This window comes from Thamnophis elegans, chromosome 10, assembly GCF_009769535.1.
Source record: "Thamnophis elegans isolate rThaEle1 chromosome 10, rThaEle1.pri, whole genome shotgun sequence".
NCBI classification, from domain to species: Eukaryota; Metazoa; Chordata; class Lepidosauria; order Squamata; family Colubridae; genus Thamnophis; species Thamnophis elegans.
In genome coordinates, this window is record NC_045550.1 from 2,564,234 (window position 1) to 2,636,322 (window position 72,089).

Sequence of the window (72,089 nt, forward strand, 5' to 3'; positions counted from 1 at the left end):
GCTCAAAATACAAAACAGTCATTTCCCTCAAGTTTAGGAACACGTTTGGCATAATCCCCACAGCACCAAGCTTACTTCCTTATGAGAACAAAGACTGGGATTGATGCCAGCAATTTCCAGGTCGGCATTTAATAGAAATTCTTCACAAAGAGATGGATATTAAAGATAGCTGATTTTAGATCTTTAAAAAAAAAAATCTTGCAGAAGTTAATTCCAATTCAATTCTCTATTTCCTGTTCCTGAAAGCATCATCTCTGTGACAGATTTAAATCCAAGCAACTCCCACCCACACCAACCCAACGATAGCCTGTCAAAATAGGAAACAAAGAAAACAAGGTCTTTTGTCGGTTTTTTAAAAAAATATATTTTAAAATTAATTTTTTCTCTTATTTTTAAATGAACATTTGATATTGATACCACAAAAGTAGTGGTGTTGTCCTACTCAGCAACATGCTCAGATTGAAATGAAAGTGCACAGAGTAAGGATCAAATGTTTTGATGAGCAAAAAATTACCATGTTTATCTCAGTGTAAAATCTCCTACAGAGGTCAATTAAGGTCTTATGTTTTGTCCTAGTTTTTCATAAATAATAATATTAATTATAAATATTTAATCATATTAGCATGTATGCATATAGTTGCTGAAACACGTAAAGTAGATGTATAAGGCTTCACATGTTTGCTTTTCAGTCACGTTTTTATAGCTGTTCATTTCACATAGTGATTCACGTGTTGGCCAAATAAGATTCCCAGCCCCATGCACACATAACAACTGAAAAATAAGATATATTGAATTCAATAGCACTGATCTAAGCTCAAGTATACATTTGCAGCCTAATATCTAATGCCACATTTACATTATGAATAAACAATAGCAAGAAGAAGTTATTCATTTAAACTATTTTGATAACATGGGATCATAATATGGACAAAATAATTTAACAGTGTGATGTAGGAGTACCACAGAAGATACAAATGCTGCATAGTAGCATGCACTTATCATAGAATTAAGTAGTGAGAATGTATCATTTCAGCAATCAAGTCCAATATTTAGCTTAGAGAGGAAAAACCCAAATTAAAGCATTCCAAACAAATTACTATTTATGCCTCACTTGAAATATTCAAAGGATAAATAGAAATAAAGTTCTTAGGCTTTTGGGTTTGAGGGAGAAGTGTCAAGGAAATGTTGTTAATTAAACTGGTTACTGCATCAAAAGGGTCTTTTTCCTACCTGATGATAAATGATTATCACAGGAGAACTTCCAGGTCCTCTTCACCTCAGCTTTTCAAGTTTCAATTTTGAAGATCCCTCCTTTCTATTTATTCGTACCATTTACACCTTAAGAGGCCCAGATAATGATTAATTATTGAATATATTGTTAGTAAAATTCATCTCAGTTTCTAACTTATACCCTACAGAATTTTACATGACTGTTGTGTTGATGACTGTTAAAGTCCAGTAGTAGTTTCTTTATATGTTGCTTTACTCATATATTTTTTAACATCTAATCTATTCACACCTCTTACCTTTAGGCAAAGTACAAGGTTATTCTTTTAGCAAGGTTATTGTTATTAAAGTAATATTAAAGTAATATTTACACTTATATGAATATTGTAAAATTAGAATAAAGGCAAAGCATGTGTATCCTCTGTTACAGAATGAAATAAGTAACTTTCTTATTGCTACTTTTCTAGAGTAAGAGAAAGTTAGCAAATCAGACATTTATGAGCGGATCTGAAGAGATTAATTGAGTTGAGTTTGAGAGGCTGGTAAGCAAAACCACTAATGTGCATAAGGATCAGAGGCAGGATAACACATAGATAATTTAAATTAATCTCAAAAAGCTAAATAGAGTTAGGTCTGGTTGATTTTTAAATGAATGAGCACCCAAACATAACTTTAAAAAGAAAAATTGGGGGGGGGGGGAGGCAACAACAACCTTATTTGTTATTTGGCTGTCTTCATGTAACAGCCAGGTATTAAGTTTAATTTAAATAAGATTTATTGTTACCTTTGAATGATAAGCTATTCCCTCAGAATGCTTAACCTATATATTAGTAGATAAATGCCACATAGAGGTCACTAAAAATTTCCACCCAAAGTAAAATAGCACTTAGAAGAACCAAAAGCTTTTAAAATAATAGATGGGAAAGGCTTCTTATTGTCTTACAGTGATACATGGCTGGCACAGTGGTATTGATCTGATGTTTCCACCTATCGCTAGTCACATATGACCCAGTAACAAGAAGCAGAGGCACTGAAATTCTTGCTTATAAAGAAATCCTGCAGTTTTTGGAACTGACTAAAATGCATTAAGTGACTGTCAATTCCATTAGAATGTCTACAGTTTGGACTGCTAAAATAAACCATCTCAGGATTAAATTAAATTGTCTACAAACTTTAGTCTACAAACTGACTAAAGGACAGCAGCTACGTATCTTTAAAAAAATCATATAACTTTTATGTTAATATCCTTTTTTTAATAGTATTTTTCCAATTCTGTAATACATAAAGAGGTTTTCCAAAATGCTTCAGGCTGTAGGCATGGCTATTACTCTTAATTGTTCCATTACACCATGAATCCATAGAGAAAAATAATATAACATGAACGGATGGCAATTTAAATAATCCAGATTTTTTTAAAAAAAGATTTTAAAAATATAATAAAAACTATATATTTATATTTTATATATTGAAAATACAGCTTTATGACTGAAAAAGAATTAGACTCATAGCTAGTTAATGAGAAATAAAATGAATATGTTGAGACAAGCAGAATGAAATTTATTCAAGACTTTGATGAAGTCTTGAAAAAGACTGAAAATTGTTGAAAACCTCATTAGTTATAAAAAAAAGTTAGAACTGCAATTTTAGCACAGTACATTTTAGGATGATATTTCCAGGTATGAGATAAATCCATACAATATTTCCCCAACAGAATTGTATCTGATTTCCTATAAAGTAAGTCCCAATCTGCAAGCTTCAGTAGTTTACATTCACAAAAAATAAAATTAAGAAATTGAGACTTTTTTAAGCCTCAGTGGTAGAGTTTTGCACCCATACTAAACAGCTTAATATTTCTTGATCAGTAGAAATCTAAATCTTCGACCTGAGGTCCGATGATGTAATAAAAAAACAGAGAAGGTCTTTAGCTCCACAACATGCAGTAAAACAAATCTATTCATAAAAGTCAGCTATATTTTCTGAACAAGTTTACTTCATCCTATTCTCCATAGAAGACTCGGAGGTTGTGCAGCTGCTGTACGCTGTGTGCGCATGCGCAATTGGCCTTGTTGCCTTAAAAACAGGTAAGGAACGTGGATGGGGGTGGGTGGCCCAAATGAGCCACCGGTACGGTGGCCACGCCTCCTGATTACTACCAGTACAGCCGTACTGGGCCATACCAGCTGGAACCCACCACTGGTTTATACTTTATATTAAAAGCTATAGTGTGGTTTGTTTATTTTAACTTAGTGTTATATATGAATGTAACTTTTCTGAATCCATAAAGCCACAACAGAATTTGCAAAGGAACAGTAAACCAAACTGTATTTTTCAATTTGCAACTCAAACAATATTCATTGGATGTCTGTCTGCCTGTCTGTCTGTCTCTTATAATCTTCAAGGAAAAGGTCTGTTTTTCTTATCTTTAAGAAATTCAATATTCTTTTAATTTTAGGAATTTTCTTCTGCTCTTATTCATTGTCTTTTCTCTAAGCATCAAGAGCCAAAATACAATATTCAGTGTCTGCAGAAAAGCCAAGAAATTAAGATATATACACAATCATTTCCTATTAAAAAAATCTAGGTGGCCTCAGGTATATTCCTGACTTCATAGAACAATATATGCACTCTTCCTAGCCAGCCAGTCAGCTAGCAAAGCCTTTTATCTCCATCCATCTAAAAACTGGTCTTAATATAAAAACAGCTCAACCATGGAAATAATATGAATGCTGTTACTGCAATTTAGAAATTGCTATTTTGATTTAGCATTGCGTGTAAATTTGGCCACATATTGTGTTCAACAAACCATGTTTGGAATAAACTATAATTTAGCATGAGGTGTAAAACTAGTCATAGCATTCGTATCTTTTTCATGTCTTAGATGAGTATACAAGACACAGGAAAGATATTCTGAGTACGCCAATATCATTTGTAGGTACTTTCTCAATCTCTTTTTTATTGGCATAACAATCTGTACGGTAGGATAGAAAAATTGATTTTAACAACTAGAACTTACATTAAACAATAATAACAACAATAACATATTTTTATACATTTCTACTACTAATTTTTCCTTTCCATCAAATTTTAGGAGAGCTTCTAGTACAATCTGAATTTGGTAAGAGCTAATCTCTTATTCCATTGAAATAAGATGTTGTATTTTACAGTTCTAGTATCTGATGAGGCAGACTTTCCTCTGTCTTCTTTTTCTGGCTTTTAACCATCTTAACAGTTTAACAGTTATTAACATTTCCTTGAAACTCGAAGGCTTATAGTAATGTTGTAAAACTGAGAAAATATAAGAAATTTATTTTGTCAATGACTGTTGAGTAAATGAGATTAAACTAGTAAAACACCAGATTTATATAAAGTAAGTGCCACCTTGAGTTGTACATGAGAAAGAAGGTGGGATAAGAGTCTAAAAAAATTAAAATGTCTTTTTCCACTTTAAGAATACAGTGTTTTCCTTACACATGATTGCCTGCCATATTTTTAAGCATAAAATAGTTTCTCTCACATTTTTTTTGTTTGATGTTATGTTTTTAAAGGAATATCCTGTCACTGTGGAAACACAACTGCTTTATGTTGCCACTAAATTGCTTTGATCTCTAGATTAGAACTGATGAGCTGTAGCTTCCTTATGGCTAAAGGTTGCCAAAAATTACTAATGTGTGTTTCTTTTGAGTTTATCAGAACTCTAAAAGGAAGATTAATGATACAATTTAGGCACAGTTTTACCAGTTTTCTTACTGTTATCAGTTTTCAAATATTAATGTTTTTATTTGAAGCATGAAGTAAGGCAAAGGAAGCATATATTAATGGAATGTAAAATAAATTATTTTACAATCCATTTAGTCCTTATATGATCAATATTTTGAATTTTATAGTTTCTCATTAATAGGCCATTGTTCATTTCTTCCTTTCTAATACATAATGTTGCAATAGTGATACTTATAAACATGTAAACTTCCAAGAAACAAAATTGTAACAATATTTTCAAATTCATTTTAATAATTAAATGAATTAAAATTATTCAAGACCTAGGAATTGGAAAGGCTTTATGGACAAATGTAGAAATGAGAGAAAATCCCAGGAAAAATTGCTAATGTATTTATTACATTTATATCCTGCTTTTTTTTTTTTTTTGAGAAAGAGATAGGGTTCTGGGTAGTTTACACGGGGTTTCCTCTAATTTTATTTCCAGAATATAAATCTATCTCTGTGAAATTTAAGTAAGAGAGAGAGAAACTGGCCAAAAGCCACTCCATAAGTCTCACTTGAGTTTCCCTGTATCAAATTCAACACATCAACCATTATGCTAAACTGCATCAAAACCAATACTGCTTAGAAAGGCTTCCTTTACTTTAAATGGTCAAAATGCTATTTACTTTTTGGAATTTTTGCAATTTTGCTAGTAGAGTAGCTTCATGTATACATCAAATGGTGGACTTTGAAGAACCAGGATAGAAAAAAATATTGACACCTTTGAACATCAGTGCTGGAGAAGACTCCTGAGAATATCAAGGACAGCCAAGAAAACAAACAAATGGATCATTGAACAAATCAATCCAGAGTTCTCACTCAAAGCACTAGGACCAGGCTCAAATAATCATATATTGGACATTTTATGCAAAGACCTAAATCTCCTGAGATGTCAATATTGCTACAAAAGGAGATAGGAAACAGAAGTGTAATATCAGTCCAGGCCCAAACAAAAATGTTAATAAATGAGGTAATATGTTGCTGAAATCTCTAAAAAAAATTAACCTGTTCCCTTCAAAGATATCTGAGCTACTCTTTTTAAGATTAATTGCTATTACAATTCACTGATGTATTTCCAGGAATAAGAAGTATATAATATGTTTCTAAAGGGCAAATCTTGAATTACTTTTCTAGGATTGACTACCGTAGCATAAATAGAGTTGTAATCAAAATAAGACCTTCAACATTTTATGGCCTTACTATATAATAATATATGTTAGCTCATGGAAATATTAAAAAAAAAGAAGTATCTTTTAGCAAGAATCTGTGAGATCCATCAGATAGTGAATGCATTGTGCCAAAAGATTAACCTTTTCAAACATGTTTTACTATGTTACACTAATTAAACCCTTTGTTCTTATGGGAATAAGGTGTCATTCTGTAATTCTAATTGTTCTTTAGAGCATATCATTGTCTTTTTTTTCCCTTTTTGGTTATCATTCTTTCGCAGCTTAACGTTTGGAGCACAGGGGATTTTCCTGGTAGTAGTGGTCCAACAGCTACAGCAAAGGAAGAGCTGCTAAGAGAAGAAGGAGCTCCAAGCAGGCCCCGCTCATTGATTTCCTGGATGACCTTGCGCGAGCTTCTTCACCTCCTCATGCCTCAGGCAGTTCAGCTGGAAAATTGGGTAAAGAGCAGGGACTACTGGAAAAAAAAAATCTTGAGTTTGAAACTGAAATTTCCCCGTTAAGTGCCCCCCCTCCTCCTCCCACAAAGTGACTGCAGTCATTTTACACAGAGGTAATTGCTAGTGAATTGTACACCAATCATTTTCTTCAGCTTCATGGCACAAGGAGTGACATTCCATGACATGTTAAGGACTGGGGCAGTCCTGTGCATTCTTTGTGATAATTGCCTTTCTCTCGGCTGAAGTTTTAGATTCAGTTACCACGTAGCACGTATGTTAATGGGGTTGGTTTTGCTTTTCCATATGCCAATCGGAAAAAGAGATTTTAATATGAATAAGAGTAGCAATGGTTCTTCTCTTAACGGCTGGCAAACTGAATTAGGACTATGTTCCCATAACACGCTCCATGTCAGAGATTCACTTAGTCCCTATGAGTCTAGTATTACACCTTATCAAGACATAAATTCCTTTAAACTATATTTTAGATGTAAGTGTTCTTCTAAGGCATTTTTGGAATACAGTTCTTCAGTTTTGGTTACTTTCCTCCCATTGCAACATCCCACTGTATGATGGTGGCAAAACTCAGAAATCACTGAGAATACACCAAAACCTTGAAGTGACCAATTGTTGTTTTGCATAGGCTGGTGTAAGGGACTTTTGAGGTTATGACATTCACACAGATTGTCATCTTGTTAAGCTTTACCTTACGCAACAGGGATAGAGAAAGTGACTCTTGAGGTCTCGGGTAGTTGGGTGCAGAATATGAATTCCTAAATTAGCTAGTTTCCTCTCATGATGAATGCTGCTTCGCACGTGAAAAGTAGATATTGTCATATAATTATTTATTTTAATTTAAGTGATCATTGTTCTTTTGGAGCATCTATTGTTTTCCTATCTATTCATCAGCAATAACCTGATGTTTTTCAATGGATTCTGTCCCTGTTCCAAAATAACGTTGAAAAAACAAAACAAAACTAATAATGATGTAAACCAAAGTCATCTTATAGCCTTTGGATAATCAGTCAACAATTTATATTTTGTATAAATTGAAAACACTGCATGTTTTAAGTGGCCTCTCACTGGATTCTCACAAAAGCTCCATCCTCTTTCTAATTTAGTAGTATTTGTATTGGGCAAAAGCCAGGAGCTCCTGCTTATGTCAATGCATTTATATTACTGAAGGCCTGCAGATCTGACCCATTCGAACTTTGTTGGAAAATGCATGTTTCCTCTTCCTTTGAAATATTTCAGATCCATCTACAATTTGTTTTCTCATCTCTTCCTTCCCATATTTGGAGCAGGAATCACATTTCCAGAAGACCAGCTATTTTTTTAAAATCCGCCTATTCAATTACTTTCCCCCCCAAATTCTTCAGCTAGAGAGAAAGGTTTTTAAACTGCTTCCCCTTAAATCACATTCCTTTCTTAAATGGGCTTTATAGAAGTTACAGGAATAAGTGGCAAAAAAACAATCAAACATATTCAATGAATATTTTCTTGAGGGGACAGATGTTAATTAAGGTAATGATTTCAAAATGATTGTGCTTTTAAAACAAACTTTTCTGAACTGATGTCTACTGTATATAGCAAGAGTGTCAAACTTGATTTCATTGAGGGCCGCATCAGTATTGTGTTGGACCTTGGGGGGCTGGTGTGGGCGTGGCTGGTATGGGCATGGCCTGCTTGAAGTCACTTGTGTCAGGGGCGCCTGTGGTGGCTTGAGTGCTCTGCCAGTGAAAATGGCGTCCTGCTTTTGGCTTCCTGCAACCCTCTGCCAGCGAAAACAGAACTTGGGTGCCTATTTTCACTGGCAGAGCACTTGTGCCGCCACAGGCACCCCCGACACAAGTGACGTCGAGCTGGCCATATCCACCCTGGCCATGCCTACCCCATCCCCCTGAGATCAATTGCAACCTTATTGCGGCTCTCCCGAGGTCTGTTTTTGCTGGCAGAGGGTTGCAGAAGGCTGTCACAGCACAAAACGGAGTTCAGGAGGCCATTTTCACTAGCAAAGAGATACCTGTGGGAAGATCTAAGCACCTCGGGAGCCAGATCTGGCCCCCACGTCTTGTGTTTGATACACTTGGCTTACAGACTACAACCAACATGGAAAATGGAAAATAGTAGGTTGATAAAACATGAGTAAAAGGTCACCACAATCAGGGTTGTGTTCCTGCCAGTTCTAACCTCTTCTATAGAAGAGGTTCCACAAATCTACAGTGCCATTTAGAACCGGATCCAGCTCCCTTCCCCCGTCTGTCTGCACATCATCAAGATGAAGAGCAAGAGGAGGAATTCTGGGAGTTGAAGTCCAAAAGTCTTAAAGCTGTCAACTTTGAACACCCCTGGAGTTTTTTCCTAATGGGTTAGGGATGCAAGGGTCTTGCAACTTGACAGCTTTAAGACTTGCATGCTTCAAATGCCAGAGTTTCTGAGCCAACATTTTGGTTGCTAAGCAAGAGCGTTGTTAAGTGAGTTTCACCACATTTTACAAGTTGGCCACGCCCACCTGGTCACACGGTTGGCAAGCTACTCCCACCCAGTCACATGGCCAGCGTGCCACTCGCACAAAGCAGGCCACACCTACAGAAGAGGTTCTAAAAATTTTTGAAACCCACCACTGACCACAATGCTTACAAAAATAATATCATGTAAATGTTTCATCTACAATAGCATGTTTGTTGGGAAGGATGGTATTGGTGTTGATTAGAATTAATAGGTTTATTTTTGTGCTGCTACCTCTTGTAAGAGAACAACCTTTTCTTCCTGGAACTCCTAAAATCTTAGAACCACCATTCAGTATCTGTTTCTACAAAGTATGGAAAAATGCCCAAGCTTAAAAGCATTTTCTAAATGTATCCATAGCACATTCAGTAATAAATAAAAAGCAGCTTCTTCTGCTAATGGCTTATGAAATGAATTAGCATATTTGCCCTCACACATTTTATTGTAAATAAGTAATGTATTATTTTTATTGCAATCCTCAACTTTTCCAGTGCTACAAATGTTTAAATTTTCTTTTTCCATACTGTTCTTGCATATTCCTCATTTGTCACTTTTCCACCAGAAGACATTTTGAATTGGCCCCTAATCACTTGAAACCACAATCCTAGACAACGTAAACCCAAGCAAGAAAAATATGAAACAATTAAGTAATTAAGTTATTTATTGCTGCCAATTCAAGATTGCTTTGTGGAGCTGGAGAAGCCCTACTGGCAGGACAGACTTCCTGAACAAAATGGGAGTCATAACGCAATCTTGGTCTACTGATACGGAGAGCGAGCTCAGACTTTGCTTCTTTAGAACTGATAAGATTCCCTTTCATCTTTTTTTTTTATTACCCAAATGGAAAATGTATCTCACACACAGCTTATTGTTAGTAAGCGATTCTGCACATTTTCAGAAGACACTTTTAGTGATGTATACATTTGGCAGCTTAACTCATTAAGAGCTATGAGATTTTAGCATGCCTGCTGTGGGAGACAGGGTCCCTCTGTGCATTAACAATTATATCTCCTTTTTAGAATTTAGAATTTAGAAATCAAAAGTTATTGCATCCAATCAGCTGTACCGCACTAAAAGAGATATAGCTCAAAAGATTATAACTGTATTCTAAAAAAGTGAAGAGGCCCTGAAACCAGCCTTCATCCCCAATATAGTTTGGTAGTAGTAGTCTGCCTATGCCATCTTCTAGAATTCTTTCCTACCCAACCAAACAGCTCTGGAGCTCACAGACAATTCTTCCATCAACCACTACCGTAACCTGGGATAACTCTATTTAACTTTTAAGATCAATCATGCTTGGCTATCTTAGGAGTAATAGAATGACCATCATGGAAAGCTGTAGAAGGAAAGGGTATCCTTAGCTAAGAAACTTCTTTTCTAGCCTCTGCTGAAGAGTTGAGAAAAAGAACATAGCATTGCTACTTATTGTTTACCATTTGGTTGTCTCTTCTCATCCAGTTAACATTTCTTTTAAATCAGATGTGGGTATAAGATTAATCTAAACTGTAGTTAGAATCTCTCTTGATTCCACTCATGTTCTTTCATGTTTCTACTCAGATAATAAACAAGAAGACTAACTTGATTTAAACATTCTTTCCCCAATACTATGGTCACACTGGTCTAAATGAAAGTTTGTTGTTAAGTACAAAGTCATGTCCGACCTATCGCGACCCCATGGACAACATTCCTCCAGGCCTTCCTGTCCTTTACCATCCTCTGGAGTCCATTTAAGCTCACGCCTACTGCTTTGGTGGCTCCATCCAGCCACCTCATTCTCTGTCGTCCCTTTCTTCTTTTGCCCTCAATCGTTCCTAGCATGGGACTCTCCTCCAGTGAGTCCTTCCTTCTCATTAGGTGGCCAAAGTATTTGCGTTTCATCTTCAGGATCTGGCCTTCTAAAGAGCAGTCAGGGTTGATCTCCTCTAGGACTGACCAGTTGGATGGCCTTGCAGTCCAAGGGACTCGCAGGAGTCTTCTCCAGCACCATAGTTCAAAGGCCTCAATTCTTTGGCGCTCAGCCTTTCTTATGGTCCAACTTTCACAGCCATACATTACAACTGGGAAAACCATATGAAGACCAAAATGAAAGTTACTCTGGACATAGTCTTCTTCTCCACATGTTGTCATTTTCTTTCAGGTTTGGAAAAAACAAGAACATAGTAACATTTCCCAGATATCCCAACGTCTTTCCTTCAGCTCTATTAATACTGAATTGGTCCTATAATTTATGAAAGGATCAAATTCCAGAAAATTTTCCTTCCATAAAATCTCTAAAAGTAGCTTGATTTGACATGATCTGATATCTCTATTGAAAAAGATTAATATGAGTTTTGTTCTTTCTTTCTTTTTTCTTTTTTCATTTTCTAAAACCACAGTGATAAAGAGGCATTGCCGTGTTTCCCTGAAAATAAGTCAGGGTCTCATTTTCTTTTGTCCCCCAAAATAAACGCTTGGCCTTATTTTTGGGGAGGACTTATTATTTTTGATGTGCAAGAGCCTCCTTACACTCGGCCCACGGCCCGCAAATCAACTGTTCCAGAGAGGGCCAGAAATTCTGTTTCTGTTTAGAAGAGCCGAGCTGGTGCAGTGGTTAGGGTGCAGTACTGCAGGCCACTTCAGCTGACTGTTATCTGCAGTTCGGCGGTTCAAATCTCACCGGCTCAAGGTTGACTCAGCCTTCCATCCTTCCGAGGTGGGTGAAATGAGGACCCGGACTGTGGGGGCGATATGCTGACTCTGTAAACTGCTTAGAGAGGGATGAAAGCCCTATGAAGCAGTATATAAGTCTAACTGCTATTCTGTTTGTGGCACACTTTTGCCAGACCTACTTTGCAGCCGCCACTAAGAGAAGGGGTATGATAGCTAGGATTTGTAGGAACGGTCTCTGTGAGGCAGTTCCACATGGATGGCAGGTGCATGTGGGGCACATGGGGCATATTTGCCCCCCTTCCTCCAGAAAATGGCAGGGACCTGCTGCGCATGTATTTAAATATTTTAGGGAAGGGCTTATTTTGGGGGGGAAGGTCTATTTTAGTGCATGCGCTCAAAAGCCCAATTGGGCTTATTATCCAGGGAGGGCTTATTTGGGGGGGAAACAGGCTATAAATGTAATAAAGCCCATGGTAGGTCTTCTTCAAGGTACTTTTTTTTTTAAAAAAAAGAACACTTTGAAAAGGATTATCGTGTAAAAAAAAAAAGGCCAGGGGGAAGTAGAAATATAATTGACCTAATTTTGTAGAGATAATAAAAGTGAAGCCTGACCTAATCATACTTAGCTTCTTGTTTCATCCCAATCCAACAGTTCTTTCTAGTCTGTTTGTAAAATACTCCTTTCCACCTGCTGGGATATTCTGCTATATATGTTAATAGCAGTGAGAATTGCCATAAAGGCAGTCCTGGTAGGTGTTCAATTAGGCTAAAAATCAGTGAGGTTTTAGTGCTTTGTTGCTCTTTTCAACATGTGGATGGCTTTTTGTTTCCTCAAAAATATAGTGGTGTCTTCATCACAGCAAATGTGTTCCTTTTAAATATGAAACAAAGAAGTACCAGAGCAAATTGAAAAGATGTAGATGTAACTACAAAAGAGAACATCTTAAAGAGTTCATTCTTTTCCCTATGTGCATTTGTAATTCCTGCTCAGTTTCAATGATCTTAGAATGTGTTTAGAATAAAATGAAAATAAATGTTCTTATTAGTTATTTTTTTCCCTTCCCAATGCAAAGTTCTTCAAATACCGTTTCACAATCGCACATTATTAATCTGTTTGAAAACAATGTATTAATATCGCAGCCAATAGAATTGATTTTCACTGTTAGTTTTACTTATTGCCGTTCACTACTCACTGACTTAAATCCATTTGATCTTTATATTTCTCTTGTCAAGCAACTGGAAAAATAGTAATAAATAAATGAATGAAGCCCTGCATCATTTGTAAGCATTTTTCCACTATTTATTTTTAATTTTCAGTAACATTATTGCAAATAAAATAACATAAGCTGATCATCGCTATAATTAAAATTCTATTTAAAGTGATCTGAAGATCATGTAAAATCTGTTGCTATGGAAGCTGATAAAAAATGGCATGATAAGGGGAAAAAAAAGTATCTGTAAAGTTACATTATATTTGCCTTTTCCCACTGGAAAGGCCCTTAAATAAAGTCACTTTTTTATCTTTGCTTTCTGAATAAATATAAAACTGGATTTTTAGTTCAAAATCCCGATTTCAAGGTTATTGATGCCAGACTAAATTAATACAGTCTGTGCAATAGCATACAAAATCCTTGCAAAGCCAAGGATACTCCTGTATTTTGAATGCTTGACATTTGTTTTTCATCATGAACTTAAAGGTCACCAGCTACAGATGAATCAGGATACCTGCCTCAGTTTGCATTTACATGCATTTTATTTTATCCCCATGTGCATTTTTTAATCAAATCCATCACTCAGATAAAACTGTATCCTTTTATTATTTAGACTGGATAAACTAGAAGAGTTGTCAACTGAAGGACTTTAAGAAAAAAAAAAAGAAGAGTTATTTTGATTCCCAGCCCAAGTGTCAGAAACAATATTCAGTTTACTTTGGACTATTTCTTTTGTAGTGATCACTTCAGTTAAAGAGATCTGTCCACTAGCAGTCAGCTTTGCCTGGTGAATATCCATGTGATACAGTGCTGGGTTTCAAAAATTGCTGGAACCTACTCTGTGGGCGTGGCCTCCTTTGTGGGAGTGGCTTGCCACCCATGTGACTGGATGGGAGTGGCTTGCTGTCCACGTGACCGGATGGGAGTGGCTTGCCGCCCATGTGACCGGATATGAAATTATGAATTAGTACTTAGGTCGGTCCAAGAAGCTCTTCAGAAGTTAGTGGTTAGAAGCAATCGTAAAGCAAGATATGGAATTAAAACCAGAAATATTTTGTTGGCTATTTGAAAGGGAGTATAATATATATTTAATTTTACACATGTTAGCAGCTGCTGGAATTGTGTTTACACAACAGTGGAAAAACATAGATATGTAAATGAATAAATATTACAATGTGCAGGAATAAATAAACTGACAATTAAAATCAAGAAGGCTTTGAATACTTTTTCACGTGGGATTGGTTTTAGCAATTGCCAACTAACGGAAACAGAAATTAGAAATCCAAAAGTATGAAAGAAAACACCAATTATGTAAGGAAAGGTCCCTAAAATGTATAAGGAAATATTACTAGATCATTATGAATGCGTAGATAACTGTGGGACATTACACACCCACCAGTGGTGGGTTTCAAAATCTTTTGGAACATTTTTTATAGTTGTGGCCTGCTTTCCGGGTGAACCCTCTTCTAACCGGTTCGGTAGATTTGACGAAGCGGTTCCACCGAATAGGTGCAAACTGGTAGGAACCCACCTCTGATGTGATAGGAATATGAGTCTAAGTCACAACTGATATCATTGTAAGGAATTATAACACAAATATACATCACTATTTACAGTCACAGTATTCTTTACTCTCAAATGATTGGATGCTGTGAACAATCAGTAGAAACCATAAATCAGAAGCATAGCCTTTGCTTGGAATTCCAGTGCTGAGTTTCTAGACAAACAATTCATTAACACACAAACCCAAGTCATAAAGTTTTTTCAGATTGAAATGGAGTTAAATATTATATAACACAGAAGATTGTGCGGCCTTTTTTTTTGCATGTAATAGGGTTCTCCCTGACCTAATTTCAACTAGGTATGTGTGCCATTGTATAGTTTATTTGCTTTTTTAAACAACTAAATAACATTTTTTTAAAAAAAAAAGTTGTGGAGCTGATAAAACATGATGCCTTCATTTTCCTTGATTTTGTAGTGAGGGAAAAGGGTACCATGAATAATTCAAAAATAATGCTGAGACTGTTAAGATTTAGAACTGGAGAGGTCACTGCAGTTGGGAGAACGAGCTGGGAGACTATTACTATTCCACGATCTTTGAATCTCAAGGTGACATCATTATTATTTCTCTATACCATAATGTGGAGCTGCAACCAACTTATTGCAGTGTTTCTCTCTTAGGGTAAAAAGATCAATTACATACAGACCTCAAAATGTGAACTATAAGCATGGCATCCAATAAAACTCATTAACAGTCACCACAATTTTAGCTGTTACGCTTCCAGGTCAAGCTGTTTTAAAAGTGATAGCTGACATTGAAAGGTTGAATGGAGACCACTTTTTATAGTTAAAGTTTGTTTTCAAGTCAAAAACACTTTCATTAATATTTAATTTCTTATTTTTAATTATGTAGGTGCAAACTTTCCATTGGCAGAGACTTAGAACTTAGAACCTGAAGTATACGTTGTTTTTAACAGTATCTTGTTTCATATATAACTCACAGCACAATCCTATGCAGGTATAGTCCTCAGGTTACGACTTCAACTGAGCCCAAAATTTCTATTGCTAAGCAAGACAATTGTGAAGTGACTTTTGGCCCCATTTTATGACCTTTCTTTTCACAGTTGTTAAGTGAATCACTGCAGCTGTTAAGTTTGTAACACGGATATTAAGTGAATCTGGCTTCCCCATTGACTTTGTTTGTCAGACGGTCGCAAAATGTGATTATATGACTCTGGGACATTAACCATCATAAATATGGGTCAGTTCAAGCTTCTAGGGCAGTGTTTCTCAACCTTGGCAACTTGAAGATGTCTGGACTTCAACTCCCAGAATTCCCCAGCCAGCGAACGCTGGCTGGGGAATTCTGGGAGTTGAGGTCCAGACATCTTCAAGTTGCCAAGGTTGAGAAACACTGTTCTAGGGCATACAGGGAAATTATAATTATCTCTTTCTCCTTCTCCTTCTCTTCTCTTTTTCCCCCTTTCCCTAACCTTCACCCTTTCTCCTTCTCCTTGGATCTGTTCCATAAATTGTAGGACTTAATTAGATTCTACCCTGTATAATTAAAACATATCACCCAAGAAACATTTTTCTTGTTTCAGCATTGGCACCCTGTATATCTGAGGTTTTCTTTACCTAAATGTATGCACAGATGCACGCCGACATAAGAGCAATCTCCTCACAGTTTAGTCCAATCACATTAAGATAGTGAATATACACAAGCTCACTTAATTGGTATCCAGCTCTCTGGGATGGAATCTTTTCAGTAAGAAAAGAGTGAAATTTGTAGTTGGTTTCATTATTCATTGCACTATCCAAATAAAAGAATGATAAATTATGTTTTTCAAAGAGTTTAAAATGTATACTTTCCAGAAAATGTCATATGGAAGATTGATATTATACCATATGTCTGATTGCCATTTTATAGTATTTTATCTGCATACACGTTTTGATAATGTAGGCGAAAATACTGTATGTAACTCATATAACAGTCAACTGCCAAGGAGGAGGAGGAACTGGAAGAAGGGAATGAGACCAAAACTTGTGGCTTTTCTTGCAAACAAGTGGGGGGGATAGTTTTAGTTTCCCTTCCAGTTATACATAAATGATAATGAACTGTCATTTTTATTGTTGTTTGTACTGTTATTCTGAATGGAAATATTCTTTGTTTTTCTTCAAGCTTATATCTGTTTGTCCATCAGTTTGACCAATTCATCCATTCAATTTTCATGAATAATTTTATGATCCTGTGGAATTAAGGATGTGAAATAATGTGACGGGTAATCTATTTCATCCCACCTGGAAAGTCAAATAATAAAAATAAATAATTTTTGGTCATATCTTAATTTATTTCACAGTAAAATATTGTACTCAGTAGCTCTGAAAATGAAGCCAAAAAAGTTCTTGAGAAATCATATATTTGTTCTGTAAGACCTCTCTACCTCAGTAACATCATAAAAATATGTCCTACACTTGTAAATACTTTGTAAATAGGACTTAGTGGTTTCACTGATTGATCAAATTTTTCTTACATTAAATAGCACATTATCTTGTTTTGTGCTGATAGGGCAGTTTATGTCATTTTATCTTTATAGGCAGTCTTGGGAAGTTTTTAAGCACCAATTATGATTTCTTTTATGGGCTCATGAATTCAGGAAAATCTGTCATCTCCTGTGCTCCCATATGTGCCTAATTCTTGCCCTTGGTTCAAAGTCTTTTACTTCCTTGGCCCCCAAATAACCTCTTAACTACTTATGGGATTTGTATGCTGGTATTCAAACAATTGTCTTTCAGAGATGCTGCAGAGGTGCTTATAAAGACTCAACAAAGAGAAACCAACATTATCATGGACTGGAGTATCTCCAAAACTTATGGGGAGGAAGAGGCAGAGACGTCCTCGTAAACACAAGAAGTTATAAAAGAAGAAAACTGGTGAATTGGTTTCATGAATTACTCTTAATTATTAATTGTTTTTAACTGGTGAGATAAAAAAATGATAAAATACATTTGTGATTATACAATATTGAAAGCCCATTTATCCATAAATAAAGATAACCCTAAAAAAGCTTCCACGGATTAAATGAAATTTCTCCCATAAAAGTGTTCTACACATAAATGGAACTGCAAACGAAAGTGACATGCAAGTTATTGTGTGATATTGCTAATGTACTTCACAACATCATACTTCAAATATATTTCTAAAATACACAATTAAGAAGAGAATTAGCCTGAAAAGTTCCTAAGGAAGATCATAAACAATGATTAGAGAAAGGCATCATTTCTCTCTCACTGTAAAATCAATAAAGCAATAAAAATAATTATTTCAGTTCAGTTTATTGTTATTGCTGCAGACCTAACAAAAAAGATACAAAGATTTTATGTGGAGAACTGAAGAGAAAATACTTGAAAGTGACCCTGTGTTTCACAAAGTTTGTCTGATAAGCTTGCCTTTTTAGTGAAACTAATGTAGGTATACATGACCAATAACTGGACATTTTGGAATTTGCAATCCCAATATACCATAAGAGTTCTGAGTTGATGGAGACAGACATGTCTCATAAATTACAATTATAATATGTAATTAAAACTATAAAACTACCAATGGGACTTTGCTCAATAAAGAACAATAAAGAATAGGTGAGGAACCAAAATACCTTAGGAGAAGGTAATTTATAAAATACTTAACCATTCAAATAGCTGGTGTACATAAATCATCTTACATTTCAAGAACCTGTTACTCTGAATTACAAAGAAAATTGCCTAAGACTGGGTCCTCTCCTGATTCTGAAGTACTCGTGTTTCCCCGAAAATAAGACCAGGTCTTCTATTAATTTTTGCTACAAAAGATGCATTAGGGCTTATTTTAAGGTGATATATGTAAATCAGGGGTGAAATTCAGCAGGTTCTGACAGGTTCTGGAGAACTGGTTGCGGAAATTTTGTGTAGTTCGGAGAACTGGCAAATACCACCTCTCGCTGGCCCCAGAGTGGGGTGCGAATGGGGATTTTGCAATACCTGTCCCCCAGGAGTGGGAAGGGAATGGGGATTTTGTAGTATCCTTCCTCTGCCACACCCACCAAGCCACGCCCACAGAACTGGTAGTAAAAATTTATGAATTTCACCACGGCTGTAAATGTGTCCATTTGGTGGATGATCTTAACTGACGCTTATATTACAAGCATCCTGGAAAATCATGCTAGGGTTTATTTTCGGGAAAATATGGTACTGCAAACACATATGCCTGCTTTATAAGAAACATCCTATTTCTTTTCACCAGGAAAGCAAATCCACTCTGAGCTAAAATACTGAATTCCTATGTCAGGGCAAAAGACAACTGCTATGCTACACATTTGTGAATATTACAACGCAGATTTTCCCCCTTGCCACTTTGCTAATAAATCCCTTGGATGGAATTGTTACATAATAATTTGATATTTTGTGGAATGTTCACTCACCACCCCAAGATAGCTTTCTTCGTTCATTCTTTTAAATTTACTCTTTGAATCCTTGCATGGTAGAAATTGCATTAAAGTAAAGGTAAGGATTCCCCTCGCACATATGTGCTAGTCGTTCCTGCCTCTAGGGGGCAGTGTTTAAAGCCGAAGAGCCAGTGCTGTCCGAAGACATCTCCGTGGTCATGTGGCCGGCATGACTAAACGCTGAAGGTGCACAGAATGCTGTTACCTTCCCAACAAAGGTTGTTCCTATTTTTCTACTTGCATTTTTACATGCTTTCGAACTGCTGGGACAAGTAACAGGAGCTCACTCCATTACACGGCGCTAGGAATTCGAACCGCCGAACTGCCAACCTTTCTGATCGACACGTTCAGCATCTTAGCCACTGAGCCACCGCATCCCTAGAAATTGCATTACTGTAAGGGGACAAAAGAGCCACTTTGCATTGTAAGGAAGAGTAACATGCTAAACTCACATCAATTCTGCCTTACCTATACTTGATTCCTTCATCCGTAGCATTGTGAAACTGGTGGAGAAACCTGCAAAAGAAGGAACGTTTTGAAGATCAAGTATCTTAATTCATTCTATTACTGGTTTTACTCAATGTGTTTGGAACACAGCCTAGATTGGAGCCACACAATATCACCTGAACAGTTAACGACATTATGGGATAGTAGTCTCTTATTTGCCTTAAATTCCATCAACCATACCACTGGGTATTCTTAAGGTTCGAGAAAAGAAAATGATTAATTCAATGTTCAGGTGCAGGACAGGGTCAGGAATGGAACATTACTCGATTATTGTGAGTACTTGATGATGAATTTGTGGTTCGAAGCATTTTATGATGCATTCTCTCTTTTGTTATCAGGGGAAGTATGATGGTGTGACATGCAAGTGATCACAGTGTTTGGGAGCAACGTTCTGCGATGGGCTTTTCATAAAAATTAGCTGACAATGCCATGAGAATACAAGTAAATTTATAGCTTTCATACTGGTCTACCATTCCCACAGCAATTTCCAATCACTTGGGCTTTTTATTAAGTTTATTGTTCTTTTATTGTTCAGCAGAGTGTAAGCAGCAGTGAGATTACAAATAAATGTAAGTTTCACTGGGTAGGAAGCCAGGCTGGTAAAACTAGGTGAAAGAAAGCACAAATTAATTTGAATCATTTGTGATATCAACCCAGCATTGCTTGTCAAATGCATCTATACTGTCTTATAGAAGCTGAAACTGTCAAACTGCTCGTGTTCGTGTCAAAAGAGTGAAAACTCTGAAAACAAAGCGTTATTTGTACTTAAAAAAAAAAAAAAGGATTGGCAGAGAGCTTTTGACTTCCTTTCAGAGATCTGTCATTTATGTTTCCCCAGACCACTTCTAAAATTCGTCATTCTGGTCTCTCGTATCAGCATTTGCCTTGCTTGCAGCATACGAGATACGGGGCCTTGAACTTTCTCTGTGTAGTATCATTCTAATAATACCCCCAGTTTAAGACATTCGCCATGCATTTCCCTCCACTTATTTTCTCCTTGAAGAATGAATGCTTTATCATTTCAGTTAATTTCCCGACCAAGAGAGCAGAAAATCAGTCTCATCGTTCTTAATGACAGTTTTCTAAGGAGAGAGAAAGGGAGGGAAGGAGGGAGGGAGGAAAGGAAGGAAGGAAAGAAAGAAAGAAAGATAGATCAATGATTGGAAAACATAATACCAATATATGTCCTTTCTAACTGCATTACTGTATCTACTAAAAAAAAGGATTTTGTTTGTCTGGACAAACAGACGATAGCTGGTATCTACCAGCAAATCGATATGCTACATGGTTTGTGCTATTACTTAAGTTATATATAAAATGATTTCTGCTAGATGGCTCCCTGATGGCCCTGCAGTCTTCCCAGTACCACAAACAGCTTTTCATCCCCTCCTGTAACTCCCTCCTGACCGCTAGCACCAACTGCTTTCTTTGCTCCTTACAGATTTGCTGAAAGCTTTTCCCCAAATGATAACCTCAGACTGCCAAGCCTAATGGTGACAGAAAGAAGTTGGGACGCAGACAATTTAGGAACCAAAGATTTCTAACAGCTTTCAATATGAAATATGGCTGCGAAACTGATGGGCTCCCCTTCCCCCCCACCCTTTGCAGTCTTGACACTGAGGATCATTTGAGCACAGAGGTTTTCAACAACTCAGATCAGTGGGTGAAGAAGGGGTGGGTGGGTTATAAATCAGAGACTTTGCTCCCAGCCCATGGAGGAAGTAGGAAGAGTTTCACAAGTCTTCTTCTTCTTTCGATGACACCCCCACAATGCATTAAAAACTCCTTTTACAACTCATTGCCATGCAAAAACGGGACCATGAAATCAGCTGCTTTCTTGCAATGACAGCTAACTAAACCAACAAGCAAACTCAAAACACTGACGGTATTTCTCATTCAATATTGCTGAGACAGTCCAAAAGTTTTGATGTTTTGTTTTTCCTGATTTCTATTTTTTTTTCGTTTCATGCACTTTATTTATTTGCATTCCACTTTCTTTCCTTTGCGCTCAGACCTTAAATTTTTTTAAAAAAAAAAACATTCTAATTTTAACAATTATTTAATATCCTGCTTTTTCCCATGCCCCCCTTTTTAAAAAAAAAACCTGGCTGTATTTATTATATTATCTTGCAATCGGTTTGATATTTTGCTCTGCAATTTTCAAATTAGCTGAATTGGGATTAAGTGTAAGTGATTAAGTGTAAGGTGGCGCAGTGGTTAGGGTGCAGTACTGCAGGCCACTTCAGCTGACTGTTATCTGCAGTTTGGCGGTTCAAATCTCACTGGCTCAAGGTTGACTCAGCCTTCCATCCTTAAATTGCTTTAATAAAAGCAATTCATTCTACTTTTTCTCTGTGGTTCCTGGGAAAAAGAATACACAGAGTGCTCCACCAGGGGGCATCACAAGATATTTTACCCAACCTCCTTCAATCTTGTAGCCTTACTATCCTGAAGGGTGTGGGGTTAAGAAATGGTGAAGCTGTAGTGATTTGGAGTAGAAGGAATAATAAATAAATAAAATCACTGTTCCAGAGAAAATGGAGGATAAATATATAGTGGGAACAGATATCAATAAAGAAGAATATTTATAGCTTAGATTGAAATGCAGAGTCCTTGGTACTGTCTTAAGTTTTTTCTTGCAGATGTTTCATTACCCAAGCTAGGTAACGTCATCAAGAACCGAGGTGGCGCAGTGGTTAGAGTGCTGTACTGCAGCCACTTCAGCTGACTGTTATCTGCAGTTCGGCGGTTCAAATCTCACCGGCTCAGGGTTGACTCAGCCTTCCATCCTTCCGAGGTGGGTGAAATGAGGACCCGGACTGTGGGGGTGATATGCTGACTCTGTAAACCGCTTAGAGAGGGCTGAAAGCCCTATGAAGCGGTATATAAGTCTAACTGCTATTGCTATACTTTTATTTACTATTGCTCCATCATCCCATCTCTATAACACATTGTTGTCCTATAAGTCCTCTGATGTGGTTAATCACCATTAAAAAAGGTAATAATCATCAAGTTGAATTCACAGTATAAAGTTTACCAGAGATTTTGCCCCACAGTCTGGGTCCTTATTTCACCCACCTCGGAAGGATGGAAGGCTGAGTCAACCCTGAGCCGGTGAGATTTGAACAGCCGAACTGCAGAACTGCAGTCAGCTGAAGTAGCCTGCACTGCTGCATTTAACCATTGCGCCACCTCGGCTCTTGTATTAGGTTCCTAACCTAATACAAGGATATATGGATTATGAAATCCCAGTATATTTGATGGTACCATACTTGGGAGTTAGAGAGATAACTATGCAAAGTCTTAAGTACACTTATTAAGGCATGATGCCTATTCAGTTTAATGGAGAAAATTTCTTAGAGAACTTTAGTCAAAGCCACAGTATGTCAATGCTCTTTGTATTTATAGCATAAAAAAATCATTCTTCCCTGGCAGAAGGAATTCCTTTATAGATTGTTGCAGAAACGGGGGGGGGGGGGGGGGGGGGGGGGGACTAAAGCTGTAGTACCTGGCAAACATGAATATAATGCATAATTTGTCATTTTATTTACATTCTTTTTATCCTACCCGTCAACTCTTGTTTGCACCAACCCCTCCAAATACTTATTATTCATATGCTCCTATTGTCGGACTGTTATATTTCACAGTTCTCCTGCGTGTCCTTCTTATGCACTGAATCCATTCATCTTATTATAATGAATTTAATCTAAAATATTATCAGTCATTTCAACATTTGTTTTCTACTTTCTGCACAGTGAATTAAAGTAGCGCGGCGGCTGATTCGAAAGCCTGCTGCAGCCGAGGTCAGCCATTCCATTGCTTTATTGCAATTTGGATCAGCCCAAGGAGCTGTAAATTTTTGTTCATGCCTAATCTATACTGCGGTCTTGTATAAACTTGTAGATGAGTACATGTCATTGGAAGCAGTGGCAATAATTCCGACTAAGCAGATCAGATTTAGCCTGACTTGTAAGTATATGCATATAGCCTATGTTGTATAGGATAGCCCCATTGTGAAAACAAATGTAGTTTTAATCAGAACATCTAGAAGAAAAATCAATGGATGCTGAACTGCTAGAATTTGCGTCTTGGAAAAAAACACATTGATTTAAATATTTTTTTCCTGAAGTTAATGAAAGACAAGAGAAAACTTCTGTTCTGATTCCATTTCACTCCAGGAACCCTCAGACCAGTGGTGGGTTTCAAAAATTGTTCGAATCTACTCTGTGGGTGTGGCCTCCTTTGTGGGAGTGGCTTGCCGCCCATGTGACCGGATGGGAGTGGCTTGCCGCCCATGTGACCGGATATGAAGATGCCGACGACACTTGTCAGAACCACCTTAAATGACCTCACACACAGCACTGGCATGCATAAGAATAGGATGCAAACTTGTTTTTTAAAAGGCATCTTTGGTTTGCGTTAAAACAACTTCAACACACGCAATGTTCTGATTGCACCACAAACGCAGTAGTCATCCTTACCTTACACAGAAGCACTGAGTTTTATAAATATGAGCATGATAGTGTAGAATAATCATATCCAAGGACCAGTGGTGGGTCTCAAAAAACATTTGCAACCTCTTCTGAAGGTGTGGCCTGCTTTCCGTGTCCACTGGTGGAACCTCTTCTAACCGGTTCGGTAGATTTGACGAACCGGTTCTACCGAATAGGTGCAAACTGGTAGGAACCCACCTCTGCCATGGGGATGCTGCAAAGGTCACAAGCATGATAAATGGCCATAAATCACTTTTTTCAGGGGTATTATAACTTGAAATGGTCATTTAACAAACTGTTGTAAGGCAAGGACTACCTGTCTATTCTTCTGCATTTGCAATAATGCATCTGAATCTGCAATGATAAAAGAAACTGAAGAGTTTGATTGTAAGCTGCAGGGAAGGCTACTTGCTGCAGTTAGAAAGTTTGTAATAATTTGTAAAGTTTGTAAGAATTTTCAGAGGTTTGAGAAATGAATAAACCTAAAACTACAGGAAGATCTGGACCTAAAAATGCAAAAATGCAGGAGTTGGGTTTTGTGAAAAGAATTATTTTAGTACTAAATTAGGGAAGTAGAGGCACTAAAAAATCGAGGATATGAAAAAATGTCAGTTAGTTAAATAAACTAAGGAAGAACTCCATAAAGAAGAGTTAGAACAGTTTGGTAGAAATCCAAAAACAGAAAGTGAAAAATCTGGATTAAATATGTTAAATATTAAGAAGACTAAGGTAATGTCAACCAATGTGCTTACTGAAGTTATAGATAGCAATGAACCCCTGAAGCTGGTATATACCTCTCCCCCCTCCCAGTTCAAGAATATACAAAAATTCAGTGTGCTGAAGCAGTAAAGAGGAGACAATTCATGAAAAAGATCATGAAGACTAATGTGTTCATTAAAGTTTGAAACAGTTAAAGCAATGTTTCCCTCTCCCTCCCCAATGAAAAATAATGGGATTGAAAAAGAGCAAAGAGAAGAAGAAATACACCTCTAAATTACAAATTTGAGGACAGTTACTAAGAGAATCATGGTTTACCAAATGAATTAACCAATTGTTCCTGGAAGTAATAGTCTGACTGCTCCATTGAGGTAATGATAAGCAAGGAGAAATCCACATTATTTGGGCAAGCGATAAGAGCAGATGGTAGATTGGAAGAAATAACTTTGCTTGATAAGACTCAGAAAGGAGGGGAAAAAAAGGATAAATGGATTGTCAGGGTCAGAAAGACATTGAAATATCCTTGGGTGAACTATAAATTTATCACCAGAGAAAATGAACTGGTACACATTTATCCATACTCTTGCCAGGGGTTGGGGTGGATATGGAGTGTTTCAAAGACTTCAGTCAAACTTTTTGTACCTATTATTTACTTGGTTAAAGTGCCCTAAGCTAAATTGTTTGTTAATTTGACTTTAGAGAGTTGATTCCTCACAGCTCTACATAATGATTTAAATGAAACATAGTTGTGCGTTGGTTGGATGTTATCCCTGTAGGGTAGTTTTCCTTAGCTAAGGCTACTTATCGCAAACCACCTCTTTCAATATCCACCATTGGGAGCTTTCCATTGCAATCCTATGCTTGTCTAATTAGGCACTAGGTCCATTGAATTGGATAGGACTTGCTCCTGTGTAAGCTTGTGCAGAATTCTGAATGCAGCCTGAATATGACTTGAACACATGTTATAGGATGTGAATTTCCAAGCCGTTTGTAATCCATTATCAAAAACGGAACACACCAGCAGACATACACTATCTAAACATTTGCCCCGTCGATGGCATTTTTGATTAAGTAAGATAAGAAAGCAAGATGAGAACTTGAATAGAGCAATGTCTTACTTTTCAGTTGCTGATTTCAGATCCCAATTCTACGAGCTGCCTTATGTACTAAGTGGCTTAACTTAAAACAGAAATCAATGAGATTCTACGATTCCTGATTATACATTGATGACCTCACTTTAGACCGCGATCTTCTCCCCAGCTTGATGTTCTGATGCTAATTGCAAGAACCGAGCTTAGTCTTTCAACTGAAACGATGAGATGCCACTTCACGCTACGTAGTTTGATTCTGAATTTCATTTCTTTTGTGAAAAAGGTGTGATGTTCCTTTTATTGATTTGAGAAATGGGGATACTATGATAGAAGGTGACCTTGAAAAATGTGGTAAGTGGCAAGAGTGCTGAAAAGCTGAATCACAAATGGTAAGGCTAAAAGCAGAGCTCCTCCCACTCCTTTGTTGAGGTTAAAGAGCTCAACGGGTCTGTATCATCAGCTGAAGCCTTTGCTGCAACCATCAAGTGGCGTTTTTGCCTTTCAGCTTCCATGAGAAAGTGCTCAGATATGCAGAACACAAATTCCTTTAAGCACCCTCTTTGTGCAAATATACTGGGGCCCTGAGAGGAGCAGAGACTTTAAGAACTCCCTCCACAAGAGAGCTTTGATTTGCTGGAAATCTTATTTTTATTTATTTATTTCAGGATGCAGAAGGTGGCCAACTCGGTGTCCTTGAGTTAATTGTTCAATTGTGAAGATTTGATGTGATGCTACAAGGGGACTCTCCCTTGTTAGGAAAGGAGAACTCAACCAGAACTCTCCACACTGTTAGGAAGAGTAGGGACTGTCAACTTTTTGATGGCTGAAGTTCAACATTGGAAGGACCAGGGGCCAAGGCGCATAAAAATATAATGGGAAATAAATGTGTGTCTGTCATACATAGACAGGAGCATAATTTTTCTGGTTCCTCTATGGCTTTGGAGGCAGGTTGTTTGAGATTTTAGTGAATTTACCCCTACTTTACGACTTCAGTTGTTATGTTTTATAAATTTTCAGCAATTAAAGAGAACCTTCCGGTTCACAGCCAGACTGGTGAAAACATAATAATTCAACTCCTAACCAAAGACATTAGAATTATTAAGATTATATCTGAGGATATTGTTAATGCTAAACAAGTAGGTTTTTTTTTTTGTAAAATTAGAGTGTTTGAGTCCGATAAATTGAATATTTCTCAATATCAAGAGAATTATTTAGGTATTGCTCTTCAGGCTCCAATCACAATTGGTATAAGAATGAATTACTTTTTACATATGTCTTCCATTTCAATCTGCAAAAATATTTTGCTATTTTTCACCAATTGTTTCTCCTCAATCCTAGCATCACCCAGCATAGCAACATCCATGAACAAGATGTTCATCTTTCGAATAACTGTTATATCGGATATGTTAAGAAAAAGATCCCTGTTGACTTGATTCTTAAAGGCCTATGGTCATTTTTCAAAACCTTCTGCTTAATTGTCTCAATAGTTTTTACTACATTCAAATCCAAATTTCTGGTAAAGTTTCTAATGAATAATGTTGGCAACCCAGGCATGACGTTGCCTGTAGTCAGTTTGTGAAATTTTCCTGCCCGTTACCGATCAAATAATCAGTTGCTCCGTCCTTTTCACTATTAAGGCAATATTTGCTGAACGTTTGTTACATGATGAATTGGGAAAGATTGTTCTTGAGATGCTAATTTTTAAAACCTTCAGTTTCTCTGATGGTTATGTGCACCGGAAGGAGCGATGGGGAGAGTTTTGGCAACACAGCTTTTTCAGAGGGAGGCCCAGATTAGGAGACAGGGGTCTTGGGGGGGAAGGAGGGAAGAAGTTCAGGGTGGTACAACATGGAATCTCTCAGGATATACTTAGCAAGTTTAAAAGTTATAGTTCTGATTTAGCAAGATTCTGTCCGTTTGTTTCAAGTAAATAAAAGATTGAACTCAATGGAATTTCACTGTGTTGTTTCTGGGCTTAGGCCTGACAGTTTCTTTCTATAAAGGGTGCAGTACTGCAGGCTACTTTAGCTGACTATGATCTGCAGTTCAGCGGTTCAAATCTCACCGGCTCAAGGTTGACTCAGCCTTCTATCCTTCCGAGGTGGGTGAAATGAGGACCCGGACTGTGGGGGGCAAGTTGCTGACTCAATTTGCTAAAAAAAATTGTAAACCGCTTAGAGAGGGCTGAAAGCGCTATGAAGCAGTACATAAGTCTAATAAATAAATAAATAAATCTTAACCAATTCCATGTGGGATTTTTTTAATAATCTTTTCCATCTTTAGCCTTCAAATATTGATCATGCATCGGCTTGTTTTTCCAATTAAGAAATTGGTTGTCTTTTTTTTCTTTTTTTGTGTTCAAAAGTTTTATTTCTTTTAAAACAAACATTTCATCATTCCTCAATCAATAAGACATCGAAGTACAATTTTTTGTATGTCAAAATAATTCTAGTTTACCACCGTTTAGCCTAATGCATACAAGAAATTGGTTTTCAATTGCTTCTTTTCTATAGTCAGTCTTCACCTTTGTTGTTTTCAGGAGTTTTCCTTGATTGACTTCCTCTAGGAAGGGCCCAAGGCTTTTCTTAATGTAATCATTCAGGCCATGGTCTTTTTCCTTCATAGTTTTTTTTTCCACCTGTAGGAGTCTTCCTCCTTCTTCAGCTCTTGGCAAATACTGACAATCAATATTACCTTTTGGGTACAAAACATAGTGCACTGACATTAATTTTCTTACCTCCTGATCCAAGTTATTAAGTTCCATCTGAGTCCAGTTAACTTCCTGCTGTATATCAAATAACAGGGACTGTCTGGGTGTTAAGTGTTTTAATGATGTTTCCAAATTTAGTTTTGATTTTACAATTTCCCAAACTCATTTCATATATCAGGTAGAAGTAGTTTCCTTGACTTGATTTTGTAATAGCAATAACACTTATATACAGCTTCACGGGACTCCACAGCCCTCTTTAAGTGGTCTACAGAGCCAGCATATTGTCCCCAATAATGTGGATCCTCATTTTACTCACCTCGGAAGGATGGAAGGCCAAGTCAACCTTGAGCCAGTAAGAACTGAACTTCTGGCAGTAAGCAGAATTACCCTGCAAATACTGCATTTCTAACCACTGCACCACCATCAGAAACTTCAAAAATTCCTAAATACTTGTGGTCTTCTTTTGATGTTACTATTTTTTTTAATCAAATCTTCATTTTTAAACTGTATTTTATCATTTTCAACTATTTTGCCATTATTATTGTTGTTGTTGTTGTTGATCATCACACAGTCAGCCTGATGTTCAGACTAGGTTTGGCATTTGGGCCTACCTACCAAGAGTCCTTACCAAGGACCTTAAGGAGAGGTTGATATGGATGTTTGATGGTGTTATAGGTATCATTGCAGCAGTGGTGGATTTCAAAAATTGTTCGAACGTACTCTGTGGGTGTGGCCTCCTTTGTGGGAGTGGCTTGCCGCCCATGTGACTGGATGGGAGTGGCTTGCCGCCCATGTGACCGGATATGAAGATGCCGACGACACTTGTCAGAACCACCTTAAATTACCTCACACACAGCACTGGCATGCATAAGAATATGATGTAAACATATTCGGAGAGCCGAGGTGGCGCAGTGGTTAAATGCAGCACTGCAGGCTACTTCAGCTGACTGCAGTTCTGCAGTTCGGCGGTTCAAATCTCACCGGCTCAGGGTTGACTCAGCCTTCCATCCTTCCGAGGTGGGTAAAATGAGGACCCGGATTGTTGTTGGGAGCAATATGCTGATTCTGTAAACCGCTTAGAGAGGGCTGAAAGCCCTATGAAGCGGTATATAAGTCTAACTGCTATTGCTAACTGCTATTTTTTAAAAGGCATCTTTGGTTTGCGCTAAAACAACTTCAACACACACAATATTCTGATTGCACCACAAACGTAGTAGTCATCCTTATCTTTCACAGAGGCACTGAGTTTTATAAATAGGAGCATGATAGTGTAGAATAATCGTATCCAAGGACCAGTGGTGGGTTTCAAACAATTTTGGAACCTCTTCTGTAGGTGTGGCCTGCTTTCCGGGTCCACTGGCGGAAGCTCTTCTAAGCGGTTCGGTAGATTTGACGAACCGGTTCTACCGAATAGGTGCAAACTGGTAGGAACCCACCTCTTGCATTGCAAGGTAGAAGCTGTTCCGAATAAAGCTGTCTTTTGCAATTGACTGATGGCAATTTGTCAATGCCAATGGTGATCAAGCGGGTGCTCCAGTTGTTTTAGGATTGCAGCCAAGGTACCTATTACTATTGCTATTGTTGTTGTTGTTGTTGTTATTCCCTTGAGTCAGAGTTGACTCCTGGACTTACTGAACAGTCCCTGCAATTTTCTGGGCAGGATTTTTTGAGAAATGGCTTGCCATTGCCTGTCTCCTAGGGCTGGGACTAAGTGTTTGGCCCAAGATCACCCAGACACCATTGTCTAATAGAAATGAGGGGGAAGGAGATGGTGATCAGCCCCAGTAATATAGAAATCACGAACAGGGCCATCAGAATAGCAAGAAACAAGGAACTTGCTGCAGGCCACCAAAACAAAACTAAGCAAATCAGAAAGAGTGGAAAGAACAGCAATTACAGCCTGCGAGATGCAGGGGATGGAAACAGAAAAGCTGTGGGAGGGACAGAGGTTGCAACCTGTGGATCAATGTTGAAGGGGAAAGACTGCAGGCCATCACAGCAGCAATAGTATAAGCACCAGAGAGAATTGCTTGTCAAGGCCCTTGAATAAAAGCTGTAGGCCTCCGAAGCAGCAGGAAAGCAGAGGATTCTGTGCAAGCAGAACTTGAGGCTTCACAACAATGAAAAAGAGATATGAAACAGCCATTGGGCAGCTCAGGGTCAGGACCAATGACTGGGGATGGCGAGCGAAGAGGTGGAAAAGGTGGCTGGGAATTTTATTTCTGATCAGTGCTTGTTTATTTGTTTGTCTGTCTGTTTTGTATGGCTCCATCTATCTGGTCAGTAGATTAATTTGTGGGTTAATATCAAAACTTTGAAGGCTGCTCATTTTCAAGTCTATTGTCAGAAAGAGGCTCAGGGAGTTTGAGCATCCTTGCCAGGTCTGACCTGAATAATTAATATAAGAAAGCGCTGAAGCTGTAGAGTTGGTTAGATAAATGGTGTTTAGATATTTTGGAGAACATATAGAGCCGTGGTGGCGCAGTGGTTAGAGTGCAGCACTGCAGTACTTCAGCTGACTGTTATCTGCAGTTCAGCGGTTCTAATCTCACTGGCTCAAGGTTGACTCAGCCTTCCATCCTTCCAAGTTGGGTGAAATGAGGACCCGGATTGTTGTTGGGGGCAATATGCTGACTCTGTAAACCGCTTAGAGAGGGCTGAAAGCCCTATGAAGCGGTATATAAGTCTAACTGCTATTGCTATATTGCTATTAAATTAAGAAACAATTATGAATCTATTTATTTTAAATATTTGTATCTTGCTTTCTAGATCAAACCCCTCCTGTAGGTGATTAGTCCTCACAAATAAATCTAATAGATACTAATAAGCTAAACAAGCAAATAAGTGAATATTGTAGTAACATTAACAGAAAACATGCAGAAAAATTAGCCCAAGTGATGGTTTAACCCTCAGAAATTCTTCCGAGGTGGGTGAAATGAGGACCTGGATTGTTGGGGACAATATGCTGACTCTGTAAACTGCTTAGAGAAGGCTGAAAGCCCTATGAAGCGGTATATAAGTCTAACTGCTATTGCTAACTCATTAAAATGTGTGTTGTGTTCTACAATGGCTTAAAGGAAAACAGGATTTAAAATTCCCCCAAATAATAATCATCAACTTTCAACTGTTTAAAATATTTCGCATCTTGTGTCTGGGGGAAAAAGAATCGTTTTTAAATGTTTGGAACTGCAGTAGTGTTTTTTTTAAAAAAAAATTATTTTCCATGCTGGTTGTCATATAAGGTTATGGGTTTGATGTTCTCAGTGCAATTTTGATGAACAGCCAAAACTAGCATTTAATATATGAGAAAGTTGGGGGAGCAGGGAGAAATTCAGGTTTTTAAGAATTTGGCTGGGTCAGAGTTTAGACTGAAAATTACTACTTTCCATGAGACATACCTCTGGATAAATTTAAGTATAGCCAGGACTGCATAGAGTTGCATTTCTCTGTTAAAATTTTCCTCTAAGTATTGGAACAAATTTAATTCCCTTAAGAGAAGAATTCAAAACAACTTCTCCAAGTCACAAGCTGTGAATTTTAAAAAATGTTAAAAAATACAGTAACTTTTATTGTTTTCACATAACACCAAAAAGGCTTAAAACATGCACTGTTCCTACAATCTAAAGAACAAATACCCGATCAACTCTACCTTAATCTGTCTAACATATGTAAAACCAGCCATACACTGGCATAAGTATCTTTGTGCCTAAATATATGTAAACATTCAAAAGATGCTTTTAATGTATCCCAGCGACAGAATTGGGATCTTCTTCTTACAAATATTATGGGAAGATTTTAATAGTAAATATATACACCTCTTACATATTGGTTAGTTGCCATATGAGACTTAATCTTAAAGCAATATCATTAAAATATATTTGGTTAGAGTATTTTTTTCACATGATCAGTCATCTCTTGACAATCATGAGTTCTTGAAATTCATGATTATGAGATCTGCCTTGCCAAACTGGGACTCAAACAGCATGCTTATCAAAACAAATAGTATAAACTTGGCAAAGACATCCCTTTCTCCTAGCCAATCATACTTTTATTTCACATAGACAAAAAGAAACCCCTCAACCTCAAGACTTAACTTTGTTATTGTGCCTAAAGAAAAACAACATTTCACACAGCATTGCTCCATGCTTAAGCCAAAGTCAACGAAAGGTGGTCCTTTTCCATCTGAAATGATAATGGACGTATTCACAGAAAGTTCATGATGTTCATGACTTTTTTTTCTCCCTTCTGTTACTCCTTGTAGCACCTTTCTTCCCAACATGCCAATTGCTTGCTTGGGGGATAAGGTTCCAAAAGAAAATCATAAACACATTTTGCCTTGTTATTGCTCTTTTCTGCATGTACAAGAATGTTGGAACTGGAATAACCAAAAAGTGAACTTTATTAAATTGGGAGCTGTACCAAACACCGTCCACTATCAATTTTCAGAACAAAGGAAAGGGGATGGAGTGAGTGGCTACAAATAGTTCCTCTCTCTGACATCCCCCCATTTTATTCTGTCAATATTTAAAAATAATTGAAGCACTTAATGCTTTTATTCTTATTTCTTAACGTTATTGTAACTGCTTCAACTTTTCCCTGCAATGATAGCTGAGTTTTGTCTTCCTGGATTAGTGGCCACATGACTGACCTTAATCAACCAAGAACAGTATTCCGATCCCGAATTATGTTATCATTTTATATGGCTATTTAAATTAAGTGACAATCAGAGGTGGGTTGTTACCGGTTCACACCGGCAAAGAACTCACGAAGCGAACCGGCGGTAAAACTGGCGGTAACCTACCTCTCGTGACAATATCATATTTGCTAGAATTTTGAATTTAGGGAGTCGGCATTTATTACCTGCTTTTGGATTTTGTTATTCATAGTGATCATTACTAACTGGATAGTGCCCTTATGAGACTGGGAGAGTCTGAGAAATGTTTCACAGTGAATTGGAAATTGAAGCTGAGCTTGTAGTTTCATTGGACCTCGCGTTCTGTATGCTAAATGTGGCATTACAGAATTGTATATTAGAATTAAGTATGTCAGATACCAAGGCTGTCAGACTCAGGGATTTGTTAAGGAGAGAACCTTCTCATTCTTCTGGCAGGAAAAACTATCAAATGAGACTAGGGAATATGGGGTTGGCTTTGCGGTTAGAAACATCCTACTAGGGTTCATTACGCCACCTGCTACAGGAAGTGAAAGAATTCTATCCTTGCAGCTCCACTCATTAGCAGGAATGGTTACTCTTATCAGCGCATATGCACCAACATTATCATCTTCAGCAGAATCCAAAGATAAATTTTACGATGATCTGCCTGCTACTATCAAGAAAATCCAGAGGTGGGTTCCTACCAGTTCACACCTATTCGGTAGAACCGATTCGTCAAATCTACCGAACCGGTTAGAAGAGGTTCCACCAGTGGACGTAGGAAAGCAGGCCACACCTACAGAAGAGGTTCCAACATTTTTTTGAAACCCACCACTGGTCCTTGGATATGATTATTCTACACTATCATGCTCCTATTTATAAAACTCAGTGCCTCTGTGAAAGGTAAGGATGACTACTGCGTTTGTGGTGCAATCAGAACATTGCGTGTGTTGAAGTTGTTTTAACGCAAACCAAAGATGCCTTTTAAAAAACAAGTTTACATCCTATTCTTATGCATGCCAGTGCTGTGTGTGAGGTAATTTAAGGTGGTTCTGACAAGTATCGTCGGCATCTTCATATCCGGTCACATGGGCGGCAAGCCACTCCCATCCGGTCACATGGGTGGCAAGCCACTCCCACCAAGGTGGCCACACCCACAGAGTAGGTTGGAACAATTTTTGAAACCCACCACTGTCTAACAGGTCCACTATTGACATGGTGTTTTCCCTTAGACAGTTGCAGGAGAAATGCAGGGAGCAAAGACAGCCGCTTTTCACAGCCTTCATAGATCTTAGGAAGGCTTTTGACTTGGTTAGTAGGGAACGACCTTTATAAAATTCTCCCCAAGATTGGACGTCCATCTCAGCTCCACAACATCATCAGGCCCTTTCACGAGGAAATGAAGGGGCACTGTAGCTTTTTATGGCTTAGCATCAGATTCCTTTGACTTCGAAGTGGAGTGAAACAGGGGCTGCGTCCTCGCACCAACTCTATTCGGGATCCTTTTTTTGCCGTCCTACTGAAACATGCCTTTGGAACTGCAACAAAGGGTGTTTATTTCCGGACCAGATCAGATGGAAAACTCTTTAATCTCTCTAGATTGAGAGCAAAGTCTAAAGTCCAGCGGAAATGCTTATGGGATTTCCTCTTTGATGACGATGCTGCCACCGTGACCCGTCAAAACCGAGCTCGACTAAGCTGCGCCCGATTAAACCATGTCGCTGATGTCATCAACAGGGCGACAACAGCCAGCGCAGAGAAAGAAAGGCCCTTTAAATAGCGCTTTGAAAGCAAGCCGATTCAACTTAAGGTAAGGGTTAGGTTAAGGGTTAGGTTTAGGGTTAGGTTTAGGGTTAGGGTTAGGGTTAGGGTTAGGGTTAGGATTAGGTTTAGGGGGGTTAGGTTTAGGTTTAGGGGTTAATTTTAGGTTTAGGGTTTACAGCGTGCTTCTGTCTCCGCGCTGTTGTCGCCCTGTTGATGACGTCAGCGACATGGTTTAGTCGGGCGCGGTTTAGTCCAGCGCGGTTTTGTGATGGAACCAGCTGCCACTACTGCTCACTTGTGGACTGTTTTAGCAAGGCCTGCCAAGACTTCGCACTAACAATCGGCCTTTAAAAAAAAACACAAGTCATGTGTCAGGATGTCGCTTCACCTCCCTGTATTACAATCTCTGCACAAGAACTGGAGGTCGTCCATGACTTTGTGTATCTCACCTCAACTATCTCCGACATTCTCTCTTTAGATACTGAGCCGAGGTGGCGCAGTGGTTAGGGTGCAGTACTGCAGGCCACTTCAGCTGACTGTTATCTGCAGTTCAGCGGTTCAAATCTCACCGGTTCAAGGTTAACTCAGCCTTCCATCCTTCCGAGGTGGGTGAAATGAGGACCCAGACTGTGGGGGGCGATATGCTGACTCTGTAAACCGCTTAGAGAGGGCTGAAAGCCCTATGAAGCGGTATATAAGTCTAACTGCTATTGCTATTGGTAATAAACGTGTTGGTAAAGTGGTCACCACATTTTCCAGACTTACAAAGAGCGCATGGCTTAACAAGAACCTGACGGAACATACAAATATCCAGGTTTATAGAGCCTGCATCCTGAGCACACTCTTGCACTGCAGTGAGGCTTGAACCCTTTATGCAGGGCAGGAGAGAAAGCTGAACACCTTTCATATGTGCTGTCTCTGACGTATTCTTGGCATCACCTGGCATGAGAAAGTTCCAAATTTCTTGGAAGCTGCTACAATTTCTGGCACGTATACACTATTGAAACAGCAACGTCTATGCTGGCTTGGGCATGTTGTGAGAATGGCTGATGGTCGGATTCCGAAAGATCACCTGTATGGAGAATTATTGCATGGAAAGCACCCCAGAGGGAGACCACAGCTGCGATGTAAGGATATATGCAAGAGGGATCTAAAGGCCTTGGACATAAACAGCTGGGAATCCTTGACCTCTGATCATTCAGCTTGGAGGCTAAAGACGCAGCACAGCCTTCTCCAATTCGAAGAGACACTTGTTCATCAGGCTGCGGCAATGAGGCAGACCCGGAACTAGTGAAATCTGGGGGTTGGGCAGGAGACAGAGTGTATCTGCTCTCTGTGTGGAAGGGATTGCCACTCACAAATTGGACTTTTTAGCCACACCATAAGTGGCTTGGCCTCTCAGTATTGATGGGAATGTCCTTAGAAGTTCCTTGATTAGACTGTTGTTTGATTCTTCGTACTATCATGTAGACGATGTGAAATTGTTTCTCAGAACTGACAAGGAAATTCTGGGGGGGGGGGGGGTTGAAGTCCACAAATCTTAAAAGTTGCCAGGGTTGAGAAGCACTGCTTTAGAACATCATGTCAGTGATTTCTTACTTCACTAAGAGGAAGAAATCTGAGATATTTAATTACCATTTCCTGTGATACCTTCACCTGCTTTGCGCAGTAAAAACAAGCATCTTTGGTGCATCTGATCAAGATGGAAGAAGGACACGTCTCCCTGAAAGAAGGGGCAGAAAATAAGAAAATAGTAAGACAATTAGGCTCACTGGCTGTTTAGTGAATCTTCCATCAAAGAATGATTCTAGAGTTATGGAACTTCATTAAAGCCAGCATTGAAGATAATCTTAAATGAATCTAAATGTGATAAAGCAGTTGTACAGCTCCATGCTGAAAGGCAAATAAAATAATGGAAGCAGATGGATTAAAAATAAGATTACATTTTGTAATTAAAACCAGATCACAACCACATGTGTTGGTTTATGTTATACCTCTTTCATGTCTGGCCACAAGTCACCAAAACTTGTGGGGATAAATCAGTAATCAAATTCTTCTCACAGGGAGAAGCTCACTTGTTTTTCCTTCCGAATATTATTTATGTCCATAAATATAGAAAGGATGGCTTATTCTTAAATGCCCTTACCTGCACTTTAATTGTTGTAATAAGAGACTTCATTGAAAACAACCTATCTCAGCTTTGAACTTAATATGCACATAATCTCAGCTCTGAACTAAATATGCACATAATCAAAAGGTTTTGCAATGCAATTATTAGTGCACAGAATACACCCTGTTCAGAATATAATTCATTATCTTTTTGAAAATACAGCAACATACAGTGTAGCCTTATGAATAGCTATTCGGAACTTATGCCCAAGTAAGCATGAAGAGAATCTGCCCTTAAATTCCTAATAGTTTCAGACAACAATATTTCTGATCCATTATGAAAGAAAAATTAGTAAGATCTGATACTACCACATTTTTTTTTTTTAGAAAAAATTATAATTGTTTCTCAAATTACTCTTCTTTTTCCTTGTCTGGAGTCAGATGGCCTCTTATAATTGCGGTATCAAATCTTTGCCTCAATTTTCAACTGCAGGTGATTTCAAATGATTAAAGATGCACAACAGGGAATAAACAAAAATGCTTACATGCAATTATTTTTAATTAGTATTTGGCTATAAAGTGTATGCCTTCATAAAAAAGTCTGTTATTCACATAAACATCTGTTACCATACACACAAGGAAACACACTGTAAGTCTGTCATCACATCACCAAAACAGAAAATACTAAGGAAAGCCAGACAGGAAAGCCAACACTTGGAGTTTGAAACAAAAGATATCAGTATAACGGTCAAAACAGACACTGGACCACACCTTTTCAATTAAGGCAGTTGACAATCAAAGGAAGAACTGTTGCCACTGGAATTATACATGAAAAAAAAAGTTAAAATAGATGGAATTATTTTGGGGGGAAACAATGGAATTCCACAAGCTTATGGCGATTTCTAGCCCTTTTACTAATTTTGTACTTGTGCGCATAATCAAAAGCTTTCCTGTTTGTGTATATTCATCCATTCCTGTTTTTTTTTATTAAAAAAAAACACTAGTTACTGCACATTAAAAAGAAATAGCTTACACTGTGACAAACATTTAAAACCCCCGAGGACTGTGTTTGAACCATATCCAGAAGTGGGATGGGAGGGCAGCTGGGAGAAGAGATATTTCAAAACATGAGTCATGCTCGGAGCTACAGTGGAAGTGTCTGTGGGAACTCAAAGCTGAAAGTGATGTTCAGTAGGAAGCACAATCCTGAGAAATGTGGTTTTTTTCGGTGGCTAGATCAACAGTGGGATATGATTTGCAGAGATGGAGGAGGAGACAGGCCAAATCTTTCCAGATCATTTTAGTTTCTTGTATTGTGGTCAGGGCCGGATTTAGATGAAAAGAGGCCCTAGGCTATTCCACTTATGAGGCCCTTTCACCTCCCATTTTTAAGTTTGTAAATTGCATGAGACACAATAAAATACATCATTACTGTGATATATATCAATATATATAGCTGGCCTCCCGATGGAGGGCGGCTCTGCTCTGTGGCAGTACTGCAGGCCACTTCAGCTGACTGCTATCTGCAGTTCGGTGGTTCTAATCTCACCGGCTCAAGGTTGACTCAGCCTTCCATCCTTCCGAGGTGGGTGAAATGAGGACCCAGACTGTGGGGGCGATATGCTGACTCTGTAAACCGCTTAGGGAGGGCTGAAAGCCCTATGAAGCGGTATATAAGTCTAACTGCTATTGCTAACTGCTATTGCTATACTAGATACACTTTTAGAACTGCTTATTATCCATAATGTTTAAACATTTCCCATGGATGACCCTAGAAAATTTCTGCTGTAGCTATTCACCCTCTTTTTGTCAGAATCACAGATGTCAATACAAACTTTCTATCACCCCTCCCTCCGTTTGTCTGCTGGGAATTTGCCATGTCTCCTATAGTGCCACATACCCCAAGGAAAGCTCAATATATCATTTTATTTGTATTAAAAAAAACCAATAACTTTTATCAATCATGTAACATTTCATAAAGAGAAGACAATCCGGATGTACCAGCCATTGAACAACACTGTGCATTTATTTCAAAAGTGCACAGCTCAACTATTCCGCCAGAAACTTCACTTTGCACCCTACCTCAAATCTTTGCACACTATTTGTATCTCTCTGTAAGATTAACAATCAGAAGTAGCCGCAGTTTTGAGGTTTGCAATTCTCTGGTGTAGTTCCTGAAGATACAAGTTGTGAATTCATCCAACTAATGCCAGTGTCTTTGTTTACTGTCAGAATGTTCCTCTTGGAAAGCTGGAGACTTTTCATCCCTATGAGCTTATTTTGTTTTATAAGTTTTTTTTTCTTTAACCCCAGTCATCCTCTTATCTGAATAAGTGAAATTCTGAAACGCCCCCAAATTGCCAAGTGATAAGAATGTCCCCTTTGCTTGAAAGCCAGTTGGAATCAGTTTTAACTCGGGATGATTTACTAGCCGCCTCCTGCAGATCTGCATTTCATATATCTTCCAAAGTGTCAGAAATATGAAAGGCATACATAATGTGAGGGAAATAGCCTAGTTCATTATTATCGTTTTATTTATTTAATGATAGAGTTTTTAATCAGGAGCAACAGACAGCCGAAATTGTTTATTGCAATCATACAAAGCAATCATAAATAAACATTGTAGTAGATTAAAAGCGTACTGGAAAACATCTGACAGAAAGAAAAACCCTGGTAAGACTTCCATATAGAAGAGGCAGTGTCCACAAATCAATTGACAAAGAGCTTTTCAAAGGAAAAAGTTAGGAGAAGGGAGACAAGACAATCTCCCTCTCTCTCTCACTCTCTCTCTCTCTCTCTCTCTCTCTCTCTCTCTCTCTCTCTCTCTCTCGTTCTCCCCCCTTGCTTTGTGGGTGTATCAAACAAGGTAGATTTTATTTTTTTGGGAAAAAAATTAAAATCCATTCATAGCCAGGCTCCAATTATATTTTTCAGCTTACTGAGAATACAAACTCAGTGGAATTTTTCCCAAAGTGCCCTGCACAGAAAGAAGGCCATCTCTGAATTGAGTCCTACATCTATTTCCAAAGTTTCGGATTATCTCTAAAACAACCACTTCTAATTTTAATGCAGGGAAAATATGGGATTTTGATTCAATGATCCAGTGGAATGGTGATCATAGGGAAATTAGAAGTCTTTCCCTTCTAATATCAATAATTGTATTTTTGACATTTCTAATGGTTCAATAGTAGAGAAAATGTATAGCTCTGGTTGAGTTTATTGGTGTTCTCTGAGTCCACTGTGTCTTGCAGTCATTTCCTTTCTAACATAACCATATGCAGGGTCTGGAGTAGAGATTTGATTTTGATATTTTGGTCTAGTGTTTAAGCAGGAGTTCATGAGTTCAAGTTCCCCTGTAGTCATGAAAACTGGCTGGTCAATTTGGCCCAGTCACTTTCTCAGCCCAAGGCATTTCATAGAGCAGTTGTGGGAAAAACAGGAGGTTTGTTAGATATGTTTATTCCCTTGAGTTTTTTTAAATAAATATACAAATATAAGAGAGCCGAGGTGGCACAGTGGTTAGAGTGCAGCATTGCAGGCTACTTCAGCTGACTGTTAGCTGCAGTTCGGCTGTTCAAATCTCACCAGCTCAGGGTTGACTCAGCCTTCCATCCTTCCGAGGTGGGTGAAATGAGGACCCGGATTGTTGGGGGCGATATGCTGACTCTGTGAACTGCTTAGAGAGGGCTGAAAGCCCTATGAAGCGATATATAAGTCTAACTGCTATTGCTATTGCTACCTGGGATAACTTTTATTAACTAGCTAGATAACTTTTATTAACTAGCTAGATAACTATTAACTAGCTAGATAACATATTAACTAGCTCAAAGCCTTTCGTCCTTCCGAGGTGGGTGAAATGAGGACCCAGACTGTGGGGGCGATATGCTGACTCTGTAAACCGCTTAGAGAGGGCTGAAAGCCCTATGAAGCGGTATATACGTCTAACTGCTATTGCTATTGCTAAATGCAAGGAAAGAAAAGAAAGTAAATAATATATATAAGATGCCTAAATATAGGTTTTAAATTCCAATGTCTCATTTAACTTACAGAAGATTTTTAAAAAATGAAAATTTAAAGATAACAACTATAAGATAACAAGTATACCAGAGCTTCAAATTTTGGAACTGAATGGTGACTTCTTTAAAAGATATATAAATGAAATAAACCTTTAACCTTTAACCTTTAACATGTAAAACTAGGATCAATGCATAAATTTCTAGAGCGAATGAAAATGGAGGGTTGGAATGTCAGCACTCTAATTTCAGGCTGATCAGTTTCCCACACAGATCCTGTGTCACATTCTCCACCCAGATCATTGATATTGGGGTTTTCCTCACAGCCTATTTATGTTGGCACAAAGACACTCCATGTACTGTTTTCTGGAGCATGTACTTCATCTTGTAGCATCATAGAGGCTGGAGCTGATCCAAGGTGTCTTCACATGAATGTAATGTTTTCCCTTGGAAAATAGAAGGCTTCTTATCTGAAAGTTCATGTCATGTGAATATAGCAATAGCAGTTAGACTTATATACCGCTTCATAGGGCTTTCAGCCCTCTCTAAGCAGTTTACAGAGTCAGCATATCGCCCCCAACAACAATCCGGGTCCTCATTTTACCCACCTCGGAAGGATGGAAGGCTGAGTCAACCCTGAGCCGGTGAGATTTGAACAGCCGAACTGCAGAACTGTAGTCAGCTGAAGTAGCCTGCAGTGCTGCATTTAACCACTGTGCCACCTCGGCTCTTTTTAATATGACAGACCAGCTGATATGCTGTAAGACCATCTCCTTCAATCTGTGCTGCTGTGTTTTTTCTGGCTGCCAGAAACTCTTCTGTGGTGCTTTGAAATTGACTTCACCATACCTGGTTTAATGCATGTAATTGAAAGGGTAGTAGAAAATATTTCTGTGCTGCTGTGTTTTTCTGCGCCTCCCACTAGCCTGCTGATGTTTGGGTCTCTGCTGCGCATGCAAGAACATGCACACATGCACGGGGTTGCAAGTGCATGCATTGGGGGGGTCAGAGGGGTGTGTGGGGCTCCCCTGTGCCCTGTTTTTTGTTTCAAGAGGCTTCAGGGAGGCATGTGTTCCAAAATGGAACATGGGGAATCATGCGCATGCATGGAGTGAGCATGGGGTGGTAATGCACACACGTGCATGGGCGGGGTGCATTGCAATATGCAATGCACATCGACACAATTTTGGCACACAAGGACAAAAAAGTTAGCCATTACTGTCCTATTTTCTTCTGGGGCTGTGGTGATTATAGTAGGTTCGATGGAGGAAGATGCTGAATAGGTTTTAGAAAATATTTTCTAGCCTTGATCAGTATCTCCATTAGGTAAGTGGATAAAGAACAGAGGTGGGTTCCTGCCAGTTCACACCTATTCGGTAGAACCGGTTCGTCAAATCTACCGAACCGGTTAGAAGAGGTTCCACCAGTGGACCCGGAAAGCAGGCCACACCTACAGAAGAGGTTTCAAACCTTTTTGAAACCCACCACTGGTCCTTGGATATGATTATTCTACACTATCATGCTCCTATTTATAAAACTCAGGGCCTCTGTGAAAGGTAAGGATGACTGCTGCGTTTGTGGTGCAATCAGAACATTCCGTGTGTTGAAGTTGTTTTAACGCAAACCAAAGATGCCTTTTAAAAAACAAGTTTACATCGTATTCTTATGCATGCCAGTGCTGTGTGTCAGGTAATTTAAGGGGGTTCTGACAAGTGTCGTCGGCATCTTCATATCCAGTCACATGGGCGGCAAGCCGCTCCCATCCGGTCACATGGGCGGCAAGCCACTCCCACAAAGGAGGCCACACCCACAGAGTAGGTTCGAACAATTTTTGAAACCCACCACTGATGAAGAAAGAAGAAAAAGGAAGATCAAAGGCAGGATTAAGATAAGGACGATGATTCCCATTTTACATTTCTGTCAAACATAATTGTGGGTTTAGTTAGGTCTTTCCTATGCTGTTACCTTATAGATACAGTATATTGGACTTCAAATCCCAGGATCTCCAGCCAACATGGACTCATGAGCTTCTTGATTTATGATGACAAATCCTGAAATTACATTATTCATCCAGCATGTTTCATTTAACAGTCTCTTCATGTGAGAGGTTATATGTATGTGTGGTTGCAATTTAGTAATAATCATTAGAAGCAGACAATTTGTGACCAATAGTTGCTGAATTTTTTCCTCTTACATATTATTTTCAGTTGCTAATAAGATTCAAATTACTTTTTTCTCATTACTCTATAAAACTGTGCTTTTCCCATTGCATCGCGAAAGAAAGTTCTTTGTTTATTCCACTCATATTTATATATGTGTCCATCCAGCTGTGATCTGACTTGTTTTATGTACCATGTGTTGCTTAAATGAATAGCAGTTTTTCAGTTTTATTTCCAATTTTTGCATGCAGTTACCCAACCTAGATATTATTCCAGCTGTTAAGTGCATTTCAACCCCCATTATTTTTTTTAATCATCCACTCTGAAGGCTTGATATTGTGGCTGTTGTTTATTATTATTTTATCTTCATCACAATCTGACATTAACTAACAAATGTTGCAAATGTCAAACGACACAAGGATAGAAATCCAAGCGTGCTCATTGTACCACAACTCCTGCCGGGGGTGGTTTTATTCTTAACAACAACAATAATTATCTCATAAACTGTACACTATAAATTGTCGTCCCCCCCCCCCCGCCACACACATACAATAATAATGCCAGAAGACAAACCTCAACTTTGTCACTAAATTTCTTGATCGAAAAAAAAAATGTGCAGAAACATGGGATTAATGAATTTGCTTTGGCTATTTATATAGGAATAAAGCTTAAATAGGATTAAATTACACATGAGTTATAGCAAAATACAAGATTGATATCCTCATTTATTTTTACTGTCTTACATTTTAAAGGTGACTAATCTAATTGGGTTTTTTTTTCTTTTGTTTCTTCATGAAAGGCATCATCTCGTAATACTTCATAAAGGTAATTATTTACTTATGACAGAGAAGCAGTAATAGTTAGTAATGCCTCCCATAAATTTATAGAGAGAACCATACAGCGCGTAGAGAAAGTGCAAATGTATTACTGATCTGAATGATTTCAAACCGAGCTGAGAAACAGATTTTCAAGAGTGAATAGATTCACTCACCTCTAGGAATGTAAAATAATTTAGCCACAGTTTCAATTGTTGCCCTTCTCTAACAGACTTTTAAGAATCATGGACATTGCCACGAGATGAAATCTGGAGAGTGTTTACTTTTGCCTTATCAAAAATTGAAAGAAAAAAACCCTGAAAAATTGCATTGCTGAATACTGCATGTGGATTTATTTATTATCTATCTATCTATCTATCTATCTATCTATCTATCTATCTATCTATCTATCTATCTATCTATCATCTATCTATCTATCTATCTATCTATCTATCTATCTATCTATCTATCACCTATCTATCTATCTATCACCTATCTATCTATCACCTATCTATCTATCACCTATCTATCTATCTATCTATCTATCTATCTATCTATCTATCTATCTATCTATCTATCTATCTATCTATCTATCATCTATCTATCTATCTATCTATCTATCATCTATCTATCTATCTATCATCTATCTATCTATCTATCTATCTATCTATCTATCTATCTATTATCTATCTATCTATCTATCTATCTATCTATCTATCTATCTATCTATCATCTATCTATCTATCTATCATCTATCTATCTATCTATCTATCATCTATCTATCTATCTATCTATCTATCTATCTATCTATCTATCTATCTATTATCTATCTATCTATCATCTATCTATCTATCTATCATCTATCTATCTATCATCTATCTATCTATCTCTATATCTATCTATCTATCATCTATCTATCTATCTATCTATCTATCTATCTATCTATCTATCATCTATCTATCTATCTTTCTTTCGTTCGTTTATTTATTTATTTATTTATTTATTTATTTATTTATTGGGACAATTACATTGGGGGCATGCATATTTGAAAACTAGTATCATAAAAATGTATGAGTCGAAAGAATGGCAGTTGAACAATTTGAATTTTTTTTAAAAAAAACGTTTTTCTCTCAAATCTATGCTAAGATTTATAGAGTTCAGGAGAAGGCTTGTTAGGTGACATAGTCGGCATAAGCAGTTGTTTTTGTTATCATTAAAAAGAAATCTGCTCTTAAAAATGTCAGGCTGGAATACTGCCTTGCTAATATGCAGAGTAAATTGGATTGGATATTTACTCCCTAAGTGAACATCCTCACTTAATAATTCAGTAAATACATTTAGGATATCCAAATACAAACATGACCTCTTACAAACCTACTAAATGACCTACAATAAGCTTACCTAATATATATTATGTTGTACCTGCAATTACTGCAATGACGTGCGGTGGATGGTGAAGCACTGACACAGTGGTGGGTTTCAAATTTTTTTAGACTTGTGGACTTCAACTCCCAGAATTCCACAGCAGGCATGCTCAGTTCCGATTTAAAGTGACAGCATTTGTTTTTCTCCTTTGCGAAAAAGTTTCCTTCATTCTTTTTCTTCTCCCTCCCCCTCCCTTCTCCCTCTCTCCCTCCCTCCTCCCCCTCTCGAACAGGCACACACACAGAGAGAAGTCTCCACCATTGCAAAGGCAGCCTGCTGTCTGGGTGGGAAATGCCTGAAATGCAATAAAGCCCACCCATCCAATCACCTCCTGCTTGCAGGCTGGGGTGAGAGAAAAGGCAGAGAAGCTGGAGAGGAGCCGATCCCAGCCTTTGATTGCAGGCGGAGCCACGTTGCCTTTTCAAACTTGTAATCAGTGAAGCTGGGCTTATATAGTTTTATCCAGCTCTCTCTGTGTGTGTATGTGTGTGTGTGTATTTGAAAAGGCAATGTGGCTCTGCCTGCAATCAAACTACACTTGGGGAGGGATCTACACTTGAGGATGAAGTTTGAATTCCTCCCCCTCCCTCTGACCCATATGTACCTTTTCTAGCTGTTTCAGAGAGGATTTCAACTCTGCTCTTGCCTGTCATCATGAAAAGAAAAAAAATGTAAAAGGAAAAAGGCAAGAGCTGAGCTGGTCAGGCTGAGCTAGTTGCTGCCAGAGTCACTGTGTGGATGACTCTGCTTAACTGTTTAAAAAATCATCTAAAAAGCTCCCTCTACAGGAGGAGGCAGGAGAACAATGTGCCTCACCTACATCAGGAATTTTTCAGCTTTTAACCCTTGCATAACTCTGCTCGAGTGATCATAAAACGCCTAAAGTCAGACTAGATGAGGCACGTCGTTCTCCTGCCTCCTCTTGTAGAGGGAGCTTTTTTAGAGGCTTTTTTAAACAGTTAAGCAGAGTCATCCACGGTGACTCTGGCAGCAACTAGCTCAGCCTGACCTCAGCTCTTGCCTTTTTCCTTTTACATTTTCTTTTCTTTTCATGATGACAGTGGTGAGGCTCTGCCTCCCCTGACTGCACGTCCCTGAAGTACTGTATGTCTGCCTTTATGTTTAGAGACGCCGTAGACTTTTCAATAAGGAACAAGTGATACTGTGAGACAGATAACCAATGGTGGTTTCTCTCCATCATTCCCTCCTCAGGGTCAACCTTCTCTTTCTCTTCCCTCTGTATTATTTGTTGTTTGCAGGGATCTTCATTTTGATCTGTTCTAGAAAGATAGGGGAGAAGGAAAGAATTTCTGCAGTCTACATTTGATACTATAACGTGTGAGGGACGAAAAAAGAGATAGAAAATATACTTTAGCAAAGCAACGTATTATCTATGTGCTATATGTAACTATAATACAAGCATTTAAATCATATAGAGAGACCCCTTGGCTAAGAGCTATTCTTTCAGTGAGTAGTCAAAACTACAATGGTGTGGAACAAGATTTACACCTAGTCCTCAAAACTGCAGCTGTTGCAGAGACCCTATAGTAACGTGATCCAAATTCTGGCTTTTGGTGTGATGGCAATCTAGCAGTCCCAGCTGCCTTTGTTAGGCAAATCTTGTAGGGTCATTAGGCACAACATCATGTGATTGCCAATTGTCATTACCTATTGTTGACTTATTGGAAGCTAGCAGAGAAGGTCACAAATGGCAATCATGTCACCATGGGGCACCGTAACTCTTGTAATTGTAGGCTGGTTGCCAAACACCAGAACTGTAATCATGTGACTGTGGGAATTCTGCAATGGCCACAACTTTGAGGACCAAGCATAAATCTTCTTGCTCCACACCATTGCAACTTTGTGCAACAGTCATGCTTTGTGATCAAATCTAATGACAGAGTTGTTGAATCCAATTACCATTGTTCACTGAGGATCAGGGGTGAAATTTTGAAAGGTTCTGGAGAACCGGTAACGGAAATTTTGAGTAGCTTTGAGAATGGGCAAATACCACCTCTGGCTGGCCCCAGAGTAGGGTGGGAATGGAGATTTTGCAGCATCCTTCCCCCAGGAGTGGGAAGGGAATGGAGATTTTGCAGTATGCTTCCCATGCATGCCCACCAAGCTACACCCACAGAACCAGTAGTAAAAAAAATGTATTTCACCACTGCTCTGGATCATCACATTATGATCTGGTTCTACCGAATAGGTGCGAACTGGTAGGAACCCACCTCTGGGCTGCATGCTCCTGAACCAGAATTTTAACATGTAACCAGATCAGTTCTCATTCATATACTGTATATAATATTGTAATAAGACTGTGTATGACTGACACACAGACACATGCACCAGAGGTGGGTTCCTACCCGTTCGCACCTATTCGGTAGAACCGGTTCGTCAACTCTATCGAACCGGTTAGAAGAGGTTCCACTAGTGCACCCAGAAAGCAGGCCACACCTACAGAAGAAGTTCCAAAAATTTTTGAAACCCACCACTGACATGCACATACATTTACCCACTGATACAAACATTTTCTGCAGAGTGGGCATAATTTATGAAACATAAGGTTTGTAGATGTATAAGTTGTTTCCTTGGACCAGTGCTCTCAAATATACATGCTTCTATAAAATCAATCCTAATAGTTTTCCATATTCTGTAGAATATTCTATAGAATATAGAATATTCATCACCACAGAATATTCATTCCCACATCCCCAATCTACTGTCTTTCCCGTAGTCTGACATGAACATCTTATTAACAATTTGTATAAGTGCCTCCTCCAGAATATTATGCCACACCAGACTGTTGACTCCAATTTCATAAATGTGAAAGAAGTGAGCAAATTAAGTAGTATGAACTATGACAGTCCTCTGACATTGACAGTGTAGGATTCTGGCCCACACATGCTGTACAGCATAATGATTACATTACAATCTTGTGATATTATTCAAAATGACTTCAGATAAATGAATGATAAACTAGGGGTTATGCTTCCTTTATTACAGGGCTGATAAGGTAGCTAATCAGTGTCCAAGTATATGTCATTACATAAATTATGAACCAGAGTTTGATGTGAATTCCCCAACGGGGCTGAGCCCGAATGTCATCTTTAGAGGCTGTAAAGGCTGAAAAACGGATTCTGAAAACAATAGCTTTTCTTCTGTGGTTTAGCGGTGCTAGGAAATTAAATAGAAATAAGAGATTGCTTTCTTGTTAGACATTTAGCCTCATATTTCAGTTGTAATGAAGCTGACTGTATCAGTGCTTCCTCTACCCCATAATTAAATATTCTAATCTGCTAAATCAGAAAAGAGGCTCCTCAGGTTGCTGCCATGACTTCACCAGATGTTGCTTTGTTACCACAACCGTCCCAGTAAGATGAGGCAACAAAGATCTGTTAGAAAGAAAAAGTCTGGTGTGGTGAATCAACTTGCTTGTATGTGCATATGTGTAAGTCTATTGGGGGAGGGAGGGAGGGAGGGGAAAGAGAGACAGACAGAGAGAGATATTATATACAGTAGCAGTGATGGTAAATGTTTTTCTGCTTGGCAGTGATGGCGTGCACATCAGAGGTGGGATCCTACCAGTTCGCACCTATTCGGTAGAACCGGTTCGTCAAATCTACCGAACCGGTTAGAAGAGGTTCCACCAGTGGACCTGGAAAGCCGGCCACACCTTCAGAAGAGGTTCCAAAATTTTTTGAAACCCACCACTGGTCCTTGGATATGATTATTCTACACTATCACGCTCCTATTTATAAAACTCAGTGCCTCTGTGAAAGGTAAGGATGACTACTGCGTTTGTGGTGCAATCGGAACATTGCGTGTGTTGAAGTTGTTTTAACGCAAACCAAAGATGCCTTTTAAAAAACAAGTTTACATCCTATTCTTATGCATGCCAGTGCTGTGTGTGAGGTAATTTAAGGTGGTTCTGACAAGTGTCATCGACATCTTCATATCCGGTCACATGGGTGGCAAGCCACTCCCATCCGGTCACATGGGTGGAAAGCCACTCCCACAAAGGAGGCCACACCCACAGAGTAGGTTTGAACAATTTTTGAAACCCACCATTGGTGCACATGCAATTGTGCATGCATGCATGCCCACACCCATGCACGCAGGCCTCATTAAAGCCTCCGGACTTCCAATAGTCCTGTGGGGCCATTTTTTGCTCTTCCCAGATTCAGGAAAGCTTCCGTAGCCTGTGGATGGCAAAATTAGGCCCAACAGGCCTACCGGGAGTTCAAAAACAAACTTCCAGTAGGCCCGTTGGGCTTGTTTTTCGCCTTCCACTGGTTCCAGAGGCTTTCCTGAAACCTGGGGAGGGTGAAAATGTCCTCCCATGCCCTCCGAAAGGCTGAAAATCAGCTGGAGCTGACATACAGCAATGTCTCGTGTGCCCTCAGATATGGCTCTATGTGCCACCTGTGGCTCGTATGCCATAGGTTCGCCATCATGGCTATATAGCATCAACTCAGTGTGGATTCCTATCAACCACATAGATACAATTTCTCCATGATGTTCTATCTGTGACCTCTTCTTCCAGGTCTCCCAATGGTGCACATTGCCATTGTAACCAAGACCATCCAACTTAGCAATAGCAACAGCAGTTAGACTTATATACCGCTTCATGGGGCTTTCAGCCCTCTCTAAGCGGTTTACAGAGTCAGCATATCGCCCCCCACAGTCTGGGTCCTCATTTCACCCACCTCGGAAGGATGGAAGGCTGAGTCAACCTTGAGCCGGTGAGATTAGAACCGCTGAACTGCAGATAACAGTCAGCTGAAATGGCCTGCAGTACTGCACCCTAACCACTGCACCACCTTGGCTCCTTGCTGCTAGTTATCCTCTTCTTCCCTGTCCTTCTATCTTTCCCAACATTAAAGCATTCTCTAAAAAGCTATATCTTTCCGGGAATATGTCCAAGTAGGATAATTTGAGTCTGGTCGTTTGTGCTTTTAGTCAAAACTCCAGATTGATTTGTTCAATGATCCATTGGTTTGTTTTCTTGGCATCCATGGTGTTGTCAGGAATCTTCTCCAACATCTAGTTCATATCCTGGGCTCATCCTTCCTAACATAAAAAATTGTATTGAGACATACTGAGCCAATAAATGCATGATTCAGCAAGTCTGTCTGATTTACATCTGTTTCCCTGGACCCATGTGGTCACGATGCCATCCTCTTTCTACTGCCGGATAGTCTATTTTGGTCTAAAGAGTTCATGCAAGGTTGCAATACTCTCCCCTCTCCTCAGAATTTGCAAGGGAGCTCTATAATTGCCCTGTGAGTTTCTGCAGATGGGATACGTCTTTGTCTAGAGAAACTATTCACAAGTAATTCAATAGTTGTGTCAGAGATTGGAAATAAATATTTAGTTGCCCTGCCAGAGTGTTCAGCTGCACAGAAAGTTAAAGTACTCTCCAATATTGGAAAGGAAGTGGATTTCTGAATAACTTTTTGGAGAGGAAAAACATGGTGTGTTTTTGGTAGAGAAACAGGGAAAAGAAGAACTGTAGGAAGTCATTGCTATAGTATTTTTTTGTTTTTTCCCTCCCTTACCTATTTCTGGAGATTTCTAGAGTATGGGGTACTGGCTTCAGAGCCTCTTCAGGAGTCCCTTCGAACTGTAATTGTAGCAAAAGGAAAAACATTAAATGCATGGGAAATCACACTGACTCTTCTTTAATATAAAAGTATAAAACCACCTATTTGTTTTGGTTTTACCCGTGACCCGACAAATGCGCGAACGACAAAAGCGCGCCGACAAAACCGCGGCGCTAAAACCGCGATGTCATAAACGTGCCGACAACAGCGCACCGACAACAGCGTGCCGACAGAAGCCGATTTAAGTTAAGGTAAGGGTTAGGTTTAGGTTTAGGGTTAGGGTTACAGCGCGCTTCTGTCAGTGTGCTGTTGTCGGCGCGCTTCAGCGCTCATTCGTTGGCGCGCTTTAGAACTCGCGGTTTTGTCACCGCGGTTTAGTCAGGCGCGCTTTTGTCGTTCGGGCATTTGTGGGTGAACTGGTTTTACCTCTCACAAAGATCCAGTGCAGCCTTGGCCCAGGAAAGCTGGTTATCCTTGCTGTCTTGGACATTTGTATCATTATCTTGGGCATCAAGAGGCTTGACTGAGAGACCAGTCTGAGCATGAGGGTCAAATTGACTTGTGCCTCATGACTGTGACCATGAGTTCTGTAACAAGAAAAAAAAAAAAGGAAAATCATGCTGAATTTTTGCTTAGCTGTATCATTTTTTTTGCAATAATTTAGAGTTACACTTACCCAAAAATAATACCAATAATGGGATATCTGAAACAAGTTACCCTGAAAAGTGGATAAATACTGTATTTTTTGGAGTATAAGATGTAGTGTCAGGCCTGCATTTATATTCCTTTTAGAATTTTGGCCTGCCGCACTTTCTCTTATTTCATTATGCTGTTTCTTTAATATAGTCGATGAGAGGGGGGAATAGAAGGAGTAGGATTGTGGAATGTATTGTTTTTCATTCTTTGCTAGAAGCCAAGGCCATCCTTTGTCTCCTCACTTTCACACCTGACTGGAAGCAGTTGGGCATAGACGCCAGCGTGGAAGAAGAAGATTGGACCATGTGATGGATTGTGGATGTGGGGATGAGATCATGAACTTTGAACTGGATGGGATTCTGATGTAAATTCCAGAGTTGGAATCCCACAGCACGATGCCAACATGCCTGCCTTATTAAATTGCAACTTTAAGCATAGTTTTGCCTTCAACTCTGATTTAATTCTGCATTGTATTTGGAATGCTGACATGCAGCTTTTTCCCTCAAAAAAGAGGCTGAAAGTCTGGGTGTGTCTTATACACTGAATACAGAATTTTTTGCCTTCCAAAACCTCACCCCCTTCACCAAAATGGCCGTGCCTTTAGGAGGCCTTTAGGAGGCTTTCAGAGAGCTCCTGGGGCCTGGGGAGGGCAGAAATTAGCGAAAAACAGGGCTCTTTTTTTGCTCAATTTTGCTCCCCCAGGAGCACTCTATAAGCCTCCTAAAGGCTATGCATGCCCTTTTTTGTTCATTTGGGGGGGCACCCCCCAGGAGCACTCTACAAGTCTCCTACAAATGGGCCACTTTTGGGAAGTCTGCAGAGTGCAAAAACTTTTTTAAAAGTTGCCTCTTCAAAACCTTTGTGCGTCTTATACTCCTGTGCATCTTATATTCTGAAAAATATGGTAATTTCTGAACTTCTTGTTAGTTACGAATTCGTGTCCAACCCATCGGGACCCCATGGACAACATTCCTCTGGAGTCCATTTAAGCTCATTCCTACTGTTTCGGTGATTCCCTCCAACCACACCATCCTCTGTCATCCCCTTCTTCTTTTGCCCTCAATCTTTTTTCTGTTGTGTCCGAACCATGGCAACCGCGAAGTGTCAATCATCACCAGTGGGTGCCAGGATTGGCTAGAATGTGCAGGCGTCGTCAGCAGGAGTTGGCATCATTTTAATTGGTTGCTGGTTTGACAGCTACACTATAAATAGCTGTCAAACTGGAGTTCTCTGTTCTGTTCTGACTAGTGAGTTGTTAACTAATAAAGTTGCTGTTCCTGGATACATCCCCTCCGTTTGATCTTACTTCATCTGAGTATATAATATTTCCAGCATTAGACTCCGAGGTGGTGCAGTGGTTAGAGTGCAGTACTGCAGGCCACTTCAGCTGACTGCTATCTGCAGGTCGGCAGTTCAAATCTCACTGGCTCAAGGTTGACTCAGCCTTCCATCCTTCCGAGGTGGGTGAAATGAGGACCCAGACTGTGGGGCCGATATGCTGACTCTGTAAACCGCTTAGAGAGGGCTGAAAGCCCTATGAAGCGGTATATAAGTCTAACTGCTATTGCTATTGCTATCTTCTCCAGTGAGTCCTTCCTTCTCATTTGGTGGCCAAAGCATTTGAGTTTCATCTTCAGGATCCGGCCTTCTAAAGAGCAGTCAGGGTTGATCTCCTCTAGGACTGACCTTTTTGATCGCCTTGCAGTCCAAGGATGTCTGAACTACCTTTGGTAGAACGTAGTATCATATGTTTCCTAGACAGGTTTTCTTTTCTGGCTCAGAATTATACATACTGTACAACCATACATATAAACACCTCTGGCTGCTTTGCATCCTGCATTATTTCCACCGGTATGCTAAATATGCAGTAGGTATACTCGGTGACTAAGCTGCTTATCAAAATGTGTCCAATTTGAATCTAGTAATACACAAAGGACATATTCACATTTATCATTTAAACTGCGCCTGTCCTGTGTTCATCCAAGCTTGTCTCAAAGCTAGTTTAAGTAAATCCTGTCTGGACTCAGAGACTTTGGCCAGAGCGTGCAACATTTTCATACCAGATTATACACTGCGACTGAGCAATTAGCAACCCCCTTATTGCTGTGCCTTCCAACTTTTCTGTCCAAGGAAACCAATTGCTAATTACTTTCCTTCCTGGAGTGAGTTTTCTTGAACTTTACACACACACATGCAAACTTTATTTTTATAAGACTATGCACCCTGACCCACCATCAGAGGTGGGTTCCTACCAGTTCGCACCTATTCGGTAGAACCGGTTCATCAAATCTACCAAACCGGTTAGAAGAGGTTCCACCAGTGGACCCAGAAAGCAGGCCACACCTACAGAAGAGGTTCCAAAATTTTTTGAAACCCACCACTGCCACAAACACACAGACACACAGAGACAGACTGACAGAGAGAGAGAGAGAAAGAAAGGAAGAAATAAATAAAGAAAAAAAGAAAAAAGAAAGAGTGAGAGAGAGAGATAAAAGAAAAAAAGAAAAAAGGGACAGAGAGACAAAAGGAAGGAAAGAGAGAGAGAGAAAAAGAAAGGAAGAAATAAATAAAGAAAAAAAGAAAAAAGAAAAAGAGTGAGAGAGAGATAAAAGAAAAAAAGAAAAAAGGGACAGAGAGACAAAAGGAAGGAAAGTGTGTGTGTGTGTGTGTGAGAGAGAGAGAGAGAGAGAGAGAGAGAAAGAGAGAGAGAGAGAAAGAAAGAAAGAAAGAAAGAAAGAAAGAAAGAAAGAAAGAAAGAAAGAAAGAAAGAAAAGAAAAGAAAACACATGGTCGGCAAGCCACTCCCACCAGGTCACATGGCCGGCAAGCCACTCCCACAAAGGAGGCCACACCCCAGAGTAGGTTCCAAATTTTTTTTGAAACCCACCACTGCCCACCATTCTGGATGATTACAAAGGAATATAGTAAGCGATATGAGGACTTGACTTATCAGAAGAGCTGTATGGTTTTAAGCAAATGCTATTATTGGTCTGTTTGCTTTATGAAAGCATTAATTTGAAACTGATTTTCTCCCCCTGTATTCCTATAAGGAATACCACTGGATATTCGTGTCTTGAGTTGTTTTTTTTTTTTTTTTTGTAGACCTGATAGTCAGAAATAAAAAAAAAATCATTCTTACCACCTGTCATAGTAAGACAATAAACACAGGTTCCCTACTGCGTTATTTTCACGGGCAACTTTGCTGTTTGTTGCATTTAAAAGTTGCGATGTACTCATCTAATCTTTAATTTGTCGTTTTTAGTTTCTGTCAGCTGGGGATGCCAAAACACAAAAGACAGCTGGGAAAATATATATGGTGGAAAATTTGGCTTGGAAAGAGTTTAGTTTAGCATCTAAGTTGATATAACTATATGACCTTGTTTATTCAGGCAGTTTTCTAAATGCAGTTGGATTCAGACAGGATTTGTTTTTATTTAATAGTAATATTATTAAACGTAACAAAAAGATAAAAACTAATACAAATTTAAAAAGAATGGAAAGGAAAAATTCAAAGTGCAAAAAAGAAAACAAAAGAAAAAAGAATATAATAAAGAAAAAGAAAATACATATATAAAGAAATTACATCACAACAAGTATAACATTTTAGTAACATCGCTTCTCTTAAAATGCAAAAAATAATCACCTCTTCCCACTTTTCATCTCTTACTTATATATCCTTAAAGCCTTATCATTCAGTCACAATCAGCAAAAATCCATTAAGGGTTATCAGAGATAGCAAGATATCCAGTTTAATCAAATAAACCAACTTCATATTCCTTTTACTTTTAACAATCTTTTTCCTTTGTTCCCTTTTCATAAAATTCTCTGAAGCTTTAACAAGTATATTTCTTAAATCCACTATAGGAATCCAGGACACTCTTTTAACTTGTCATTTGCATATCTATTTTAATTATTAAGACATTCACTGAAATTATTGGTATATTTAATGTAACATCCTTTTCCATACCATTTTTGTAGCCTGTCGTTTTAAAATCCATTTTCAGATCTGCCACAGTCTTGTCCATTGTAACTTGTTCCTCTTTCATAACATCTTTTAAACACAGTCTATCTATAAAGGCAGACACTCTTAAAGTTAACTTTTGGTTCCATTGTTCACAAATATCCTTCAATGCATCCAATGTTAAAGTATTTTGCTCCATTCTGTATTAGTAAGTCAGATTTAAATATTCTTCTCCTTTAATTGCAATCTTTAGTTCCTTCTTGTTCCCTGTAATGTCCAACCTTCAAAGTTCCATCCTATCATGTTGGTTCTTTTAAGAAGATTTTTAAAGCACTCAAAACAAAAGAATTTTCCCACAGGAAGGATTCTTATAATTAATTCAAAACTCTTATTACCCCTTTCTGTATTAAGAGTTTGACTGTGAAATGACCATATTCTGACTGGTGTAGACATCTATTCATGTAGCTTTTTAATTATATGTAAGAATCTCAAGGAGATAGAGGAAAAGCTTCCACTACAACTAGCCTCTTGGTCTATAATCATATGTTGGGGGGGAGGGGGAAGCAACATTGATGATGTCAGTATATTTTTACACCCATGTTCTGAGGTGTCCCAACTAATTATTGATTTGAAGATGCTAGAGATGCTTGGAGACCAGGTCTGGCTTGATTTGGGAAGAATCCTGATGGTTTAAATTCAAAAGCTATCTATTTATATAAAGAGTACAATGGAGGAAGCCAAATGATGGGATTCAATATCTCAGTTTTCTAGATCTGGGAATAAATGAAAGATATCCTTTACTGTCTAAACTCATAATTGTTGGAGGGAAAGACAGACTACAATACAAAATGCGACTAATTCAATACTAACTGAATACTATGTCTACCTGCCTTTGCCTGACTCTTGAGTAAATCCAGAGAGTACGCAGATCTCATATTAGCACCGTTGAGTAGTATTTCTCCATTTCCAGTAACTATTGACAGTATCAGTATCTCTCCATGAAATTGATTACACATGTTTATTCTTTCCATTGTTCTTTAAAAAATACATTTGAACAGCTATCAGGCCCAAATAATATGCATATTCAATAAGAAACTTCGTGAACTTTAGTGAATTTTGAATTCAGTGGATGGATGGATGGATGGATGAAAATATATAAAGAAAGAAAGGTGGATGGATGGATGGATGGATGGGTGGGTGGGGGTGGGTGGGCAGGCAGGCAGGCAGGGTGACTGACTGATATAAATGATGACTAATCAATCCACTGCAGGATAAAAGCCTTTTCAGTGAAGATTATAGGGTGCAATCTGACATGTTAATCCAGTGGACTTTGATTGACATCTATTTTTCATAATCCCAGTTGACGGCTATGATAGAGTTAATGGTTCAAAGTCCTAGCCAACTTCCATGACTGAGGAAGATCTAGAACCTGGAACTCCCTCCTCCTAATCCAGTACCTTAACCACTACACCACATTGTCTTTCCTTCATATACATAGCAATAGCAGTTAGACTTATATACCGCTTCATAGGGCTTTCAGCCCTCTCTAAGCGGTTTACAGAGTCAGCATATCGCCCCCAACAACAATCTGGGTTCTCATTTTACCCACCTCGGAAGGATGGAAGGCTGAGTCAACCTTGAGCCGGTGAGATTTGAACAGCCGAACTGCAGCTAGCAGTCAGCTGAAGTGGCCTGCAGTACTGCACCCTAACCACGGCTCTTAAAAAAAAAAAAAACCATAGTGGGCATAGTATATATGAATGATAAGCCGTGGTATATGTGTGTGGATCCGTATTATTTATTATTTCACATCGGCGTTCTTAAAAGAATTGTTTTGAGACACCATGGTAGGTTTTCAGTGTTAGATTCCAGTGTGTACATTTGCTAACAACTACAAAAACCCTTATTTCTATCTGCACCGGTGACAAATCTGCCAGAAAGTGACTGGTTGATATGCCTTTTTATTACTGGCGCTGCCTTGTTTTTTCCCCCTAGTCAAAATAAAAGAAAATCACAGGATCCTTAAAATAACAGCTGACAGCAGGTAGTTACTGAGAAATGCATGTCCTTGCCTCTTAACTTTGTAGCATCCATCCAGATGGCAGATTACAGACTGGGATCCGCGGGTTGTGACAAATACATGGGTAATAGCATTCAGCTCGCCTAACTGTAAAAGTGAATTCACTACTCTGCTTTGATTGTAGACTTGACATATCAGATGAGAAGACTCTGTGGAAGAACCTGCCAGAGTAACAGCACAAATAAATGCCAGACACAAGTGCCGCTTGATGTAGAATTACAAACATTGTACCTATCATCAATTCAAATTTAGCTCAGTATGTAAAGTCGCGAGTTGTTGTTACATCACATGAACAGCCGGCTTGGAAGGCTGTTACTTGTTTACAGAAATACAAAAGAGGCTTAAGCAGCCCAAGTCCCTTGGGGTTTCCTCAAGCAGAGTAACTCCAGCCATTGTTTTGCTAGGGAAAATAGGAAAGAAATCACAGTATAAACACAATGCTCGGTACATAGACTGAATATGATTTAACGTGCTCATCTATAGGCACTCCCAATTCATGGAATTGTTCGTTTTAATTTTGCAAGAGTAGACGCTTTGAACTTTGTACTTTGGAAGTATCAAATGAGATTTGGAAAAGGTGTAGAGGGAATATATTTTAAACCTGTTTCAGTTAAACCTTTCAATAATGGCAAATATATATATATATAGTGCTTATAGCAAAAAATTTGATTATTTCATGGAGGCCAAAATAAATATGGACCTGTTTAATTTGCAAACAGAATGAAATACTTTAATCTTGGAGGAGGAGGAGGAGGAGGAGGAGGAGGGGGGGGGAGGAGGAGGTGGTGGAGGAAGGAGAAGAATGAAGAATGCGTTGAAGCTAGTAGGTCATGAAAGCTTATTAAATATCAAAAAGACCAAAATAGCCTATAAGAAAGACCAAATAAAGAATAGAAATCAAACATGGCAATGCAAAGCACAACATGGGCAACACATTTCTAAAATAAAAAATAGCCTGAAAGCAGATAACAAGACCTAGCAGTGGATAAGAACAAGAAATCTGAAGAAAAATAATTCTGGCTTGCACAAGACTAAACATTAAAAACAAATGCATTATTCTGACGTTGGCTTCCCCAAAAAGCAGGAAGCAGAGTCCTGGTGCTAACAAAACCCCTTTTATTAAACAAATGTGAATTCCTCTCATTCAGCAAGGCCTGGCAAACAGTCTTTCAAAGGAGTATTTATGACCACAGACCTTATCTGTCTTGGAAAGCTGCCATGTAAATATTTTCCAAATGAGATGCTATATAAGGAAAGATTGGGCACAGAGTCTCTGAGATTCACGAACAGATTTCATACTCCTGAAATGAATCTAATGACCAAACAAATGAATTGTTTCCTGCAAAATCCCACTCCCCTTTCGCTTCTCTTTTATTTCCTATGGGAGGGACCAATCACCTTCCACCTGTAACTTTATTCCCAAGTCCACCCTGATTTCTGAGCTGTTGTTTTCTTCTGGAAGCTCTGAGACAAAGCCCTGTATGAAATAATTGGGATACCTTCTCTCAACTATTAACCTCTCTACAAAAAGTTTTCCTGATCCTAAAAAGTATTCTCTCTATCATCTTCTCACTGGCAAATACTTCCAGATGTTTAAATCATTATCTATAGATCTGATCATTTCAAAACTGCTATAAAGTATAAATCAGCTTTACTTTCCATTGTGGGGAAACAAATTGAGTCCCCGGTTCATCGAAAATAAAAAAAAACTTGTTGAGATGCGCACATTGAATAAATAAATAAGTAAATGAAGAGAAAGAGTTATGCAAAGTCATATAATTAAGAGTGTGCTTCTATGAACTACTAATGTTTAAAGACTATAAATGCTATGTATGCTATTGAATCTATAGATTTAAAGCATACCTGTCAGGGACAAAGTATCAGGACCATACGTTAAGTTGCAGTTCAGAAAGATTCATTGTTCAAGCCTACGCCCAAGAATCTAGTCAACTTAAGTTCAGATCTGAATTTGCACCAGATAAGGGTTAACAGAATTCAAGGAGGGCTGAACCTTGACAATATAAAGCTTCTAAGCTGATAACACATTTAACTCCTCCCCTCCAGCTCTGGTTGCTCTTATCCTATGTCACTCTACAATATCCATTGAGGTTACGTTTAGTTTAAGAAAGGTTTATTTACTCTGCACATAGCAGAATCCTTCAATTATTTATTGAATAAGTTCTAATTAAGCTTTTAGATATATCCTCCAAAACAGACTTATCTATTCAAATATACCTTGGATTGCAATTTCAGGAAGAATGTAAACTATTTGCCTTGGAAATGAGAGGGAGAGTTTTAATTCATTTTAAGGTAGGAAAATTGCACTTTTAATCAATACATCATAGTATAATGTAAGGCTGGGCTTTGCTAGATACAGTGAGCTTTTACACCCAACCATTGTCTGAATTGATGATTATCTAAAGGATTTCTTTATCTCTTAATCTTTACATAAAGTTCAGAGCAACAGCTATTTAAATTATTTAAAATGCAAGAGACGGCAGTATATGTAGAAGCAAATTAAACATATTAGCAGGACATGAGTAAATGATCTGGATAACTCTATGAGACTCCATTGCAGGTGGCAATATCCTGTCCTTAAATTACATTTCAGCTAGTGAACATAATAAATCCTCTTGTGTTATATTTTGCTAGTAGCAACGTATATTCACATTATTCTATTTGACCTCATTACTGCTAATCATTATCACATTTTTAATAGCTGCCACAGTGAGTGAAACGGTTAATGCAGTATTTCTTGCTGAAGAGAGCCTGTCAGGTTATTGATGACAAATTAAAATTAATAAAAAAAGATATGTGTGGAATCTGAGGTTATGGAATAACTTTGAGTGTCCAGATGATTGGGAAAGTCTCTGGGGTCCTCTGGGAAGAATAATGTTTTTGGTGTACGTGTATTGTCTTGAAAGCAATGCTAAAACTGCCAAATCTCTGTTTTTGCCTGGAAGACTTCGTGAAACAAGAGCCGTATTCTTTTGGCCCTCATCACATGTAATTTATTCCTCGGAGAGATATTTCCCCGCACTGTACACCTTAGCTCGGCGGCCGTAATAATACAATGTTTCTAAGGTTCTACAGTTTTATTTACCTCGGTAAGGACCTTTACAAGAGCAATCTCAGCCAAACATTGTAGGAGTGCAGATAATATAACAAATAACTAAAAGTTCAATACAGCATTTCCTCGCACGTACACTGGCTCTGCCGTTCAGTACATTTGCCCTGATACTATTTACTTTGGTCTTTTTCCTTTTTGCAATTTCGTTCCCCAATCGCTAAGGGCATCTGGAAAATAGGCTGCCTCCGTTCCTTCCCAATGTCTAAATCACACAAGATATAATCCCTTAACGTGTTTTTATTTGCATGTCTTCTGCATGTTTTTGTGCCTTTCAAAGATCAGGGTTTATTAAAGATAGAAGGGATCTGGAGAGAGAGAGAGAGAGAGAGAGAGAAAGTCATTCTTCACCTGGGATTGTGTTTCAAGGCCATCCCATGTTCCTAGAATTAATTGAACATAGTGCTGTTAGTTCAGTCCTTAGTAGATAGTTCGCCACATCATGGAATCGCCAGATACAATTTCAACTATGCCCAGGAGGCCCACCAGTGAGACTGGAAAGACAAAGTGGTCCTTTGAGGTCAACACGGGGTCATTTGTGGGTCAGAGAAATTTCAACACTCTGCCTTTCCCAATGAAATGGGAGAGAAAAACCAATTACTTGTATGCACACAGAATTCTTTGATACAAATAAGAAAAGAAAGTGATTTCACTAATTTTTCAAGTGGCGATAGGATGAATTTAACTGGGCAGATAAGTTAAGCAACAATCTCTTGATTCATTCCTGAAGTTATTAGAGGCAAATCCAGATTGAATCAGACATCCTTTTCTTGTTCCTGGTATTATTATGCTTCACAACGCTAATGCTGCAACCTTGGATGAAAAAAAAAAACAGTTAGAATTGTACTTGTATAAATATTCCAGGAAGCTTTACTACTCACATTTAAATTAAAGCTTAAGTGTCACATTGTCATAATCGTAGACATTTAGTCTATCTTTGTCCAAATGCTTAAAGCAATATTCATTCTGCAGGTTTTTTTTAAAAAAAACTTGATTCCTGCATTATATTAACAGTACCAATGAGAAGCTGTAACACCACTGGAGTTTACAACTACTAGTTAAAATATAAATATTATCTATGACATTTTCTCTGTAGCAGTGTTTCTCAACCTTGGCAACTTTAAAATATGTGGACTTCAATTCCCAATACAGGGACCTGAAGACCACATGTTTTAAAGTTGCCAAGGTTGAGAAAACACTGATCTACAGAAATGGTTTGCCATGATCTATTTATAGGATAATTTTGGATTTCCTGGTGTATGTAGCCTACAGTCCAGGCATTCCCAAGTAGTTTCCTATCCAAGTATGAGCAGATGTGACCTTGCTTAGCTTCCAAATGCAGGCAAGATTGGCTAACCTTATTTCAAATTATTTAAATGGCAGCTTCATGCGAAAGGCCATAAGAAACGCATGAAATTGATATGCCTAACAAATGGCTCTAGCATCATTAAAATAAAAATAAAATATGGAAAATTAGGAATTAATTCATCTAAGCATTTTTCTCAGTCACCCTTTATTTTCCCATGGTACTCATACAAATGATTGAAACACACACATCTAGCAAACTTATTTTTACCATTTTTTTTTTGAAAAAAAAAAACGAGTATACCATGCACATCGTAGGTAAAGCACTAAGATTGAATTTTACAATAAGATCATATTGCAAGATGATATGCAAATGTTCCTATGCAAATACAAACCTCTGGAAGATAAATGTGTTACATCTTTAACCAGTTAACTATGACTGTGAAGTATGGCGTGAGAAGTACAGTGGTTTCATTTTTATATCTTTCTTGTAAATAATGCATAAAGTATGTAGATGTTGTCAAAATATGATTAAGCTATTAGCTTTATAGTTTTCATAGTTAAGAATGTGTTCGGCATGCAGCTTCTAATAACTCATTTCTAAATGCGGAGACCATTATGAAATATTTCTTGTTCATGTCAACGCTATCATGTGGCATAATGATTTTGCTTAAAACCAAGTTAAATGAGGAGTAAAATTAAACAATATTGCATGAATTGTGTTTGACTAATTTTGTGTCACATTATATTAGCCAAGCCTTCAGAATACGTGTTAATGACAAATAGGGTAAGCCCCAACATACTTTTTACAACTGTAAAAGCACCCTTAAGTCATTAACTTTTAAAGGTTCATTTTGTTCACTGTTTTTTTTGTGTGTGTGTGTAGCCAGTGGCTTTTTAGTTATTATGTTGGTCTGTAATACCAAATGCGATATATACACATACATACTGTATGTCTGCACTGCCAGCATTTGGTACATATTTCTGAGTGATATAGCAATACCTAATAATGGATGAGCTTTGCGGATTTGAAGTAAACATGACTAAGCTTGAATTTTTAATATGGAAATACCATTTACATATACAGCATCTTGGGGAAAGGGGAGCTTGAATAAGCTTTAAGTCAGTGGTTCCCAAACTTGGCAACTTTAAGCTCTGCTGGCTGGAGAATTCTGGGTGTTGAAGTTCCACAAGTCTTAAAGTTGCCAAGTTTGGGAACCACTGCTTTAAGTCAACAGTAAAGGTTTGATATGTCAGGTGTCAGTTATGCCCAATTAAGGCAATTCAAGGCTAGAAACAAATTTTGGTATGGAACTTGCCCTCTAGATTAATGACTAGGAAAAGGGAGTTGAATTAAACCCATTGCATTCAACAGCTGTGCCTACATGTGTAGTGATCCATGCTGGGTCCTAGCCACAGGATATCATTTAACACAGGAGTTGACTGACTTCAGCCTTTATGCTTTATTTTTCAGAATCAGGATTCCTGAGCTCACCAGTGGATTTTTAATTTACAAAAGGATGAGGCTTTAATCTCTTCAATTATCTTGAGCACTTTGTTTAATTACTTAAGGAGGACTTTGCTGAGTCAAGAAGAAGTCCAATGCCTCTAGTTGTCATTTGCCAATATTCAAGTCATATGCAAGCACTGTGTAATGGCTTCAAATTAACCAGTCAATCTGGTTAACATATATTTTTAAAAAAGCATTTCAGGACCCTTGCTGGGTTAAATAATGGTCCATTAGGTGCAACAGCTAACTTGCAACTATAGCTATTCAACAGTTTCTAGGAAGAATATTATAGCAGTGAAGGACAGCAACGAACTGTTGCTAGTGATAGTGGGTGAGTGAACTGGCCTGCCAACTCAAACATTGCACCAGAAGAAAAGATAGAATTTCTGAGGGTTAAACAAACCATTACTTGGGCTAATTTTTCTGCATGTTTTCTGTTAATGTTACTACAATATTCACTTAATTGCTTGTTTCGCTTATTAGTATCTATTAGATGTATTTGTGAGGACTAATCACCTACAGGAGGGGTTTAATCTAGAAAGCAAGATACAAATATTTAAAATAAATAGATTCATAATTGTTTCTTAATTTAAGGAAGGAGGGGAAGAGCGAATGATACACAGTATCAATAGTTTAAGAAATTGCACTTAATTCAGAAAATAGGTGCTTGTTACTACCTATTTATTGATTTGAGAACATGACCTTCATTTTTTCATTCATAGTTCCATGTGAATAATTCTATTAGAGATTCCTTTGTCATGTTTCCTTTAAAAATAGCATTCTTCCCAAAGATGCAGGATACAAGAGGTGGCCTAATGGATTTATATATTTCCAGATATCCCATGGCCCTTCCATAGAATGACCTCTAAAATATATAATAATGGGGTCAATCTTGATTATTCATATTGTGGTTCAGATGTGTCAACAGACACATAGACCAGATAGATAGATACATCAATAGATACTTAGACCAGATCATGAAATCAATTTCACAAGATGTTTATAATTACCTTTATTAAGATTGGCTATAATAAGATAATCTTGCAAGTCTGATTTTGCTTTATCCCTTCCCTCCTGCATCTTATAGTTCACTGAATTGCAAAACTCTCTGTCTGAGCCACTTCCAAACTTTAAACACACTTCAGTGTTGTCAATGAGTGTAATTATCTCCGTTGTGTCATCTCCCTACAAGAACCTTGAAAAATATTGCTGTTGCTGCTATTCATATCAACACACAGCATTAAAATCTGTGTTCTAAAGCATTAGAAATGGAGCATTAGAAAATAGGACAATTTTTGGCCCATGGTGAATATAATATAATTTTATACTATATTCACCATAGCCCAAAAACCGTCCTTGCATTTTCTCAAAAGGTTTCCTCCGAAGAAGATGCCTGTTTTTCTACGTTATGTTCCGGGTGCTTGAGAATTTAATTTAAATCCTTTGGGGAGGGGTGTCTTTCTTTATTGTTGGAATGCAAGAAAGTGATATTGTTAACATGGTTGTTTCAGACATTAGACGTGTTCATTTCATCATTTGCAAAGGCCTTTATTTGATGGTAAACAGTGTTTATTTCTTGATCTTGGAATTAACCCAACTATTTTCAGTGATACAAAAAATGTTTTCTTGCAATGGTTTGGAGTGCTTCGTCTGGGAAAAACCAAGATTGCTTTAGAAGTTCATTTAAGTAACGACAAACCTTCTTGAAAGTTAACATGGTTATTGATCTGTTGAAGTATGTGCATCATATTGATGCTGTTTTCTGGTTCATTTGAATGGATAGTAGGGTCCCCGATCTGGCTTGAATCCTACATAAATTAATTGGGCAACCTATGACATTTCTCAGAATTTTTTTATTAGACTTTGTGTAACTGTGGCAGGTTGATTCATATGTAGATTCTTTTTCAATGGTGAAGTCACTGCAGAAGCCTTATCAGTTTTGCTGAAATGTAGCCTCCTGCCACCATGTGATTGCTATCAAGTAAATAATACTTCTCTTGCGTCAACGAAGTGCCAATTTCATGTACTGCTATTAGAGTTTCTGGTGTTGGGCCATGAAAATGCTATCATCTAATTTGTGAAATATTTTGCCAGATCTCAAGGTATGCTTGTTTAGAAATCAAAGATCGAATCCCATTGGTCCAATTAAAAGAACTTTTTTTGGGATGAGGAAGGGAGAAATGCTTTGCTGGGTATTCATCATCCTAATAGGAAAAAAAAAACTATGCTGTTTTTAATGGCGAAGCTATATCATATATCCATTATTATACATGGGGACAAAACCCGCTTTTGTCCCTCTTATTATGAAGAGTCAATAGAATTACCCTCTCCGCACAGCCTTCTTATTGAGCTGAAGCTGTGTTCATATACTCTTAAGACTGATCTCTTTGTGAAACCTCACAAATAACGTCTGTATATTCTAGCCAATTATGCAGCTCTGTTTATTTAAGAAGTTCATTTAGACTCTCTTGATGTAGAAGTGGATTTGCAAAGATGAAGGTGAAGCATATTAAGCAGAGAATTAATACTCTGGCTTCCTTGAAGAAGACATCATTACATATTTAGAACACAGTGTGCGAAATAGCTTTTCAGACCGGGAAATTTACAGGAACGGAAATTGCAAGACGTGTGGAGGACACCAGAATGGGGCAAGTAGATGTATAACAGGAATCAAAGTTTGACCATAGTGACTTAAATCTATATGTATTACAGTCGTGACGCTTTCCCATTGACTCAACAAAGTAGGAGGAATATTTCAGTTTAGATCACACTGAGTTTAGACCATTAATACTGCAACGTGCTCTACATGGGGCTGCCCTTGAAGAGATCCGGCGACTTCAGTTAGTCCAGAATGCGGCCGCGCGAGCGATTGTGGGTGCACCTCGGTTCACCCACATAACACCTATCCTCCGCGAGCTGCGCTGGCTACCTGTCAATCTCTGGGTGCGCTTCAAGGTGCTACTTGCCACCCATAAAGCCCTTCATGGTAGGGGATCTGGATACTTGAGAGACCGCCTCCTGCCAATTACCTCCTCGCGACCAATTAGATCGCATAGATTAGGCCTCCTCCGAGTCGCATCTGCCAGTCAGTGTCGACTGGCAACCACGCGGAGGAGAGCCTTCTCGGTAGTAGCTCCGACCCTTTGGAACGATCTCCTCGTGGAGATTCGTATCCTCACCACCCTCCAGACCTTCCGCGCAGCCCTTAAAATCTGGCTATCCCGTCAGGCCTGGGGCTAAAGATTGTAATCCATCCCCCACCCGAATGGTATGAATGTTGTGTTCTTTTTAATTATGTATTGTGCTTATGTGTCATTGTTTGTATCCCCTTACCCTATGAGTTGTAAGCCGCCCTGAGTCCCCCCAGGAAAGGGCGGCCTATAAATAAACTTTTCCAATTTCCAATTCCAATTAAGCTGGGTTGTGTTGCTCTAATTTGGAATATTTTTATTGCATCCATGGCTGCAAATTATGACAGCACCAAGGCAACATTAGCAGAATCATTTATGCCATTGTAGTTTAGACTAAGGAAACCTTTATCACTTCTTTGCTGAAAACCAATGGCACAGAAGTGCACGCTTTCTATTTTATAGTAATTGCAACCAATTACTATGACCAAGTACCTTTTCACAGGCGAAAGTAAACTCTTGGTGAGATGGTAAGATGGTTACAGGCGATGTAACATCAAAAATGCAGTCTCACAGTGTTTTTAATAATGGAATGATTTTAAATGTTTGTTTCATCTGATGGTCTGTGTTTATAGTCTGTTTTTATAGTAAGTAAAGTAAATTTGTTGAGATGGATTGCTACATGCATGTGATGAATGAATGGATGGATGGATAAACGAATAAATGAATAAACAAATAAATAACATTCATATGAATGTTAGCTTTATTTATATACCAATTTTCCTCCAAAAGGGAACATACCATATTTTCTATTTATTTTTAAAAATATGATTATTGAAAGTTCTAGCTTCAAAACAATATGCGTGCATGCTTAATCAAAAAGACCCTTATTTTCAGTGGGACAATATAGGTACGATATCTATTGGATTGTAGTATGTATTGGATTCAGTGGTGGGCTGATGTCGGTTTGGCCCAGTTCGGCTGAACTGGTAGTGGGAGTCAGACCTGGGTCGCAGAACCGGCAGCGACCCAGGCCTGCCACGCCCCTGAACCGGTTCCCTCACCGCCACTGGGTCGCGCTATTTTGGATTTTAATGACTGCGCGTGCACAGTTCACTATAAATCGTTCTGCGCATGCGCACAAAACAATTTACATTAGACAGGAAACACACATGCGTTGCACGCAGGTTGCTAATCAAAACCAGCAGCAACCCACTCCTGATTGGATTGTAGGCTTTATCTCTCATTTGCATCCACTACAGTTATGTTTAAAGAGCTTGATCCTAATGTGAAAGCTACTAACATCAGGAGGTGCATATGTATGTATGTATGTATGTATGTATGTATATATATGTATGTATGTATGTATGTATGTATGTATGTATGTATGTATGTATGTATTTAGGGTCACAACCCCTGGTATGCCCAAATATGGGAGGAAGCTAACTGTTTCCTTTCTCTGTCTATCGGCTCGTCACAAGAGACCATCCAGACAGAAACCCAATATTTTTACTGTTGCCTTTGTTACATTTGTGTTGTATTTGTGCTGATAAATAAATAAAGGGAGACTAGTATAGATCTATTTCAAGCTATTTAGCTCTCATCAGCTAGCCATACCCTTACTGGGATTCGAACCTGGGCTGTATTACATATTAAGCAGATGTGTTAACCACTAAACCACAAGGTTCTCCTCCTTTATCAGCTGACCCAGGGAAATAGCTATGTATTTAGTGTCACAACCTCTGGCTTAGTGGTTAACACATCTACCTAATATGTAATACAGCCCAGGTTCGATTCCCAGTAAGGGTATGGCTAGCTGATGAGAGCTAAATAGCTTGAAATAGATCTATACTAGTCTCCCTTTATTTATTTATAAGCACAAATACAACACACACACACACACACACACATATTATATGAATAAAAATGATTAACACTTTGGATGCAAAGGCTAAAAGATGCTTGTGCAAAGAAATACCCATAGCACTTTAAGCATCTGTCGATGTGGGCTCCCTTCGTACCCTCGTGGGCTTTGATGCAGCCTTTTGCTTGCAAAGACCTAGGATTTTGTAACATGGCATGTTCCTCTGGAATTAATGAAATTGCTCACTCCTAAGCACATACCACAAAGGGATAAAGGGAACTCAGTGTGGGTGGATTCCTTTGGCTTTCCAAGACACATGCTTTCTGGAGCATCGACTACTACACAGCCCTTCTATTTAATTAAGCCAACTAATATCAAAGCAGTTTTTTGCATTCGAAATTCATGCTTAAACTTCTCACAGATTAAGTGGGTTTAAACCGTTGCGATTCCTGACTTTATCAGCATTATAAAATACATTAGAGATTGAGGGGATAACATTTCTGCCATGTTAGGTTATAACCTAACTGCTATTTGCAGTTGTAAGGACTACTAATAGCAGAGGGACCAGATTTATTGAAGCGAAGGCACCCTGTTTAACATAGCCTTGTCATTCCATTAATAATGACTGCGTGGGAGCTATCTCTGGCATCTTTGTTGTCCTGAAAACTTAAAACTCGCAGCACAATTCTTTACGACGTGCTACATCGCCCCCTCTGGGTATTCCTGACCATTATCCCATTTGGTTATATTCAAAACGGCTGCCTCCTGAGAGAGCATTAGGGGTGACCTTTCACCCTGCAATATTCTTGGTTCAAATGGCGTAATAACATGTAGTGAATATTTACAAGCATACTTATGCCATAATAGAGTACTGCTGTGAACATTAGCACATATTTTCTGCTCAATCAGGCTTTGATGTAGAGGCTTGCCATGCACTCTGGAGAAAATGCAGTCCCCAATACGCTACGCCAGTGAAACACCCTTGAACCTAAAAAAGCTTACATAACATACGCTGACGAGATGCAGATTAGCAAGCAAACATATACACTGGAAATGTTGCAAGTCCCCATAGTGTGTTCCGAGGCTGCGTAATGTCTTGAAGAGACTTCCCGCTAGAGAAATAAGTGAGAGGGAGTTACACTATCTTGCTAAGTACCTGGGCTTAGAAGCAGCAGAAGCAGCAGAAAAAATGGCTTACAGCTCTCCCCACTCCCAAACGGTGATCTTATCCATGTGGAGAAAATTAATAGTAATAAGCAGTAACTTATTACTAGTTTTTCCCCATCTCAGATATAGTATTTATTGCATGACTATTCTTCCTCTGTTCCCCGCCTCCCAAGATACCCAGCACAGACTTTCTAACATGAGGTCAAAGATGGATGGAAGCACTTAAAGAGCCGAGGTGGCGCAGTGGTTAGGGTGCAGTACTGCAGGCCACTTCAGCTGACTGCTAGTTCTGCAGTTCAGCGGTTCTAATCTCACCGGCTCAAGGTTGACTCAGCCTTCCATCCTTCCGAGGTGGGTGAAACGAGGACCCAGACCGTGGGGGCGATATGCTGACTCTGTAAACCGCCTAGAGAGGGCTGAAAGCCCTATGAAGCGGTATATAAGTCTAACTGCTATTGCTATTAAACAAACTTCACTCATTTCCAAATCAACCTCTATTTCAGTGGTGAAATTCAATTTTTTTTAATTACCGTTTCTGTGGGCGTGGCTTGGTGGGTGTGGCAGGGGAAGGATACTGCAAATTCTCCATTCCCACCTCACTCCTGGGGGAAGGATATTGCAAAATATCCATTCCCCCCCCCCCACTCCGGGGTCAGCCAGAGGTGGTATTTGCCGGTTCTGTGAATTACTCAAAATTGTCACTACTGGTTCTCCAGAATCTGTTAGAACCTGCTGAATTTCACCCCTGCTCTATTTGTTTTTGGGGTTTTCTTTGCTCCCAAAGAAAAAAAAGAGTTCCTACTTCAAGAAATTTTATACTATGATGGTTCCTGTGACATTACCTTGGTCAGGGACTTGGTGCATAAATCATGATTTATAGCTTTAGCTGCCTATGTTGCTATAATGGCAGAATGATATGAATGAAATCCAATTATTTGTCCTGGGCATGGGACTTTTAACAGAGGCACTTCAACGGTTCTCCAATCATTTCTGCAGAGCTGCTGTATACTGGCATATTGAAGAACCAGCTGGAAGGAGGACCGTTCGGATATTTCTATAGATGGCCTGGAAAACTGAATGTAATTTCATCCCTGTGAGTCGGCACATGAGCAAGATGCAAAAGGCATAAAACATGGCGCATAATCTGACTCATGCCCATCTTACATCAGTCACATTTTCAGGAAAGAAATTGTGTGGCACAGATTTCATACATCAACATCGTTGGAAGAAATAGCATGCTTTTCTTCTCTTTAATTTTTTTGAACTTGATCAGGATTCATGAAAATTATTCCTGTCCTGCTTGGGCCATATTCCCAAGCCTGAATATGCTTGCTTAGTAGATACAATAAACCCGGCCTCTATCTATGTGTGATAATTTGGGTATTTGAGAACTTCCTCGTTTGACCCTTGGGATTGGCTTGATTTACATGTTCATGGGATTTGGTAGTGAATGGCGTTAAGTGTCTGAACTATTTTGCGATTGATATTCCAACCATTGCATGAGATGTGCAGTGTGTCTATGTGTGAGTGTTAAATGTCCATGAATGTGGGCAGAAGGGATATAATAAAAGAATGCAGATGTTTTACTGATTGGGATGCTTTCCTGATGATCAGTATGGAGATGAGTGGGAAGGGCAGAAAAATTGGTTGAGGCCAAGCAACTAACCATCTGCTGACACCTTCAAAATTAACACATTTATTATAGCATATGTTTTCATGGACTGGAGTGCAATGCATCAGATGTTTGACATGTTATAAATTGGCAGGAATGTATACTAGGTCTGTATCCTATACAGAGGAAATGAAAAGCAGGGAAAGAAAGAAATGAAATAGGAAAGGACAGACAAGAATAGGGAGTGCAATTTAGGTGTATTTAAATAAGCAGAATGACTATTCACACACACACACACACACACACACACACTCCTTATACATGTACCAGTGGTGGGATTCAGCCGGTTCGCACCTAATCGGGAGAACCGGTTGGTAACTTTCTAAGCAGTTTGGAGAACCGATTGTTGGAAGAAATCTTATTTTATTTTTTTCCCGCACTTTACAGGGCTAATCCTGTAAGGAAGGCAGGAAGGAAACATTCTGGTGTTGTTTCTAGCCTCATCTATATTGCCCTGCTTACAGAAACTGCCTCTCCGGTTATCCCTTCTGACATTGTAACAGCTAAGGCGAAGCGCCCATCGATGTGCGTGACATTGAGTTGGCCACACCCACACA